This window comes from Triturus cristatus, chromosome 4_2 (assembly GCF_964204655.1).
Source record: "Triturus cristatus chromosome 4_2, aTriCri1.1, whole genome shotgun sequence".
Lineage (NCBI taxonomy): Eukaryota > Metazoa > Chordata > Amphibia > Caudata > Salamandridae > Triturus > Triturus cristatus.
In genome coordinates this window covers 431,824,362-431,896,450 of record NC_140586.1, presented here as the reverse complement: position 1 = coordinate 431,896,450, position 72,089 = coordinate 431,824,362, and positions in this window count along the sequence as shown.

Genomic DNA, 72,089 nt, shown 5'->3' with positions numbered 1-72,089 from the left:
CAAATTACGCCTTCAAATTACCCGACAGTTTACACATGCATATAGTGTCTTTTCTAAACCAGCTGTTTTAGATATTTTTTTTCTCTAAAGAATCCAGTTTTGTTTTCAACTTTCCCGTCAAAATAATAGTGATTCCTTTGTGCTCTATTTTATCGATGGCTTCCATTTTTATAATTTCTTCATTTTCCAGTTTCAATAGTTCTTCATTGAATATGGAACACTCGCGCAGTGTTGGCATTAAGCAGATCACTGATTTATTTTCTGCAATTTTCATGTACACTTTAACAGGAAACACATTGCAAAGTAATCAACTCTCCAAAGCTTGTTTGCCACGTTCTGTAAGAATTCCAATTTTTATATCTTGAAGAATACTTCCATATTCACCATGATTTGCCTGCCGCATATTTGTTGTCAGTTCTTTGTATTCAAAATAAGTCCAAATGTTCACATTACCAACACTACCAAAAGACTTTCTGGTATCTTCATGTGCAAGTGTTTTAAATACCGGTTGTCCTTTTACCGGAGTCAGTTGCAGTAGATCTCCAGAAACTATGACGTGTTTTCCTCCAAATAACACGTCATACTCTGTTTTAAGAATTTTGCTGCATTCTTAAATGCACAAAGGCAAGCATCAAGTTTGAGACCATGCTCACCTCATCAATAAAGTGAAGTTTAATTTTCTTCAGGACTCTTGAAACTTCACAACAAGCTTCTCCAGATAGCTTGTGTTATTCCAATTTCTTCTTATGCTCTACTGGTAGCATTAGTAAACAATGTAAAGTAATTCCTTTAATGTTATGTGCTGCCAACCCAGTTGGAGCAGTGACAAAACAAGACAAATGCAACTCAGTTGTTTTCTGCAGATAACTTGTAATTACTTTAATTAAGAAACGTTTTCCTGTTCCAGCTTGACCACTCACATATATTCAGATAGGTTGAAATGATGTACATGAGCACCCTTTCTTTTCATGAAGTAATCCAATGTCAATGTGCTCTTTCACTTGTTGATATATTTGTTTCTGTTCAACATTTAGTTGTTCTTCCAAGTTTCCTAACTGTATTACATCTTATTGAGCTTGATACATTGCTGTTTCCACCTCATTCATGGCAGTTGCTGCTTCATTTTCAACAATTGGTTGTCCAAATGGATCTTGACTCAGTGCAGCAGAACGTTGACTGTCTTGAGAACTGTCTCTAGCAATCTCAGCTGCAATTGTAGCTTCTTGATCAATTTCATGATTCAACATTTTCACATAATTTGCAAAAGCACTGCATTGTATACTGTCTTTACAAGCAGTAAATGAATCTTCATAGCTCTGAAAATCTCCAAGTAATTCCAATTCTGAAAGCCACGGTTTGAACATTTGCAAATGGGCTAAATAGTAAAATTCCCTTTTGTCAGCAGTGTTGCAACTCCGTTGAATAACTTTATTCGATATAAAATATCATAAAAGTATGTACATGACAAGACATCATCCATAAGAATCCTTCAAGAAACAACATGAAATATTTAAAAAGAGCAATTAAAAATCCAAATATATACAGTAAAAGGCCAAAGAAGCATATGGTATTATACTAAAGCAGATACACCTAAGTCTCAGTGGTGAGACTATGGACGTTTTAGCAGTTTAGTTCGTATCAGCCAAGCATACCCCAAAAATTTGGCTACCCCACAGACCATCACCAAGGAGGAAGAATCAGTTAAAAAAGAGCGGAGCGCCACCCTATAATTCACAAAACCCATGCTCCTACAGATGGAGCTAAGCCACTTCCTCCTAGCCTCCCTATAGGCCGGGCAAGCAAAGAGGAAGTGGGGAACAGATTCACTTGGGGCGGAACACCCGGGACATTTAGCCATGGTAGAAGTCTGGCAATTCCAGCTTGCCACCAATGCATTTAGCGGGAGAGACCCAAACCTAAGCTTCATGTAAAGCGTTCTGTCTCGTGGACATTGGATAAAGTCCTGATATTGCTCGAGTTTGGCCACCAACTTGTGCTCCAGAAACTGGTTTCTAAGTCTACCTCGATTAGGATTTCTTACTTCCTCTCCCTTCACCCAGTCCCAATAGGCTTTTTTGATGATTTGCTTTTCCGGTGGGGATTGGTTAAGCCAGGCCTCCCCAAACTCGATGTCATTAACCAACCGTTTTAGTTTGCAGATCCATGTAATCTTGTTACCGGTGTTTAGGTTAATTATCTCAGTCAGGGCATCCGCATAACTGGCCAGTTCAGGGGTGCGTCTCAGGCGAACCCAAAAGAGCAATGGGCGCAGTCTTGCTATGTCCCTAATAGAGCATTGCGCCAAATCCAAACGAAGCGGTAACAAGTGGGTAGAGGGGGGGAGGGAAACCAGACCTCTTAGAAAGTGGTTCTCAGATTTCTCCAGGTCGCTGGTATTCTCAAACCCCCATAACTCTGCCCCATAAAGAGCTGATGGTAGAGCCTTCCCGTCATATACCTCAAGGGCTGCCACTACTGGTCTACTTAAAGAGAGCCGCTGTTTTCTTAATATAGCACCCGCCACCCTCTTATGGTTAAGAATCATTTTGGCTAGATGTTCATTCCATTGCATCGACTTGGTGACCCTGATGCCTAGATAATTGAAGGAATGAACGATATCTAATGGCATTCCATTTAGGGAGAAGCCATTCCTGAAGCGTTTAGATGGAGCCAAGGTCATAAGCTTTGTTTTAGAGGTGTTGATTACAAGGCCCCTTGCATCATAGAACTAACTAAACCTGGCAAGCAGCTTTTGAAGGCCGCTAGAGCTTTTAGACATCAAGAGGGTATCGTCAGCAAAAAGGAGGGTTGGAGTTTTTTCCCCTGCCAGCACGGGGGCATCTGTGGGGTCCTCTCTCAGATAGTCGGCCACCCCATTTATGAAGAGAGAGAACAGAGTTGGAGCCAGCACGCATCCCTGGCGGACTCCCCTATCAACAGACACCCTATCAGTCAACTGACCCTGGTTGCCCCACCTGATTTTTGCAAAGTTTCCCTCATGAAGGCGCTTGACTATATTTAGGATCAAAGGTGGAAATCCCAGGTCGGACAGCACCGACCAGAGTTTGGAACGAGGGACCAGGTCGAATGCGGGTTTAAGGTCGATGAAAGCCAAGTATAAACTGCCTTTCCCTATAACAACCACTTTCCAGTAGATGGTAAAGAATCGGAAGACCTGGTCCATCATGCCAACCCCAAGTCTGAAGCCTGCCTGGAAATGTGATAGAACATTAACATCATCCATCCATGACCTGACCCTCATCAGGAGGACCCTACCAACCACCTTCTGTATTAAGTCGATTAAACTTATCGGCCTGTAATTGGCGGGATCCTCCCTACTCCCCTTTTTAAATATGGGTACCACTTCAGCACCTTTCCAGGAATCCGGGACAGGATGACCTCTAGCAATTAGATTCAAAATGAGCAGAATAGCATTAGCCCATGGTTTAGGATCGTGGAGGAGGAGATCACCGGGTATGCCGTCGGGGCCTGCCGCCTTCCCAGGTAATAGCCCCGAAATGGCTGGAAGGCCCTCGTTGAGCTTGAAGAGGTCAGGTGCATTGTCGGATACAAAAGGTTCATCTATAGAGGGGTCCTCGGAGAGTGGAGTGTGCTTATCGCCATTAGATTGGGACTGGCCGATAGCCTCACTATACAATCCGGAGAAGTGTGCATGCCACTGTTGGGCCGTAATGTGATTGGGGATTGGATCGTCACCCATACGGCTGCCTTTGTCAATGAGACCCCAAAACAGCGTAGCATCCTTCAAGAGGGAGGCAGATTTAAGCTCCTGCCAATGCGCTTCCTCCCAAGAACGCTTGGCTGTCTCGATTGACCTTGCGTACTCTTTTCTGGCAACTCTAACAAGAGACATGTTATTACTTTGAAGAGCTATGGATAGCATTCGTCTCTTCTCCCTGCAAGCCCTCTAATACCAAGGGGTAGAGGGCTCAGATATAATGAAGAGCGAGCTCATTTTTCCAATGAAATCTATGTAGTGATTTGTAAGGAAAAAATTCTGCGCACCCATAAGGGGCTCTTGGGGTGGATCGAACTCCAGAGATAACTGCTCTACCAGAGCTCTTGTTTTGGACAATAAGTCCTCATCCTGAAAAACCCTGTGCCACTTTAGGCGACGATTACAATGGGAAGGCACTACCTCAGATGTTATGTATTATCATACAAAGCGGATTGTGGTCTCTGTCCTGGGTGGGTAGAATTTCCATATGCTCTAAAGCGTGCCAAAGTTGTATGTCCAACAGAATATAGTCTATCCTTGACGGGCAGCTGGATCTATTATATGTATTAGCCCCGCTTAGGTCAGAGCGTGATCTACCATTTACGGCTCTGAGGTTATGTTCCAGTGTGAGTGCGCTCAGTTGTATAGCCCTTTGCGTCCACTTCTTGATTGGGGTTATGCTGAGTGGGGGGATATCAAATTTAGTGTCCTGCTCCTCAGTGCCCAAAACGTCCTCGAAACCGAGAGGTTCGTAGGTACAGTTGAAGTCCCCTGCGACAATGATTACTAAGTTGGGGTTAAGGTTAGAAAACTCTCTCTCTAATAAAGCTAAAGTTGACGAGAGTTGAGCCCCAGGAGACCCTCTGGCGTAGACATTAAATATTTCCAGATTAGGACCTTTTTCAAGACCTTTCACCGACAGATGTAAAATGTCATCAGAAGGAGTGGTGATGGTGACTGAGGACCAATTTAATGAGATATTTAACCAGATGTGCAACCCCCCCGCTGGTCGGCCTTTCCCTGATCCTAAGGCTCGAATGGAGTAAGTGCAAAACCCAGGTTTTTATAAGGGAACTAGACTCCAGGTTTCTTGAAACAAGCAGATGTCTTGACCATCTATAAATGAGTTTCACTCTGGGAGCGACAATTTTTTCCGGAGGCCAGCAATATTCCAAGAAAGGAAACGTAATGACCCTTGGGGGTTGGCCACAGTTCCGGTAACTCCCACACTTGAAAGCCTGTTGGAATCAACCAGTGTGCTCCCCCGCTCAGCTTGCTTTTCCCCCCTGACATTTGGACATGGTGCTGTTGCATCGTTTCTCCCCCTCTGATTATTTATCGAATCCCCAGGGGCTAAAAATTGACTATTATCCAGTCAGTCCACCAAGTTTAGACCGGACTCCTTAGTGCCCCCATCTTGTGACCATAGTGGAGATTTGCGAAATTGAATGGCAGAGGAACCTGGGGGGGGAAGTACGGAGTTCAAGTGACACCAGGTTTTCAGCTATTTCAGCATTAAATATCTTGATCTCTATACAATCAGCCCTCGAGCCAACTTTTTTAATCCTCGTTACTTTAGCCACGTCCTCCCTAATGACAGACCTGCATCCCCTCACGTGTCTTGTCCAGTGAATTACTTTGTTGTGTAACGATTTTTGGCTTTCAAAACAGTGAGGGCTCAAAAGTTTAGGGACATTGGTCATGTAAATTGTAGAAATAGGGCCCCTTGTTGTTGTATTGCCCCTATTGGTCTCACAGAAGGGCCGACCAAACTGCTCTTCCCAAATCATGGCAGTGCTGACTGGTTTAGCTCCAGTGGGGGGCCGATCTTGTGCATTACTTCTGCTACCCATTCCTAGGCCCAGGTCCATATGTGGAGTATAATGACTATGCGGGATAGAGGTGACGATGGGGAGCTGGGGTAGAGGCCCTTGGCCTTGCGCTGATCCGCACCCAACCTTCCCAAAACATTTTCCCCTCGATTCCTGATTTAAACTGATACTAGTCAGTGCGGGGGGAGGGGGTATTGGGGCCGAAGGTCTATTCCCAAGCAAGACCACCTTCTCCCTCAACGAAGCCAATTCTCGTTCAAGGAGATCCACTCTCAGTCGTAGAACGTCATACTGAGAGCCGCAATGGCAGCATGGCGAAGGACTGGCAGAGTGCTTGGCCTTCCCTACCTTACAGGGGGTGGACATTAAACTATCCCCAACACAGGGATCTAAAACATCGTATCTATTTGAACAAGGGAGATGGACAGACACAAGTTCACTAATGGTATTCATAGAATCACTTGGGCCTGCCTTTTGTTGTGGAGATAGAGGCCCTTGGGTGCCCTCCACAAGGGTGTATGGCTTGTGGGTGCTATAATTATTAGATGTTTTCTTGTAAAACATAGCTGGAACGACTCTGTCCTGTGAAAGAGGTGGTGCCTGTACATCCGCAGGCCGATTCCCATCCGCAACTGCCAAGGTGTCAATGGTAGTACCCAAGATGCTCTCGCAATCATCCACAATGCCCTCAATCCTTGTTAGGACACAATTAGATGCGGCGTGGGAATTTTTTTTTTATTTTCTCCCCCTTTTACTCAGGAGTGGGCCCCCACCCTCAGTTAACTTCCTCTTTCCCATAGTTATTAAGCCACTGTTCCATGAAGAAGCTGTAAGACGCACTAAAGGAGAGGGGTGGTTTGGCTGTGTACCTGGCCAAATGAAACCCAACAGTACTTACAGACGGATGCTCGTAGGACAGGGGACAGAGATGTTGCCCAGCCCAGCCTCCTCCAGCCTTTGATGGGCAAGGACGGGCCCGCCCTTGGGCTGGGCTTTGCCCGGGCACGGCCCACGCGCGTCCCGCGCCGCGATGGATGTAGGTGCTCTTTATGCGCGTGGCACCAGAGGCAGGTCTCCCTGGGCTGCAAGGCAGGCTGTGACTTGGAGTCCCCAATGATGTCCGGAGCTGGCAAGGCGCGTCCCGCGCCGCGATGGATGTAGGTGCTCTTTATGCGCGTGGCACCAGAGGCAGGTCTCCCTGGGCTGCAAGGCAGGCTGGGACTTGGAGTCCCCAACGATGTCCGGAGCTGGCAAGGCGCAACTCAGTTTCCTGTGATTAATTAAATTTCCTTTCCTTTGTTTCACCAGACATCCTTCAGAACCAATCACTGCATATTTTCCATCATTGATGTTCTCTGTAGTATTCCGTTTATAAGTGTAGTTTTACAGCACTTCATAGAGAAACATGTTCTCAAGATGATGACTTCTGTTTGGGTAGTATGTGTCCAACATATTAGTTTTCAAAATATCTGTACTTTCTGGTTCTTTTTCTTCTAAATATTCAATGTCTTGAACAGATTTCAGTACCCGATTTTGCATTCCTGCAAGACCTAGACTCACCCAAATGATTCTTCTACTTTTGGAATATAGACTTGCAGATGATAACCAATCTGAACAATCATATGCTCCAATTTCACGATGCGATAACATCTTCAAACTGAAACTGTATAATTTCTTCCTTAGAGTCTTCTCGTGAGAAATCTCATCCCACATTTCTTTCAATTCAGTCTTTTCTGATTTAGTAATGTAGGACGTTGCATATCGAGCAACAGCAATGGAATTGTCCGCAACATACTAAATATCCATGTTAGCGTTCCACATGGATAAAATAACTGGATTGTAGTCATTTATGTATTTCGATTCTTCGTTTCTTCTTAAGTTGTAGGTATTTTTCTGAGACTTTCTTGTGATGGTATGTCCCATAGCTGACATAAAACTGTTCACTCTTCCTTTGGATAATACAGGACGTGGAAATCCAAAACGACATTTGGTATAGAACTTATCCATTGACTTGTACTTTTGTCGACAGTATTTTCCACACCTATGGCTTTGGAATCGTAAGACTTGTTGTTTTAAGTTTTTATCTTCTCTGCTATTGGGTACAGCACATGTGGCATAATCTTCAATGAAAGACAAAACAGTTTCATCTGAATCTGTTCCAAATTTGGGGGCGTCCTTGACCCATAACAACATATGTATATGAGGAGCACCTCTTGCTTGATACTCCTTTCTCCAAAAGAAATCCACAACTTCTCCAAGAGGAGGATTCTTTTTTTTGCAGATGAAAGACATCATAGCTTCAAATCTATGATTGAAATATCTGCATACATTAACAGGATCCAAAGAGCACAATTCTCCAGGTGTCTTGTATTCAATATTTTTTATATTGGAATTTGCCTCTCGAAGAAATTAAAGTAAATCATCCCAAGCATACTCAGCACAGCTTAGTGTAACGAACCATGTAGGAGTTCCTAAGTTCCATAGCATACATTTCAGTTCTCCATGACGACGGTATCAATATTCATTAGTCCCATGCTGACATGCCATCAGATTAATCTACTGAGATTCTAAATGATCATCTCTCTGATGCAATTTATCCATAAAATCCTTTGCAGTTACATTTTGCAGATGCATTCCAGTTTTTAAAATGTGATTTACTGCATATGAGAGTCCAGACAAGTCACTTTCAAACAGAAGATGAAACATATAAGGGATCCATTGTCGAAATCTTCGATCTTCTGCATATAATCTTGATGTCCGATATTCAGATGCAAGAATCTAAACAGGACGTTCATTATATTGTCCATCTTTTCCTGTTGGAAACAACTGCGGGAAACAACGAGCTTCCAAGCTCTCTTCCCATACACTCATGGGACTTCTTGTTGCTTTTTTCATTTGGAACAACTCAATCGTATTTCCCATCACCTCTTTGGAATGAAATGGATGTACACTGTAATGTTCATAGATTTCTTCACATCTGGACATGTCCACTTTTTTAATTTGTCCACTTAATGTTTCACTATCTTCTGCTAAATCTATTTCTTCTTCTCCTACAAACACATTTCTATAGTACTCATTATTTTTTAACAGATACAATGATGCCTTTTGCACTTTTCTAACATCCACTAACTCTTGCCAGATTTTCTTATTCTTAGTAGGAACACCATTAACTAGAATGACTAGTGGCTCATTTTCTGCATGGTCTACACCAATAGTTTCAATATTTTTCCTTAAATCTAACGGTAAATACACAACTCTTCCTTTCAATCCTCTTCGCAACTCTGATGGAGGTAATTTACCTGTTTTAGGCTCCATACGAACAATAGCCTGAAACGGGTGAACACATTGAATGAGAATAGACTCATACATATTTAAATCTATCAGCTCTGGAGGTATAGCAACCAACTCTAAATTATTATGAACAGCTCTAGCAGCCATTTTATTCTCATCTAATTTGTTCTAACAATATTTGCAAATACGCTGCTCAGATCTCAAATCAAAACAATCCTCTACCAACAAATAAGTTGCAAATTCCATCCACTTATCATTATCTTCTATTTCACTTTTTAAATACAGATTGACACCCCTAGTCTGATTGTTATAGTGACTTCGCCAACAACAAATACAAGAAACATTTGGTCTTTCACCTGAAATTACCTTAAACTTTGTGATTTCATCCTCAAAACTTTTTGTAATTACGGGTTCTACATTGTCTTCAACATTTTGTTCTACTAATGTGTCAGTTTCTGCACTCTCTTGCTGAGGACCAAAGTAACAAAACTCAATATCATCACAAACCTTCTTCACATCTGATACGCAAAAGAGCACTGTTCAACTCATTTAACTTTAGTGCTGGACTTTTTGCATAATACAATCTTCTCACTAACTTCCGCATTTGAGTATGATGTACTGCCAGCATCCTGAAATGGTGAAAAACACTTTGACAAACTTTCCTAGAAAGACAAGCCAGAGAATGACCTTGCAAACCAGTATGTTTTCTCACTCTGCAAGGGTCTAGTCCTTGCAACACCTTAATCTTTTGTTTAACACTTTTTTTACTATATGCTCGTAAAAAACAGCATTAATTATCAATAGATTCCTGTCGTACACTACAAATACTACTGCAATCCCAAGTGTACACAGGGTGTTTAAGACGTCTCCCTAGAAATTCATCAGCTATCACTTCTTCTGCATTTCTTTCAACCATTTTCTCTTTCTCAATTGGACAACCATCTCTAACCTCATAACCTCTACCACTGGTGTCAACTGCATAAAATTATTTTTTGCTCTGTAAATAACTCTCTTCACTAAATAAAGGCTCTGAACTGGAACTGTGTTTCCATTCTCCCAAAAAAAATCACAAAGTTTGTTGCTATTAATTACTCTTTTCCTCCTACTTTTGACCTTCATTAAATGGATTGGTTTATCTAGTGATTGAATTCTGTTTAATACTAAAATGAATAGTTTCCTTTTTACTTCAAAAGCCTTTTCAACAATGTTTTCAATATGCTTCTTCTTTTTATAAAATAGAGCTCTCTTTTTATATTTCTTCACATCTTTCAGCAAATTATGTACTACTCTCTTGTAAAATATTTTTTTGCGTAATTCCTTATACTGATTTTGCCTTCTTTTACCATACTTTGTCTCCTTTGACTGTCCATTTGCTTTTTTGCATTTCCTCTTATTTTGATTTTTTTTTCTAGTTGAAACATTCTCAGTCGTTTCAGCATTCTGTACATTCTGTTTGGTCCTACAAACATTTTTAATAAATTGCTTTGTGATCTTACCAGAAGAAATGTTCTTTTTAGCCACATTATCTTGTTCATTCAATACTTGTGGTTGATGTTTCTTCAAGCAATTCTCCTGTCTCTGTTCTGTTCTTTTTCTTTTTTTTTCTGGCATGATTTCTCTATTTTAACATTGAAAAACAGTATCTGTAAGAAAGAATCACAAATAAATGTATATTAATGACTTTCAAATTTATAATATTCTATTACTGTAGAAACACATTTATATAAAAACTGACTAAGAAACTATAGCCCTGAAGCACAAGTGTTACGATGGTTAAAACACTACATGCATAGTGCATACTACTTTGAAGCAGTTCATGCCCTAAAGCCTGCCTCACTAAAACACTACATGCTAACTGACTGAATGATTACAGTACTATAAGGAGACACACTGGGTGAGTGACAGGGTGTTTGCTAGAAGTGTATGAATACTGACATGGATATTGATAGTGTGAAAGACAAGTGTGTAGGTGATTAGAGACCTACATGCATAGTGGACACGTGTTTGAATCCATCCATATGTTAAGGCCTGTCTCAGTCAAATAGAACTTGGATACTGACTGAATGTTTTGAGTATTGCAATGATAGTTCCAGGATGAATTTATAAGTATTTGTATTTTGGTGCAGTAAATACATTAGTACATGCTGCAGAATAAGTCACTGGAGAAGTATAAGGGGAGTGACAGAGTGTTTGCGGGAACTGTATGAATACTGTCTGGGATATTGAAGGTGTGAAAGACAAGTGTGTAGGTGGCTAGAGACCTACATGCATACTGGATAGCCTTTTGAAACAGTCCATAGAGTAACACTTAGATCACGGCAAAACTACCTGGAAGTGTATGAATACTGACTGGGGAATTGAAGATGTGAAAGACAAGTGTGTAGGTGGATAGAGGCCTGCATGCATAGTGGATAGGCATTTGAAGCAGTCAATGTGCTAAGGCCTGGCTCACTGCATGAGTACTTGGGTACTGGCTGAATGATTAGAGTACTGCAAGGAGAGTGCCTGGGTGAACTTATAAGTGGTTGGCTTTTGGTGCAGTGAATGGATTAGTACATGGTGCTGAATGGGTCCCTGGAGGAGTGCAAGGGGAGTGACAGGGTGTTTGCTGGAAGTGTATGGATACTGACTAGGGAATTGAAGGTGTAAAAGACAAGTGTGTAGGTGGTTAGGGGACTGCATGCATAGTGGATAGGGTTTGAAGCAGCCCATGTCCTAAGGCATGACTCACTGCATGAGTACTTGGGTACTGACTGAATGATTAGAGTACAGCAAGGAGAGTGCCTGCGTGAATTTATAAGTGCTTGGTTTTTGGCGCAGTGAATGGATTAGTACATGGTCCTGAATGAATCAGTAGAGGAGTTCAAGGGGAGTGATAGGGTGTTTGCTGGAGTGTATGTATACTGACTGGTGAATTGAAGGTGTGAAAGACAAGTGTGTAGGTGGTTAGAGGACTGCATGCATAGTGGATAGGCATTTGAAGCAGTCCATGTGCTAAGGCCTGGCTCACTGCATGAGTACTTGGGTACTGACTGAATGATTAGAGTACTGCAAGGAGAGTGCCTGGGGGAATTTATAAGTGGTTGGCTTTTGGCGCAGTGAATGGATTAGTACATGGCTCTGAATGGGTCACTGGAGGAGTGCAAGGGGAATGATAAGGTGCTTGCTGGAGCTGTATGGATACTGACTGGGGAATTGAAGGTGTGAAAGACAGGTGTGTAGGTGGTTAGAGGACTGCATGCATAGTGGATAGGGGTTTGAAGTAGTCCATGTGTTAAGGCCTGGCTCACTGCATGAATACCTGGGTACTGACTGAATGATTAGAATACTGCAAGGCGAGTGCCTGGATTAATTTATAAGTGGTTGGCTTTTGGCACAGTGAATGGATTAGTACATGGCGCTGAATGGGTCACTGGTGGAGTGCAAGGATAGTGACAGGGTGTTTACTGGATTGTATGTATACTGACTGGGGAATTGAAGGTGTGAAAGACAAGTGTGTAGGTGGTTAGAGGACTGCATGCATAGTGGATAGGGGGTTGAAGCAGTCCATGTGCTAAGGCCTGGATCACTACATGAGTACTTGGGATCTGAGTGAATGATTAGAGTACTGCAAGGAGAGTGCCTGGGTGAATTTATAAGTTGTTGGGTTTTCGCGCAGTGAATGGATTATTACATGGTGCTGAATGGGTCACTAGAGGAGTGCAAGGGGAGTCACAGGGTGTTTGCTGGAAGTGTATGGATACTGACTGGAGAATTGAAGGTGTGAAAGACAAGTGTGTAGGTGGTTAAACGACTGCATGCATAGTGGATAGGGGTTTGAAGCAGTCCATGTGCTAAGACCTGGCTCGCTGGATGAGTACTTAGGTACTGACTGAATGATTAGAGTACTGCAAGGAGAGTGCCTGAGTGAATTTATAAGTGTTTGGGTTTTGGCGCAGTGAATTGATTAGTACATGGTGCTGAATAAGCCACTGGAACAGTGCAAGGGCAGTGACAGTGTGATTGCAGGAAGTACATGGATACTGACTGGGGAATTGAAGCTGTTAAAGACAAGTGCATAGTATGTTAGAAGACTGCATGCATACTGCATATACATTTGAACCAGTCCATGTGGTAATGCATGATTCACTACATGAGTACCTGAAAACTGACTGAATCATTAGACTACTGCTAACAGAGTGCCTGGGTAAAACTTTTAAGCTTTCACTTTTGGCGCATTGAAGAGATTAGTACATGGTAGTGGATCAGTCACTGGATGAGAGCAAGATGAATGACAGGGTGTTTATTGAAGTATATAGATACTGACTAGTTAATTAAAGAAATTAAAGACAAGTGTGTAGGTGACTAGAGGTCTGTATGCATACTGGATAGACGTTTAAACAGTCCATGACCTAAAACCTCAGACACTGCATGATTACTTTGGTACTGATTGAATCATTACACTACTGCAAGGAGAGTGTCTGGGTTAACCTTTTTATGTTTTTGTGTTTTGGTACAGTGAATAGATTACTACATGGTGCTGAATAAGTCACTGGAAGAGTGCTAGAAGAGTGACAGGGTGTTTGCTGGAAGTACATGCATACTGACTGGAGAATTCAAGCTGTTAAAGACAAGTGTATAGTAGGTTAGAAGCATGCATGCATACTGGATAGACCTTTGAAGCAGTCCATGTGGTAATGCACAGTTCACTGCATGAGTCCCTACGTACTGACTGAATCATTAAACTAAGAGACTGCCAGGATGAAACTTTTAAGTTTTTCGGTTTTCGCGCAGTGAATAGATTAGTACATGTTACTGGATCAGTCACTGTAGGTGTGCAAGATGAGTGACAGGGTGTTTATTGAACTATATAGATACAGACTAGCTAATTAAAAAAGTCAAAGACAAGTGTGTCGGTGACTAGAAGCCTGCATGCAAAGTGGATAGACGTTTAAACAGTCCATGAGCTAGGACCTCAGACACAGCATGATTACCTGGGTACTGACTGAATCATTACACTACTGCAAAGAGAACGCCTGGGTTAATCTTTTTAAGGTTTTGTGTTTTGGTGTAGTGAATAGATGATTACATAGTGCCAGATGAGTCAGTAGAGGTGTGGAAGTGGACTGAAAGAGTGTTTACTGGAGTTTCTAGATACTGACTAGTTAATTGAAAAAGCGAAAGACAAATGTGTAGGTGACTAGAAGCCTGCACTCATACTGGACAGACATTTGAAGCAGTCCATGAGCTAAGGCCTGGCTCACTGCATGAGTACTTAGGTGCTGACTGAATCATTAGAGTACTGCAAGGAGAGTGCCTGGGTGAATTTATAAGTGGTTGAGTTTTGGCAGAGTGAATGGATTAGTACATGGTGCTGAATGGGTCACTGGAGGAGTGCAAGGGGAGTGACAGGGTGTTTGCTGGAGTGTATGTATACTGACTGGGGATTTGAAGGTGTGAAAGACAAGTGTGTAGGTGGTTAGAGGACTGCATGCATAGTGGATAGGGGTTTGAAGCAGTCCATGTACTAAGGGCTGGGTCACTGAATGAGTACTTGGGTACTGACTGAATGATTCGAGTACTGCAAGGAGAGTGCCTGGGTGAATTTATAAGTGTTTGGGTTTTGGCACAGAGAATGGATTAGTACATGGTGCTGAATGGGTCACTAGAGGAGTACAAGGGGAGTCACAGGGTGCTTACTGGAAGTGTAAGGATACTGACTGTGAAATTAAAGGTGTGAAACAGAACTGTGTAGATGATTAGAGGAATGCATGCCTAGTGGATAAGCATTTGAATCAATGCATGTGCTAAGGCCTGCCTCACTCCGTTACTACTTGGATATTAACTGAATGTTTACAGTATTGCAAGGACAGTTCCTGGGTGAATACATAAGCAATGACTGCCTTCTAATTCTACCAAAACTTGAGAACAGGAAAGGTTTTTAAGCAGTTATGTGTATGCAAAGATGTCAAATATTCAAATGCTTCTCTCACAGTGGTTCCCAAATGCGCACAGACTCACAGTGTGATTCTAGACAAGCAATACTATCCTAGGAGTCTACCAAAACTCATTCACTAGTCTGGAAGGGGTAAGGGTACTGCACACAATCTACATATCTCAGTACTGCACTTTAGTGTCAAAGCCTGACTCATTTTACCAATGCATAAGCAAAGACTGGCTTCTAATGCGACTAAAACTTGACAACATGACCGGTTTTAAAGCAATTATCTGTCAGCAAAAAACACAATGTTACCAAATGCTTCTCTCACAATCCTTACCCAAATGCAGACAGACTCACAGTGTGATTTTAGACAAGCAACACTATCCTAGGAGTGTACCAAAACTCATTCACTAGTCTGGAAGGGGTAAGCGTACTGCACACAATCTACATATTTAAGTACTGCACTTTAGAGTCAAAGCCTGACTCATTTTATCAATGCATAAGCAAAGACTGGCTTTTAATGCTACTAAAACTTGACAACATGACAGGTTTTAAAACAGTTATCTGTCAGCAAATACATGATGTTACCAAATGCTTCTCTCGCAGTGGTTCCCAAATGCACACAGACTCACAGTGTGATTCTAGACAAGCAACACTATCACTAGCAGTTTACCAAAACTGATTAATTACTCTGGAAGGGGTAAGGGGACTGCACACAATCTACATATTTAAGTACTGCACTTTATGTGTCAAAGCCTAACTCATTTTATCAATGCATAAGCAAAGACTGGCTTTTAATGCTACTAAAACTTGACAACATGACAGGTTTTAAAACAGTTATCTGTCAGCAAATACACAATGTTACCAAATGCTTCTCTCAAAATCCTTACGCAAATACACACAGACTCACAGTGTGATTTTAGACAAGCAACACTATCCTAGGAGTTTACCAAAACTCATTCACTACTTTACAAAGGGTAAGGATACTGCAGACAATCTACATATTTCAGTACTGCACTTTAGTGTCAAAGCCTGACTCATTTTATCAATGCATAAGCAAAGACTGGTTTCTAATGCTACTAAAACTTGACAACATAACCAGTTTTAAAACAGTTATCTTTCAGCAAATACACGATGTTACCAAATACTTCTCTCACAATCCTTACCCAAATGCAGACAGACTCACAGTGTGATTTTAGACAAGCAACACTATCCTAGGAGTTTACCAAAACTCACTCACAAGTCTGGAAGGGGTAAGGGTACTGCACACAATCTACATATTTAAGTACTGCACTTTAGTGTCAAAGCCTGAGTCATTTTATCAATGCATAAGCAAATACTGGCTTCTAATGCTACTAAAATTTGACAACTTGACAGGGTTTAACACAGTTATCTGCAAGCAAATACATGATGTTACCAAATGCTTCTCTCACAATGGTTACTCAAATACACACAGACTCACAGTGTGATTGTAGACAGCCAACTATCCCTTGTACAAAATACATTTACTAGTCTACAAGATCTAATGTGACTGCACACATTACAGAAAATTTTTCAACTACACATTAGTACCAAAATGCTTCTCTTAAAATGATTCCTAAATGCACACAACAACACTATCCCTTCCACTATACCAAAACACATTTCTTAATCTACAATACTACATTTTAGTGTAGAAACATGACTCATTTTACAAATTCATAAGCAATGACTGCGATGTAATTGTACCAAAATATTAAAACAGCACAGTTATCTGTCTGCAAACACATGAAAAACACAAATGCTTATCAGAGAATAGGTTCCACATGCACACACACTGACAATAAGGTTGTAGACAATAAAAAGTACTCCCTGCACTTTAGCAGGAGAAACACATTAGTTTGATAAAATCAAAATAGACCACATACATCCCCTCACAATTAAATACCTCACATTTCAAGTTGTTTTGTAGATTAAGAAGTATATCAGTCACACACCAGATTTTCTTATATAGAATCTCTGCACTGTGCACCTGTCAGCAAAACCAAAGAATGGCAAAGTTTCCCTCTCATTTTCCACAGATATACATGTAAACATCAAATCACATTCCTTCCCACATAAATTCAAAAGCTAACACACATTTCTATTGGTTAAACATTTCAACCCTTTCCAAATGACATACATTTGAACCCTACCCCCAATCTGCCTTCTGCCTGTTACCATAGAAACAGGTCATGGAACACTGAACTGAGCACACAGGTCACAAGTTCAGCACACAATGTTGCTAATCAAAACAGCAAGTGTGCTTGACTTTTCAACATATCAGCTTATCATATATAATGTTCCTTTCAATCAGTTTTTGTTAACCAATAAGAATCATGCGTTTACAAAACAGAAACATGCACCCTACCTTTCAGTGTAGAAGGTTGCCAAACAACCAATGATTTCTTGTCTTTTTTCAAAACTACATCTTAGCCACCATTTTAGAAAAACCTTGCTTTTCAAACTGCCATTTCATGTACAGAAACCATCTGAGTGCATCCAGACCTCCCTTCAAGATGCTTAGAGTGTGGATTGTGGGACACAGCTATATTTTCTGGAGCCAATGGTATGCAGAAAACAAAGGCATTCACAAAGACCTAGGTTTGCCAAATGTAGACATTAAATGGATTGGACAGAGAGGGTTAAAGTGGCACCAATTGATGCCATTGGTAAAATCCTTTATGCATATCCAACACCCTGACCTCATAATAGTGCACTGTGGTGGCAATGACCTAGGCACTTTGACTGGGGTAGGTCTGAAAATGCTTATGAAGGACACCTTTGCAGAATTGATTTCACTTTTTCCCAAAACTGCCTTTGTGTATTCTAACATATGCCAACGGCAGAAATGGAACTGGTCCAATCATTTTTGTCCACAAATTGAGAAAGCTAGGAAACATGTGAATAAATCTGTTTCTGCTTTTCTCCGAGACTATAGAATGGGGTCCATTTACCATACCAATCTGCGCTTTCATATGCAAGAGATGTATAGGAGAGATCGAGTACACTTTAGTGATGAAGGAAACAGAGTCTTCCACAACAACTTTAGACTCTGTATAGGTATTTACTTATAAGTACCAAAAACTCTCAATGAACACAACTGCTCTTTTTAGAGCCACTCAAGAACAAAACACTGAAGCTTGATGTTTATCTCCCAAAAATTGCAGTTTTTTTTCCTTGGATCCTCGCACCCAACGCGAGAGAAATCGTGCACCCAATGAGCGACTCCTAATTTTACCGTAAAAAAAAAATAGCCCCTATCACTAATTTTTATTATCCCCGGGGACCCCATCCCCTGGGGCTTATAAAAAATGTTGGAGACCGTGGGGGGAGCCCCAACGCCCCCACAGTCCCAGCCGGCTCCCCGCATCCTTCAGGAGCCGGTATTGCTTTTCCACATGAGGAGCTGCTGACATGCAGCTCCCTGTGTGGAAAAGCAATATCGTTTGGATTTTGAAAGAGAGAGCAGGTTTCCCTGCTCTCTCATTCAAAATCCTAACGAAGTTTGCTATGGGAGGGCAGGAGACTCCCGCCCTCTCATAGCAAACAACAGTGTCCTGGGGGTGGGCACCCCAGGACACTGTAGGAGCAGGCCCTGGGGAGTGGCGGTCCCCATGGCCCTCGAGGGCCCCAGGAGGGGGGCCACGCAGCCCCCCCCCCATTAATTTATAAAGATTTGGCCCCCAGGAATTGCCCACCCGGGGGCTAATTATTAACGAAGCGGGGAAGCCCGTGCTTCGGGGGGGGGTTTTTTCCGGCCGGATCCGCGCATCCTGCGCGCATTTCGCCGTTTAAAAAAAAAAAATGGGCCCCAGCGGGTCCTTCTGGGACCCCCTAAGCAACACTAGAGGGTCAGAGTATTTCTACCCTGCCCCCTTTACATCTTTCACCCACTTATTTCCCTTACTTAATCAGCCTCGCTTCTACCGAGGCACAAAATGGCTGCCAACAGTTCCTGGTTTCGAATGCAGACAGACACTTGACAGCTAATTAGCATTTAGCGTGTGATCGGGAGGGCGCGTGCTCGGTTCGCAGAGGGTGCGCTTAGGGTGCGCATAGGGTGCGCGGATCCTCCGAGGCCATTGATAGATCTATCTTTTTTACTCTAATTTTCTCAGGAAGTACTGAATGGATTTGCACCATTTATGCAAAAGGCATGAGTCTGAACTGAGGACTTTTTCATTGCCAAATTTGCGTCAACAGGTCCTATAGGAAATTGCATTGGGAAAACGCGTTTTGGGACCCCCCTTTTTTCTCAGCCCCCGCTTGACATATCACCACGAAACTTTCAGGATAGGAGCGGACCAGAGCTGGCCAAAAGTTTGGAAAATTTCGCAAAGATTCGTGAACCGGCGCCAGACTTATTGGGAATAGAATGTTGGGGATTTCCTATGGAAAATAGGTCCTAACTATAACTACCTACTGGTATTCTAGTTTGAGAAGTCTAGTAATGTAGCTATTCAAACAAGTTTCATTGTGTTGAATGAATCTTTTACGATTTTTAAGAATACCCCTATAAGTACATACGTCATAGCATAAACAAACCCCGAGAGTTGCAGCTATTTAAGAAAAAACAATGTACACCACCTACATCCTGGAATCAGCATAGGCATAAAAAGAATGAATTATATCACCAAAGCCAGCCTGGTCCCAATCTAAGTGGACAATAAAAACATTCATTTTCCAAAATCCAACTACATCCCTGAAAATAGGCTCTTACAGAGATTATACCAATGGACTTGATTTAGAAAGACTCACACATGCCTTCTCCAATAAAATTGCCTACTGGCCCAGTCGAGGCTAGAGGTTTGGATGAAATAAGAGTCTTACCCAACATACAACAATCAGCTCCCAAACAAAATAGTGACACAGCTGACACACATTTCGACGACCAATATGTAAATTCCTCATCTGAATCATGTTTGCCTCCCCTTTGCCTCACCATTAACCACTGTAGCAATTAGCCTCAGTGGTGTAAAAAGGATGCCATGACCCTGCTGCAAAACAGGAAAATGGCCCCTTAGACTGCTGTTAGGGTAGTAATACCCAGCAATTATAAGTGTTAAATGGGCCCAGTGTACTGCTCCTGCTGTACCAATGGTAGCTACTCCCCTGATTAGACTTGCAGAAAAGAAGGGAAGATCTTCTCAAATGTTCAGGTGCTTCAGAGTAGAGATACAAGGATTACGACCTAGTGTTACTTCTGAAAATCCTACCAAATCCACTCTGATGGCAGAGGGACAAAAGAAAAGAAAGAGAAGTGGGATATTTAGGGCCACATGCATCAAGGAAAGAACCGGTCGCAAACTGGCAGATTCTCAGAATCTGCCCCTTTGCAACCGGTATTTTTGCATTTGTGATGCATCATCCCAAATGCAAAAATCACAAATTGCGATTGCATTTAAGGCATCGCAAATTGCGATGCCTTGAATGCAATGCAAGATGCCATTTAAAATAGCGATCTCGCTATTAGGGTCCGCTAATTACCGGAAAATTATACCTGATGGCAATTAGCAAAAACTTTGAAAAATGCACTAAAGTTAATTTTTCAAAGTTCCAGGTTACCAACACACATGTTAAGAGAAAGGAATTGGAGGATAGGGGGGTAGGTTTTTCTCCTCCTATTATATGTCTACCAATAGAATCCACAAAGGATCCCAATACAAACCTACCATAGATTAGGTCCTCTAGAATTAGTAGAGTCCTCTACTAATTAAGTCTGGAAAAACTGTTCTCTGTTACTAGCCCCATTTTATCATATATTTACCAGATAGGAGCAGAATAAAGTCAGGGCTCACTATCTAGGTAATTTTTATTTTTCACTTTATACACTCCACATGCACAGCACTACACATAGTACAACAAAAAAGTGTTCCTACGTAGTTCGCAAGTTGCAGCACGCCCCAGACAGTAGATGCCAGGGAGGACCCCTATGATGAAGCATGTCACCCTGGGGCAACCCTAGGTGAGTGAGGGGACTCTAGAAAAACAAGTGTTTTTCCAGACTTAATTAGTAGAGGACTCTACCAATTCTAGAGGACCTAATCTATGGTAGGTTTTTATTGGGATCCTTTGTGGATTCTATTGGTAGACATACACACACACATGCCCTTGCGTGCTCGCAAATTGTGCATGCAATTTCTATTGATTCCTATGGGCCTTTAGGCCCATAGGAATGAATGGGTAGCAATTCCTTAATTGCGACTCGCAATTTGCGAGTCGCAATTAAGAAATGTTTAGGAATCACTATTTTTTAGGGATACCTACATGAATAGGCATTTGCGATTCCTTATAAGCGAATCCTTATTTTTTTGCTAATAAGGAATCGCAAATGACATTTTTGATGCAAGTGCCAGTTAGACACAAAGTTAGCGTGTGCAATGGACGGTGGTCCCTTTAAGGCAAATCATTTTCGATATCAGATAAAATGTACAGGATTTCAAAAAGCAATAAAGTAAGTGACCAAACAAAGATGAAAATGATCTACCCAACGCTCCTGTTAATGTAGAATGTGATTGAAACATTTCTGCACACGTTAGTTGCGGAGATTATTTAAAAAAATAATTGCTTTTCACTGACCAGGAGGAAATTATGTGAAGAATTCATTTTGTACAGCCACGCGTAATAACCAAAAGCGCAATCTTGGTATGACAAGGTGTAGACTCAGCATCGAAAAACTTTTTTAAAGTCTTAGATCAACACTCCTATAAGCGGGAGGTCTGACGTCAACACGCTGCATATAAAAGGACTATATTCCAAATAAAACGAAGGCAAAAAAGTGACATTTGGGTCAACCTTAAAAGATCATTACCCAGATTTCTGACATTGTTTTGATCTGTTAGGACACACAACACTGGACATATTTTAATCCAACCAGAAATCCTTCTAAGGGAACGTGTGGCTCTCTTACTTTGCCATCTCCCATATACGGGAACAGTTTCTAGTAAAACCTCAAGGCACGTTAAGGATTTTCCATCAAACAGTAATCTTACAAATGTGAAAGGCATAGCTCCCCGACTCAAAGAACCATGCCTTGACAAATTCACAATAACATTGTATGCATCTGAGATGATGATTTGGGCATTTTATAATCTTCATACTGTCCTTCCCAGGAGCATAACTTGGTTTGCCAAAAGGAAAAGCTATGCAAATTATGACACAGTTCGTATTAAATAATGCGAGCTAAATACTAAACTCGGGCATAATATTCGTCACCACAGCATAGTTTGCCATAATCCCAGGTATTTCACATTGGTAGAATTACTCGTAATGGCTGAGATTAACACATCAAGCCTCCCTGCCTAAATGGGATGTCTGTATGGGCAAAAAGTCTAGCACGAGATCACAGAAACAACATAACACACAAGCAGTATTTCTTTAATGCAGGCACAGACAGAATGACTCAAAAAGTAATTTTGTGTTAACGTTTTTACCTAAGAGAACTATTCAGGTACATTTTGAGTGTGAAATGCATCTATTTTTTTCATTGTGGGCTACACAGAGGAAGTACCATAAAAAGTGGGGTTAGTGTGCAGACGGTATCCACTTCCTCTTCCTGTCCTGAATACTCCTCCCTGTGCTCTCTGCAGCCCTTGGTAATTTTGGATTTGTATTTTGGAGGGGACGCATCACTCTTCCTTTGTATCCAATCTCTGCTGCATCATATACCTTTGGAAGTTGCATTTTGTTTGGAAAATCAAGTAAGTTAAGTGCAGTTCTTGGCAAAATGTTTGTGTTGTCAGGCACCACTACTTTTGTTCCTGTTTTTTTTTTCATCTTGTTTGTTTGTTGATGATGACCTGGAGTTTAGGTTAGAGAGGGTGCAGGCAGGTACATGTGAGAGTAAGGGATAATGGACATTTTTGTATGGTGGAGGTCTGAAGTCAACGACATTTCCTAATTTCCATTATTTGTTTGTGAATTTTATGCAGAATTGACTTCTTACTCTGGTGGGCTTTACTTTTTGAGGCCTAGTCTGCTATAGGCCTTGGATGTATTTTTTAATATTCTGTTTCATTGCCTGTGCTTTAGTGAGATTTTTTATTAGTCTAGTGACTTGTGGATGGCCCTCTATTCATCCCAAATTTAGTTTTATTTGTCTGCATGTGGATGTTGGTGGTTAGAATCGGGGGTGGGGGTTTTCAGGAGCTCAGGCCCACATATTCAGATATGTTTCCTTGTTCTTCCTTATGTGCATGCCCACTGTGTGTGTGTGTGTGTGTGTGTGTGTGTCTGGATGCCTGTGAGTGTGTGTGCATGTGTTTGTGTGAGTGTGTGTGCGTATGCATGCGTGTGTGTGTGTGAAATGGTTAATTATTTTTCTCCAACTTTTTATTTTGCCTGGGTAACATTTGCCTTGTTCTGTTTCTGTTTGAGGCATTTTAAAGTGTGTTTTACATTTTTCTCACTGTTTCAATTTTGCTGTGCTGTTGAATTTGTTCTTGTTGCTTCACTGGTAGTGTTTTAGCTCCATGATTAGGCCCTGTCACATTTTGGGTGTGTCTTTGTGCAATTCTTTTTCTACAATCCTGAAAGTTTTTGTTATTGAAGATGAGGAAGGAGCTCCATCCAGGGTGGAGCCACAATGTTCTCTTTGTTTTACATGCCTCTACTTGGTGACATCCATTGTGTGTATGTGTAATACGCAGTTTTTTTCTTTGCTCTTCATGCATCCTTTTTTGCTGGCGCATGTGGTGAGTGACCATTTTGTTGAGATAGTGAGCGTTTCTGATTTTTCATAATTTTATTCTATTTTCTAAGAGCATCAGCATTAAAAGAAGCCAGTGTAATTTTATTTCATTTTTTGTTTTTTCCTAATATATTTATTTGTGCTTGTGGCTGATTGAAGTAGTGTGTAGTACATAGTTGTTATCGATTACTTTATTCAGTTTTTTACCTGTCTCCTGTGTTCCCTGTAGGCATGTCAGATATATTAATACGATTTTTTTTATTTTTGCCTTTCTCTCCCTGCCTCTCATAAGGGTCCTTGAGGGTGATGGAGCAGGGTTTTCTCTATCTTAATCTTCCGGTGTAATCATTAAATAACTCCTGCCATTGGTCATATGGACCTTGGTAAGTATGACAGTTAAAATTGAAGTAATACAGCAAGCTTGTTCAATAATGGACTTTCCGTAATCTAAATTATATTAGAATGGAATAGAATAAGCTGTCAGTTCCGAAAACTCAATTAAGAGTTCTGATGAGAGAATAAAGACATAATCATAAAGCTTTTGCACATCAAATAAAGAAAATGGCAAGCTGGAAAGTATTCTCATCTATAAATCAACAGACATCTAATAAAGAAAGAAATATGCTCAAAGTAATCTCTCAAAAAGAAAGATATGGTCTCAAGAAACAGAGAGTTGGATCACTAGAAAATACGAGAGAAGTCTCTTCTGCTTTGCACATTAATATAAACACAGTAAATTGAAACAAGTTTTACATTCTCCATTCACAGCATCCAATAATATTTCAGTAAACTTCTGGGAGTAGGTACACTCGTCTTTAGAATGAGCCACAGAAACACGTCTTTGAAAAGATGGTTCATACAGTTCTAATTATGTTGTCTCCTCTTCTCCTGGTGAAAACCTCACTATCAGTTGTCTAATGCATACAAAACGCCTGTTCACTGACTAACAGAAGGCTTTTGGAAAGTGACAGTATCTGCAGTGGAAAGACGTACATCTCATGCAAAGCAACAGATCAATGTAAAAATAGGCCTTTAAATGCTAATTATAAATCTCTGTTAACATGACATTAACAGTATGGCTAACTTAAATTAATATATACTTTTTTTGTTTATTGAGCTTAAGTATAGTTACCTTAAGCAAAAATGTTTTTCATAAAACATGTGTTATTTAGCATAGACTTTTGCACTTTTTATTCAAAAGCATTTTGTTTGAAAAAAGAAGACATTTGCTGCAGCAACTTCTCCTCTCTGATGGTTGGGATAACCTTCACAATTTAATAAAAATTAATCTCTATGGTGCCACCTCCTTCTTTGTTCTATCATCAATTTTATTTTTCATTTTCAACTTTCTTCAGCTTCTTGTATGCCCCATTCTTTCTTTCTACCAGTTCTATTTGTTCTCTCCTTTATCTAAAGCATATAAACATATTAAACAAATACCAATGATTAGCAGAGGATTTAATGTGACACCAGAAAATCCACTCCCTATAGTTCCAAGCCAATTACCTAGAGCAGAGGCACCTTTTTCCTAATTTTTCTAACACACAAGTAGTTTCTAAAGTTTACAATTCAGGTTTTATATCAGAAATGTTATGTGCATATTCTTCCATCATCTTACTCTCATCAGGTGTTCTTGAATGGCAATGCTGAGCCTTCAACGTTTTCCAAACTCTGCTTTTTTTCCGCCAGCAATATATCTAAAACCAATAGATAATAAAAAACCTTTGATCTAATAGCTACTAATTCTGTATTAAATGCTAACAAAGCATCAGATGTATTAGTAGTTAGCTTATCTACTATGGTAGAGAGCTTTCTTATTTTCTCGTCATTCAAGACTCCTCCCATTGGAGGAATGATTGCCCCAAAAATTTCTCCCATTAATTGTGTCCCATCAATGGTACTACATGTGTCTCTATGAGATGGAGTCATTGTTAAAGCATCTGTGATATTTACGTGATACATCTTGGGAGACAATAATGCTAAATAGCAAACTCCTTCCAAGTCTTCAGGCAACTGAAAATATGCATCCTGTCCGCACACAAAAAAGACTCTGGGAAAACTGCCTTTTCCCCTGTTAATATTTGAACAGGCCCTCCAAGAACCTCAAATGTTTGTTCGCAGTTTCTTATGACAATATGTCTTTTCTAAACGCATTTCTCATTTTGATATTCAAAACATTCTTGTCTCTAAAACAAACTAAATAATATACTACATGCCTTCAGCCGCTTAAGAAGGTAAGTGTGGGCAATTATAACAATACTTTGAATCTAAAGCTTAAGTCTAGTCCTGAACTACTCTAGAATAAACATTGGATGAAAAATCTCCATTTGGAGGATTTATAAATGTTTCTGTCTTTGGAGTAAAACTCATTCCAACTAGAGGGACTATAAATGCTAACACAACAACTATTAATGTAATAATAATTAATATTCTGCACTTAGCCTTGTTAAGCACACACATATTTGTCAACAGTCAGATCTTTAGTACATTATAGCAGCAGGCAGATTCAATGTTCTGAGTTGACTTCTACTTGTGGAAAATGAGAAAACATTCAGTGATTAACTTGCAGTTATTCCATTCAGCTCATGTACAATAATCTTAATGAGGCATCCCTAACCCTACTCCATGTTCTTTTAAATATTATCCCTACTCTTCTACTGCAACCTCGGCATGAAGGAATATTCCTCAAGTCTTTTTATTTGTCTTTTTTAATGAATGTTAGTTTATCACAATCTTTATCATTTGGTTAAACACAGTTCATTGTTTATAGAATTAGATCTCTCTGCTTTGCATTAGCTAAAAGTTGCTTGTCAAGTAACTTCTTGCAAATATTGATTCAGGAATTTCAATCCAATGCTGTTTTAGCATGGCATATTGTTAGAAATGGGATTTCTGGTTGGCTAGGGCATGCGCCAAAGCCAGGCAGAAACCACCTCTCTAGTCAGGGCAAGGGAGTAACATGCAGAAGATAACCCCTGCTCACCCCCTTGGTAGTTTGGCATGAGCAGTCAGGCTTATCCCAGAGGCAATCTGTAAAGCATTTGCGTAACACACACACACAGCAGCAACACACTAGGCACACTACAAAAGAATCTCCACACAAGGTGATATAAAAAATAGCCTTTGTATTATCCAAAACACATTAGAATCATAATCACACAATATACACTGTGCCAAATGGCACTAGGCAATATTCACAGGGGACTATATACAGGACAGGGTCAATCGGGCCACTGTCAGAAACTTTAGAAAGCACTAGAAGCAAATGTAAAACACCACCAGTAACTACTGGCAGAATAATGTACTACGCATTAGCATGGGCGACATAAACACATTATGACTGCATCCCCTTAGGCATAAAACATTTTAGGAATAAACCGCATTATGCAACCTCTGTAGGCATAAACACAATATGCAACAGACATCATAAGCATAAACATATTATGCCATAACTCACAATTAGGAGGGCACCTTAGTGGCACTCCCCAGGTGCATACATCACATTTGGGTCTTGCGCCATGTCAATACCATAAAGCTGAACCTAGGCTAAATGGCCTGTCTAGGGAGTCTAATGCCCTTTGTCCAGAATGTCAGGGCTTGTACTGGGGCCTTCCACTGGCCCTTTCGCTGCCAATGCAGCTAAACCCACGGTGCGCAATGCGCTGGGGGCATGGGGTGCATCTCACCCCTTCCTTATTATGAAAACAAAATGCCCCCGTGTTGCAGCTGCCCGCTTTCTCCCTTGCGGTGCAGCTGGAAATTAGGCCTGGCACTACTGTGCCTTTCAGGTCCCACTCCGGGACCTATGGAGCCAGAATTGGCCAAAAAGAAAATGGCCCAGGTGCCCCGGTGCCTTCGGGAGCTCCGACACTGCTCGCTGTGAGCCCCACTCACCAGGACTCTTGTTGACTCCTCCAGTCTCCTTGGCCTGGACACAGGACTCTGGCAGGGAGCCCGTGAGGCTCCAGTCCCGCTTCTCCTTTCCAGACTCAGTGGGGACTCTTTGCTTCCCCTAGGCATCTGGCAATGCACTTGGGCGGCTGGACTTCCCTTGCTGGTGTGGACGGGCTTGCTTCTCCTCGGCTGTGCGAGGCTCTGTCTCTCCTTCCTGCTTCACTTCCTCACTGCCCTTGGCATCGTAGGCCCCGCCCACAGTCAGGCAGCCGGCGCCTGGCTTCTGGGTCACTGCGGTGGCTCTTCTTCTCCCTCAGAGCCGAAGTGCGGGGTAGGCTCCCGCTGCTACCGGAACACCAATGTGGTGTGGGCTCCCGCCAACAGAAGCACAAACGTTTGATGGGCTCCCACTCCTCAAGATTGGCAAATGCGGCAGAACCTACACAAATGCTGGGTGGGCTCCCGCAACTAGGAGCACACAATGCGGGGTAGGCTCCTGCTACTATGAGCACACAAACGCGGGGTGGGCTCCCGCTGCTAGGAGCACACAATGCGGGGTAGGCTCCTGCCGGTCAGCTGTACAAACGTGGGGTTGGCTCCCACTTCCCAGGCATCAATGAGGGTGAATCCCCATGTCGGAATTTCCTCCAAATAAGTTACAGCTCAGTGCTGCAGAGCTCCAGCACTCTACTTGAAAAGTAAATAGAGCGCCCATGAGGTGCTAAGTCCCCCATAGTTCCAGGGTGAAGGCCCAGGCAGGCCAGCTTACAGGGCCCTCCAACAGGGAGGCAGTCCCTCGTGGCGGTTCCTCCTGGGGCCCAGCATCAGCAAGTCAGAAGGAAGTACAAAAAGCACCCTTTTCCTTTGTCTGCCCTTGGCACAGGATTTGGGGGAACCAGCCTGAAGTGGCTCTGTTTTTTTTTTAGCACTCTGTTTACAGGGCTCCTCTTTCCCATTGTCAGGTGGGGCCTCGGTCATCAGACCACCACAAGCGGGTGGAACCAGCATTCACCCAGGCAGGCACAGACCTATTCAGGGTCAGGGGATTACTCCTCCCACTACTCCAAATGCGGATCTCCCATTCAGCCTAGCGCTGACTCACCCTGCCCTCCCTGGAGTCACACACACCTAACCAGCCCCTGTCACTCCAAAGCCAGACATGCAATCCACATCAGGCAGGCAGACACATAGCACACAGAAATGCCAACTTCTAGAAGTGGCATATCTAAAATAGTGATAATAAATCTGAGTTCACTATTGAGCAGCATTTATTATTGCCATTCCAACCATACCAAACTTCACCACGCTGCTCCTCTCATATCAGGAATTACCACTGAAACACTTATCAGGGAATCCCCATCGGACGTGGCTCAAAGATCACAACTTCTTCAAACAGACACCTCACTTTATGGGTGTTGGAAGCATGCACCCATTTAGGTATCCCAGCATATTTCATAGAAGTGTTAGTGTCAGAAATGGGGGTCTCTATTTGGCAGAGGTATGCCCCTTTGTCCAAGTAGGGACCCTTTCTTCTAGTCAGGGTAAGGGAGTTACACACTGTAGATAACCCCTGCCCCCCCCCCCCCCTGGTAGCTTGGCATGAGCAGACAAGCGTATCCCAAAGGCAGTGTGTAAAGTGTTTGTACCCAAACACACAGTAACACAGTGAAAGCACCACAAATGGATGCACACCAGTTTAGAAAAATAAAGTATCCTTTTCTGAACTAAACAAGAGCAAGACGATAAAAATCCAGCATACATGTATCAATATATCCCTTTTAGAATGGCTCCTTCCAAAAAATAGGACTGTAATAACAAAATAGCTCCAACGTGGTTATTGCGACGTCGTGACAGGTACAAATCCAAAGTACAGTGCCGACCGCATGGTGAGCGGGCTGGGCACAGAGTTACATGGAACCCCAAACAAAAGTACCCCAGTTTCTCTTTGTTCTCTTTGTGGCAAGGGTCTCTGAGCCCAGTTCAAACCAATTCTGCCCTCTCTGGCCCAGCTTTACTGCAGGAGGTAGAGACAGCATTGTGCACAGGAGACACAGCCTATTCAGGAGCTAGGGAAACCCCTCCCACTACTCTAAATACAGTCCAGGGCTATGCAGCCCAACTATGAGTCACCCATTAAAGGCAGGACATACTTCAACACCCCTTTGGGACTGTCTAGACTAAAGGCACATCTCCAGCCCCTGTCACTCCAAAACCAGACAGTGAATACATAAACAGACAGAGGCACACAGAATGGTTAAGCAAGAATATGGCCACTTTCTAAAAGTGAAATTTTTAAACACGCAATTTAAAAAAACATTTTGACTAAAAGATGTTTTAGTAAACTCTGAGTTCAGAGAGCCTAAACTCAATTTCTCTAGCTTGTCTCTATGGAGAGTTACACTTGTAAGATGTCACAGTACAGCTCCCATGTTAACCTATGGAACAGTCAGCCTTTCAATAGTGAAAAAGAAATAGGTAGTATTCCACTATTAGGACATGTAAAACATACCAGTACATGTCCTACCTTTTACATACACTGCACCCTGTCCATGGGGGAACCTTGGGCCTACCTGAGGGGTGCCTTACATGTAAAAAAAGGAAGGGTTTGTGGCCTGGCAAGTGTGTGCAGTTGCCAGGCAACATGGCAGTTACAAACTGCACGTGGAGACACAACGGTGGTAGGTCTGAGACAGATTTACAGGGCAACTCATGTGAGTGGCAAAAACAGTGCTACAAGCCCACTAGGAGCATTTGATTTACAGGCCGTGGTACACTCAGTGAACTTTACTGGGGACTTACCAGTAAATCAAATATGCCAATCATGGATAACCAATCATAATTACAATTTACACAAGAAGCACTGCACTTTGACACTAATCAGCAGTGGCAAAGTGCCCAAGGCATCTAAGCCAGACAAAATGAAATCCATCACATAGTCAAAACATTCAGGAGGTGGAAGCAAAACATCAGGGGAAACCACGCCAGCGATGCCAAGTCTAACATGTGTCCCCTCCAGCTGAAAAGTGGGGAGAACTACCCACCCTCCTTTGAGTTCTCATCATTAAAGCAGAAGAATCTGGACAGACCATCACCATTGGCGTGTTCTGTACCAGGGCTGTGTTCCATTGTAAAGCCCATTCCCCATAGGGAGACAGACCACGTCAAACTTTTTGGGGTTCTCACCCCTTATTTGCATCAATCATCTGAGGGGTCTGTGGTCTGTCTGAACCCAGAAGTGAGACCCAAACAAGTAGGTCTTAGCTTCTTCAGCACCCAGACCACAGCAAAAGCTTCTCCCTCAATTGCAAATCCACCTCTGTTCCCTGGGAATTAGCCTTCTACTAATGAAAGCTAAGCCCTCATCAGTAATTTGTGACAATACCTTGTTGATCAGTCTCTGGAATGTGGCAGGGGTGTTCTTCAACCGAAAGGGCATGACCCAGAACTGGTAGTGCCCATCTTGCATTGAGAACGCAGGCCTCTCATTAGCCCCATCAGTTAAGGCAATCTGCTAGTACCCTGACGTTAAGTAAAACTTTCTGAGGAACTTGGCAGCTCCCAACTGATCAAATAGCTCACCAGCTCTGGGAATAGGGTACGCATCAGTCCTGGTGACGGCATTGAGCCCACGGTAGTCCACACAGAACAGTAGTTCAAGTAAGGAGCACCGGGTACAGCATCTGTCAGAACCATGACCACTGGGCTAGCCTAGGGACTGCTAGAGGGCTCTATCACCCCTAGCGCCAAATTATTGGAAACTTCTTCCTTGATGCTAGCCTTTACCTTGTCAGTCAACGTGTAAATGTTGTGCTTCACAGGCAGACTGTCCCCAGTGTCCACATCATGGATACAACAGTTAGTCATTCCTGGGGTAGGGAAAACAGGGATGCGAACTGTCACAGCACCTGTTTGCAGTCATTCTGCTGCTCTGTGGTCAGGGTGGAAGAGAGGTTCACACCATCCACTGACACATTATGCTCCTGGGCAGACAGGCGGTCAGGAAGAAGCTTGCTCTCCTCTTCCATTTCATCATCTATTGCCAAAAGCATAGTCACTTCAGACCTCTCAAAGTGAGGTTTGATGCAGTTCACGCGTAGGACCCTCAAAGGGTTCCTAGGAGTCTGCAAGTTCACCAGGTAGGTGAGTTCCCTCTTGTGCTCCACCAACTCAAATGGCCCATTCCACTTGTTTGGATCACGCAGGGCTCCCCTGGAGCCATCCCCAACACTTTCTGGCCAGGTTTAAACTTTACCAAAGTGGCATTCTGGTCATACCAATGTTTCATCTCTTCCTGGCTAGCTTCTAGGTTCACCTAGGCTAGCTTCCTAAAATGCTTAGTCTGGTAAGTGAAGGCCAGCATGTAGCTAAATTCATCTTGGGGGGTCTTACCAGGTTTTTTCCCCAGCCCTCCTTGACCAGACTGAGGGGGCCTCTTACAATATGCCCATAGAGTAACTCAAAGGGATAGAACCCAAAGGATTTCTGCGGGACCTCTCTGTAAACTAACACTAGGCATGGCAAGAAACCATCCCACCTACACCTCATGAGTTCTGCAAGACCCTTAATCATGCCTTTCAGGGTTCGGTTGAATCTCTCAACCAACCCATTTCCATGGGGATGGTAAGAAGTGGTACATTTGTACACTACACCACACTCCTCTAAATAGAGACATAATATACTTAGATATGAAGTTGGTACCCTGGTCAGATACCACCTCTCTGGGGAAACCCGCGTGGAAAAATATCCCAATCAATGCATGGCCCACCACAGGGGCCATGGTTGTCTTGGGAGGAACAGCCTTCGGGTACCTAGTGGCATGGTCCACCAAGACCAAGATGTACTTGTTGCTTAGGGCCATCTTAGGTTCCAGTGGCCCCACAATATCAATCTCCACCTGTTCAAAAGGGGTGCTCACCCCAGGGAAAGGTTGGAGGGGAGTCTTACACCTCCCCCTAATCTAGCCACTTGCCTGGCAAGTCTGAAAAGATATACAATGAGTATCAGTATGCTTTCGCATCTGGGGCAAAAGAAGTGGGTGACAAGCCTGTGAAAGATCTTGCCCCAAATGCCCTGCCAAAGGCACATCATGAGCTAGACCCAGTAGAAAGCTCCTGAAGTGCTCAGGTACCACCAACACATGGGCTGACCACGGCTCAGCAACCTTGAGCTAACTGTAGAGGAGTACATTCTCCCAATACATCTAAGTCATCAAGAATGATCACCTACTGCCTGGTCTGCAGCCTGCTGCCGCAAACCCACAAGACTAGTGCACTCCATCTGCATCTTGCAGAACTTCTCCCTGGTAGGATCCCCTTCCTGCTGTCAATGGGTCAGCTCAGATAGGTCTCTCACTTTGGCTACTTGCTCATCTGTAAGTTCTAGGGCATACCGCTCAAGGTCTGCCTCCTCCTGGACTGTGGAAACCGCAGGGGCAGGTCTACCACACCCCCAGCCTCTCCTCTTTCTGGCAGGCACCTGGGCCCTGTTTCAGACTCCAGGCTCTCTTGATCACTCTTACCGGCTGCCATTGACCGAGTGGTCACACACACCCACTCAGGCAGACCCAACATCTCTAGATGAGCCCGGCGTTCTACCTCCTTCCAAGGGGCACTCTCCAGGTCATTGCCAAGCAGACAGTCAACAGGCATTTATGGACCCACAACGACCTTCAAGAGACCTGAGACACCCACATTCAAAGGGAACCTGCCCCACCTTACACAGCCACTCAGAGTTGTCTGCCACAACTACAGGGTGAAGCACACCTGGGATTATCTGCTCTTCAGACACTCATTGACACCTCACAGATGTCACTCTGGCTCCAGTGTCTCTCAGAGCTTCCACACTCCACCCATTAATGGTCCCCTACTGCCCGTACTTCTTAGTGTTCTCAGGTAGTCAGGTCCTTTGGACCATCTCACTATCTCCGTCGCTCTGCTAAATAACTTCGCCAACCTCGGACTCAAACAGCTCGGCATGACCCCCACCCACACCGCCGGACACACGCTCAACCCCATCCTCTCAGCCAGCAACCACGTCACCTTCTTCCACACCACCAAACTCCACTGGACTGACCACTGCTGTGTCCACTTCACCTTCAAGAAACCCACCGCACACCACCACCCGCAACGGATCCCCTGCCGCAGCTGGAACAAGGTAACAGAAGACCAGCTCATCACCGCCTGAGACCCACCGACTAACACCACCGACACAGAAACAGCTGCCGGCAACCTCAGGCAATGGATCTACAACTACACCAACACTATCGCCCCGATCAAAAAACCCTCAAACAGTCACACCGACAGAAAGGACAGCTGGTTCACCACCGACCTCTAGGAATCCAAGCGGTCTTGCCGAAGACTCGAGAAAAAGTGGCGCCATGAAAAGACACCGGACAACCACACAGCCATAAAGAACGCCAGCCGCAAGCACCACCAACTCATCCGAGCCACCAAAAGGACCTCCTTCAAGGAACACATCGACAACAACGCACACAACAGCAAGGAGCTCTTCAACATCGTGAAGGAGCTCTCCAACCCCAGCTCCAGCTCCAACATTAGCCCACCGTCACAAGACCTATGCGACTCCCTAGACACTTTCTTTCACCGCACGATCGCAGACATCCATGACAGCTTCAACACCCAGACCCTCCCTACAGCCGCCAACACTGCAGACCCACCGCCCCCCAGCCTCACCAACGACTTGCTCTCCTGGACCCACATCAACGACGACAACACCATCAAGACCATGAACACCATCCACTCCGGCTAACCATCTGACCCCTGCCCTCACCACATCCTCAACAAAACAAGCCGCATCTTTGCGCCCCAACTTCGGAAGATCATCTACAGCTCCTTGGAGACCACGACAGTCCCAGAAAGTTGAAAGCACACCGAGATCAACGCCCTGCTCAGGAAACCCACAGTGGACCCAAAGGACCTCAAGAACTTTCGGCCTTCTCCCTTCTGCCGTTCCCGGCAAAAGTCATCGAAAAGATCGTCAACAGGCAACTGACCCACTTCCTCGAGGAGAACAACATCCTGGACCCGCCTCAATCTGGATTATGCAGTAATCACAGCACCGAAACTGCCATCATCGCTGCCACAGATGACATCAGGACAGGATCAGGACAGCGGCAAAACCGCGGCCGTCATCCTCCTGGACCTCTTGTCCGCCTTGGACACCGTCTGCCACCACATCCTTCGCACACGCCTACATAACGCAGGAATACGTGACAAAGCCCTGAACTGGATCACCTCCTTCCTCACTGACAGAACCCAGAGGGTCTGCCTCCCCCCTTTCAGTTCTGAAGCCACCAAGATCATCTGTGGCATGCCCCAAGAATCATCCCTCAGCCCTACCCTCTTCAACGTCTACATGGCACCGCTCACCAACATCGTCCGCTCACACAACCTCAACATTGTCTCCTACGCCGACGACACTCAACTGATCCTCTTACTCACTAAATAACCCTGCCACCGCCAAAACCAACCTCCACGAAGGAATGAAGGCCATCGTCAGTTGGATGCAGACCAGCCGCCAGAAACTTAACTCAGAAAAGGTAGAGGTCCTCATCCTCAGACCCACTCCCTCTACCTGGGACGACTCTTGGTGGCCAGCGGCCTTGGGATCCACACCCACACCCAACGACCACGCACGCAACCTGGGATTCATCCTGGACTCATCGCTCTCAATGACCCAGTAAGTCAATGACGTCTCATCCTCCTGATTCAACACCCTCCGCATGCTCTGCAAGATCTACAGATGGATCCCTTCCAGAAACAGAAGGACGGTCACACAGGCCCTTGTCAGCAACAGACTGGACTATGGCAACGCCCTCTATGCAGGAACCACGGCCAAACTCCAGAAAAGACTTCAACGCATAGAGAACACCTCCACGCGCCTCATCCCTGACATCCCCCGCCACACTTACATCACTGCCCACCCGAAAGACCTGCACTGGCTCCCACTCAACAGGAGGATCACCTTCAAGATCCTCACCCACACCCACAAAGCACTACACAACACCGGACCAGCATACCTTAACAAGCGTCTCACCTTCTACACCCCGAACTGCCAGTTTTGCTCTTCCAACTTTGCCCTCACCACCATCCCACTAATCCATAAGAGCTCCACCGGTGGCAGATCCTTCTCCTACCTCGCTGCCAAGACATGGAACACCTTCCTCACACAGCTGCGACAGACCCAGGACCTGCTGACCTTCAGGAGACTTCTCAAGACCTGTCTGTTTGAGCAGTAGCTGCACCCCCACCCCCGCTCAGTGCCTTGAGACCCTCACGGGTGATTAGTTCGCTCTACAAATAAGCAGGGCTGGGCGGTAAATTCCGTTCCGCTAGTGGAATTTGCGGAATTTGGGTAATTTCGCGTTCCGCGGAGAGTGCGGAATTGCCCAAAATTCCGCTATCAGCGGCTTCACCAAATTTTTTTTACTTGTTCGCGCTTTAAAAATGCGTGTTCACGAGATATTTCTCCCCAAGCATGCAAACAGCGTTCGCGAACAGGAAAAAAGCATCGCGAACGGACAGAACAAGCAATTGCGCGTATTTGCAGAACTTTTGCATGCTCGCAGAGATTTTTTACCATTTCGTGGAGCTTTGCGTAGCACGACTACGCAAATTCTGCCCACCCCTACAAATAAGTGACTGATCTCCTAGTGAGATGAGGGCCATCTCAGCTGGCCCCACCTTCAATAGGAACCAACTACTCCCCCAGCACTACACTAACTAACCCAGGTGATGGTGCACCAGTGGGTGCTGGTGTGGCCTTTGTACACCTTGGATCGCCTCTCATCTGACCTTCCTGCTCACATGCGAAATACCTGTGGGATCCCCAAATGCCTGGCTTTCGTCTAGGGGCCAGGACTTCTTGACACAGGTGGCTGGGATGCTTTATCCTGGGAACTATTTTGAGGCCCTTCAGAGAACTCCTTCTGGTTACCCATGTCCACTTCACTCTTCTGCTGGGTACCCTTTCCACCTTTGGCTAGGTTTCCCACACACCCCTTGTGGACCCTGGTACTTGTCTATTTGTCCACCTCCTGAGGACTGGGGTCAGTAAGCTTACCAGCCATCACATGCTGGCACAGATCTGGAACACAAAGACCTAAAAGTGCTCCCATGCAGCTAAACCATACAACCCCTTGTAGTGAGTTACCTTGCTGCCCTTTATCCTACTATCCAGTGTGCTGCAAAATAAATTCACACATTCCACCCAAGTGTTAGACTCAAGCTTCTTGAAAGACCTAAACCTCTCACTGTACTGCTCAGGTGTGAGCCCATACCTGAGTCATGAAGCCTCCTTTTTCTTGGGATAAGTGAGAGTACCCACCTGCTCCAAAGGTATCTGGTTGTTCCTCCCATTGGCCTCAAAGCATTTCCAGAGACCAGTCCCCAATGTTTCTCTGGGACCTCATTCATGTGAAATGCTGCCTCATAAGATGCAAACCAAGCATAGATATCCCCCTCCTTCTGGAAATTCTGTACTAGATCTTGAGGCATGTAGATCTTTCACCCAGACTGCACTGGCTGTGCGCTGCCACCACTTGAACTGGACTATGCCTGCTTGGCCTTGATGTTTAGTTTCCTCATGTTCAATTCATGTGCCAAAAGCAATTTCTTCTCCTCCAAGGCACATGCACGTTCCTTGTCTTTCTCTATTGCAAACCTTTCCTTCTCCAATTCCATCTGCTTCATCTGGAGCCTCGCAAGCTCCAGCTCATGATTCCTGACCCTCTGTCCCTCCTCTTTCTCCTCTGGAGACACATTTCTAGAAGACATACTGCTGCCAGGCCCGAAGGGTGCTCTCACTACAAGCAGATCCTGAGCTTCAAATCCCCCTTGCTGGTCTAGCACATCCATATCCACATTTCCATATTCAGCCTCCCCAGCCTCTCTGGCCTCCCACCAGGCTCATTGCCTTCTGCAGCTCCTCTTTCCTAGTGGAGCTCCTTATGAGACATTCGCAGCTTTTGCAAAACTGCTTGAGTTTATCTACTTTGAATGTATGCAACATGTCAATGCCAAACTCCAATTCTGCAGCCTCACTTGCTGGTTTTCCAGTTAGAGACATGGTGCATGGATACTTTAAGGGTCAACAAAAATGGAACCGATGAAACACAGTATATGGTTGCATTGTGTTCTGTACTAGACTAGTGATGTACACCAATTACTGTGGGTCAAGTACAAATACAAGTTCAATCCTCAACCCTGACTACTAATGTCAGAAATGGGGGTCTCTAATTGGCAGAGGTATGTATCTTTGTCCAAGTAGGGATCCTTCCTTCTAGTCAGGGTAAGGGAATTATATACTTCAGATAAGCCCTGCTCACCCCCTTGGTAGCTTTACACGAGCAGACAGGTTTATCCCAAAGGCAATGTGTAACGTGTTTGCACCCAAACACACAGTAACACAGTGAAAACACCACAAATGAACACCACACCCATCTAGAAAAATAAAGTATCTTTATCTAATCTAAACAAGACCAAAATGGCAGAAATCCAACAAACATTTACCAAGATATCACTTATAGAATGGTTACCTCCAAAAATAGAACTGTAAAAACAAAATAGCTCCACCCGGGGCTATTACAACGCCATGACAGGCACAAATCCAAAGTACGGCACCAACCACAAGGTGCACAGGCTAGGCACAGAGTCACATGGACCCCCAAACAACAGTACCCTGGAAACAAACTTAACAGACAATGTACAACGTCATGAAGGTGAGGAATTGGTGCTGAGGCGAAGCCGTTTACTTTCTGCCATGGGGGAGACGAAGCATCGAGTCCAGGAGAAGGGAAGTTTGGTGATGTCGGCGATGAGGCGTCGGTTCCAGTGAAGCGATGCAACATGGACCAGTTCATGAAGTCACTCTCATCAGTTATCGGCTCTGCGATAACATGATCATACGGCGACGGCGTAGGTGCGAGTGCTGGCATCGGGAATGCCAATAAGTGCAGGGCATTGAAGCTGCGGTGCAGGTAGGGCGGTGCATTGTGTGTTTTACCAGCGGTACCCCTGGCCTTGGGTCAGGTTGCGGTATCACTGGTGGCATCACTGACGGTGTTGGAGTTGTTTTTCTTGCTTTGCAGCACCGATCACACAATTCTCAGGGCGAAGGGAATGGAAATGGCACCCTTTTGAATACAGGAGTCCACAGAGGAGTCCATGTCTTGGTCAGTGGGTGCAGGTGAAATCTTTTTGGCCCTGAGACTTCAGAACAGGAGACACGCACACGCAAGCACACACAAGCCCTTGTAGATTCTTCTTCAAGCAGGTTCACGGCAAAGTTCCACTCTTTGTCCTCTCTTTGGCAGAAGCAGCAACTGCAGGCCAACACAGCAAACAAGCAGTACTCCTCCTTGCAGCTCTTCTCCTTGGTGGCACATGTGCGTCTTGAGTCCAGAAGTGATCTAATTATCTGGGGTTTAAGGTAAAATAAGTATATCCAGTTTGTCATTGTTCTCTGTATGGTAAGAGTTTTTGAGCACAGTCCAAGACAGTTCTGCCCTCTGTGGGCCAGCTTCACTACAGGACGTGGAGACAGCATTGTGCACAGGAGACACAACCTAATCAGGTGCTAGTGAAACTCCTCCCACTACTCTAAATGTAGCCCAACTATGAGTCACCTATGAAAGTCAGGACAAACCACAATCTCCCTTTAGGATTGTCTAGACTGAAGGCACATCCTCAGCCCCTGTCATTTCAAAACCAGACAGCGAATACACAAACAGACAGAGGCACACAGAATGGCTAAACAAGAAAATGCCCACTGTCTAAAAGTGACATGATCAATCACACAATTTAAAAACCATCTTCTCTAAAAGATGTGCAAGTACATTCTGAGTTCAGAGAGCCTAAACTCCATTTCTCTATCTTGTCCCTATAGAGAGTTACACTTATAAGATGTTACAGTGCAGCTCCCATGTTAGCCTATTGGACAGACAGCCTTTCAATAGTGAAAAATGAACTAGGCAGTATTTCACTATCAGAACATGTTAAACACACCAGTAAATGTCCGACCTTTCACATACACTGCACCCTGTCCATGGGGTACCTTGGGCCTACCTAAGGGTGCCTTACATGTAAGAAAAGGGGAGGTATGAGGCCTGACAAGTGGATGCACTTGCCAGGCAACATGACAGTTACAAACTGTGTGCACAAACACTACAGTGGTAGGTCTGAGACAGATTTTCAGGGCTACTCGTGGGCGGAATAATCAGTGCTGCAGGCCCACTAGTAGTATTTGATTTACAGGTCTGGCACAGTCAGTGAACTCTACCGGGAATTTACCAGTAAATCAAATATGCCAATCATGGATAACCAATCATAATTACAATTTACACAGGGAGCACTACACTTTGACACTGATCAACTGAGGCAAAATGCCCAAAGCATCTAAGCCAGCAAAAACTAAATCAATCACGCAGTCAAAAAATGCAGGAGTAGAGGCAAAATAGTCAGAGGAAACCACACCAAGGATGCCAAACCTAACAGTTAGTGATCAGGGCCACTTGGTAGGGGCCTTTCCATCTCAGCTAAAGGCAGGGTTTTTTAAAGGGATTTTTGATCGAAGCCCGGTCTCTAGTATTAAGACTGTGTCACTGCTCTTGATTCAGAGTGGCATGACCAGCTACAACCTGGTGAGAGACTAAATGCACCACATCAGCTGACCCTTCGCAGTAGTTGAGTATCATGTCATCTATGATGTTTACAAGCACATTCACAGGCATAGCAGGTAGTCTCATAGCACGTACCATGAGCATCTTGAGAGGTAATAAACCAGTCTTCCTGTCAGGAAACATCATCACTAGTGGTACAGGATCTGGCTATTTCAATTAAGTAGATGCACAGACTTTGGCCAAACATAACTCCAGCATTCCATTTAGCTGTTGAACTATACCCAAAACTTCATGACAATAGCTATAATGAAATCTTTGTACAAGTTGGAGGGGCACCTATAGCATTCTAAGGACCCAATTATTAAAATGGGTACCTTAGTCTGACTCCAGGGAAACCAGAAATCAGAACTGTGTCATGTTGGGAGGCTTCCACCCATCGGGAGAAAATGCACACTAGAACCAGGATATATCTCAGATTTTACAAACAAGCATCTCAACAAAATTCAATTGCAGGGGACGTGGTCTGGCCATGAGTGTAGATGGTTGCCTGAAATGGGAATTCCGCTGTGAGACGAGCTCTGGACGGGGGCGGTGGCCCTCACAGTGCGGCTGGGGCCACAATATCAAAGCCCACCAAAAGCTGTGATCCCTGTACCTTGACAGACTGGGTCCCGACGCTGCTATTGGGCTCAATGGTGAGAAAAGAGCATGGGGCGCGGGTGAGTGAACGGTGCCTAGAGGCTTGCTTGCTGCCTAAGCCCTCGCACAGATTGCTGACCCCGCCTCTCACTCCTCCCGCTCAGCACCCACTGCCCCGTCTTCAGAGGCCCACCTATCCCATCCTGGTCAGTGTGTCTGAAGCCCTCATGGCAACATCCACCCCAAGGGCATCGATCCCCTGCAACATGCTGTGAGCCCTGGACCCTGCCAGCCGGGGCCCAGACAATCTGAAGAGGAATTAACCTGAGACAGGGTGAGCCCATTGGGCTCAGAGGCACTCTCACAGACTCGGCCCTCGTGAGACCTAACTGTCTCCCCTGCTGCACCTCCATCGACATCAACAGGCCTGCCTGGCCAGCATGGCCCCAACATCTGCAGTGGCACCCCCATACCCTCCTTGGTCCCAGGACTTCTGTAGATTGAGACCCGACCTTCATCGATCGGGAGGGGAGCGCGGTCCACAGCACAGCCGGGAGCGCCGGGCATGGAGGTAAGCCTGTGGCCTCGCATATCCATGCACCTGATTGCCTCACGGCTTGGACCCTGTATCTGGTGCTCGACACTCCGGCCCCTACTGGAAACACCAGGGTTGTGACGCGACAAGGGTGCCATGGGAATCCCTCACTGAGCAGCAACTGCGAAGGTGGACTCCCTCCCTACATTCATACAAACCAGAAGAAGAGGGGGTGAAGACACTCCGCACATTGGGGCCTGCACCAGTGCCAGGGCCACGACACACCAAGCACACCATAGGGCTCCCTCTGGCTCTACAGTCATGAGGAAGTGAGAGCCAAGGCACCATGAACTAAGCACCCAGTAACCCGGTTTTCCCCCGGCCTCAACAGGGCTACGATGCAGCAAGTACGCCACTGGGAGGCCCCCAGAAGGGCAAGAGATAGTGGGAGCAACCACAGGCAGAGGGTGCCAACATAAGCGAGGGCCTCTTGCTCACAACCTAGCACCCAGGCTCCTTTTCCACAAACACGGTCGTGGCACGCACTAGAGGGCGCAGAGAGAGGAAAGTCACCACCGTGAACATGTTACTCCCCCGCATCTACACTCGCAAAGAGAGCATACAAGGGGAACTGCAACCCAGCACGCGGTCAATGGAGAAGCGGTCAGGACTGTTCGCACTGCAACCTCCCATGGAAAATCCGGTAAAGTACCACTAGTACACTCAAGGGCACGATGGAGAACATCCTGGCAAGAAGAAAGAGCTCCATAGGTGACAGACACGAGCCCCAACACACGCCAACGCCTCGACACAAGCCGGAACCAAGCGGGAGCCCACCATCCTTTTGCTGGATAATCAGAGTGCGGTTACAGCAGGTCCATGACTGGAACACCAGTATCCTGGCCCCCGCACGCCCTCGCTGCCTATCTGTCCTCTCACAGCACAACATCCTAGGACTACGGACGAATGTCCACAAACAAATATGGGTGCAAGTCCTCCAGGCAACTCCTCTTCACAGAAGCAATAAAACAGCTTTGCAATATGTCTGTGAATGGCACCACACCCACTGAGGTAGGCCCCCACAGTCCCCTCTACCACAAAATGAGACCAGGGACTGTATCCTGCTGGACATTTCGGCCGTCAGTCGCTGCCACAAAGGGATGGACACCAATATCTCCTCTAGCGGCGAAAGCAAAATCAATCAGAGCAGATATTGTGGGGTTTCACACAAAGGTAGAGGGGTTGGACCAAAGGCTGACAATGGTGGAGAGCCACCCCAAATCCATCCACGGCAGAGACTAGGAGCTGATGGTTGTCCGCAGCAAACTGATAGATCTGGATAATCGCAGCCGGAGGAACAATGTCCGCTTCTTCAGATTTCCAGGAAAGATCGTAGGCCCGAATGACAGAGCGTTCCTCTGCAACATCCTCCCGAAGCTGCTGGACACCACCTTCAACCCGCCACTGGAGATACAGCATGCCCATCGTATCGGCCCTCCATGCAAGGATAGCGACACATGGCCACTCCCCCTCATTGCTTGCTTCCTCAGGCACGAACAGGCGAGGCGGATGCTGGCTGCAGCACGCACCAGAAACTCTTTCCCATATGATGGTCACAACATTCACCTGGCAGCTGACTCATAAGGACACTTAATTTTAGCCCTCTCCAGGTACCTGTTCCAGCAAATGCGCGCCATGCATAATTCCGTTGTGAGGGTTGCCGTATTAACAGGCAGCTGCAAAATGATGCGGGATATCTGTTTTAGGTTCACAAAATATTCCCTCTGCCCTTCGTCTCCCCTAGTAGTGCTCGCCACCCATTGCGTTAACCATTGAAATTGCGCCGCTAGGTAGTAGGCCTCAAAGTCTGGCACTGCTTGTGCTCCCTCTGCTCTGGACCTCATTAAGACTGTAAGCGCCACTCTACGCCTGCCAGTTCCCCATAGAAACCCCATAACCAGCGGACAGAGCTCAACAAAGTACTTTGTTGGGATCCAGACCGGCAAGGTCACAAAGTAATATAAAAGCCTCGGGAGACTAACAATTTTCAGGAGTGCCACACGGGCAGCTGCAGATAGCAGCAGGGAGCCCCAGAAAGTAAAGTTAGTTTTTACTCCTCTGATTGCCTTCCCTATGTTACCTTCTAGTATACCTTCAGGGTCGTGGTATCTGTGCGTGCCCAGGTATGGGAGGCACCTATCTTCCCAGGTCACCCCCTCTGCCATTTATGGGCCAGTTCTGCCCTTTTTTGCAGGAAACAGGCAAGATTATGCCCAATTTACTTTTAACCCTGTGATTCTGCTAAGGTCCAGTAGTAGATTTTTTGCCCCCACAAGCGCCGCCCCCGAATCAGCCAGAAATGAGAGCAGGTCATTAGTGTACAGTGCAATGTGGTGGATCTGCCCTCGTACATGAAGTCCCTGATAGTCCCGACCAGTCCGAGCTCACGCTGCCAGGGGCTCCACCGCCAGGGCAACGCTGTAGGTGTCTGCTTCTAAAACCCGCAGATGGCGTCTAATGTTACTCGATGTATTTCTGGTGGGAATAAACCCAGACTGGTCTCTATGTACCAAGGTGGCCATGTGAGGGAGCAGGCGCGTAGCTAAAATCCTACTAAGAATTTTGTAGTCCAAGTTGAGCATGGAGAGTGGGCGGTAGGCCGCCCTGTCCCATGGCGGCTTCCCCGATTTAAGCAGCAGTACGATAATCGCTTCTCTAGTGGTGACGGGTAGGCAGCCAACCCGTTTAGTGTCATTATATAGCTGCACTAGTCTGGGGGCTAGTAAATCAAGGTACGGTAAATAGAATTCAATTGCCAGGCCAGATGTACCTGGTGTTTTCCTCTGAGCCATGGCCTTGACAGCCCCCCTCACTTCTCCAAGCTCAATATCGTGCCCCAAGTGGCCGGTAGTGTCCTCATCTAGTGCTGGCAATTCCACCTCCCTTGTGAATTATAGTAAGTCCACCTCCATTGGAGTCAACTTGCTCTGGTATAGGTCTATGTAATAGTTAAAAAAGATATTGTTAATGTCCTGCTGTCTGTGTCTAGCTGTCCACTCTTGATCCCTGAGCTCCAATATTACCGACCCCCTTCTGGCAGGATTCGCTAACCAAGCCAGAAGATCTCCTGACTTATTCCTTTCTGCATGAGCTCTGGCCATGTATTTTTTATGGTCAAAACAACATAGGCATTCTACCTGCACCATTACTGCTTTTCTAGCCTCCAAAAGCTGCTCCTGCCTTTCCGGTCGTTCAGGTCTCTCTTTTTCTAGGTCTCGCAGTCATTGGTCATCTCTCTCTATGTCTCGAAGCAGTACCTTCCGTACCCCCATCATCTATGATATACATCGTCCTCTAATGGCTGCTTTGCAGGCGTCCCATTATTTAAAGAGGAAGTTGGGGAATTCTCGTTGTCATGAAAGTAGGCAGTAATAGCTGTACCTATCGCCTCTTGAAATGCAGGGTCCTCTAAAGCTTCTGGTCGCAAGTGCCAGGTGGGGATCCTAGAGTGCACGCGATACCAGTGCAAGTCTACTAGCACAGGATTGTGGCCAGACAGCGTCCTTGTGAGGTATTAACTACTGTGAATCACCTCATGGACATCCGGTGAGCACAATATGGCATCTATTCTGGCATGTAACTCATGTAAAGCTGAATAAAAGGAATAATCACGGTACTCGGGGTGATGCGCTATCCAGGTGTCACCCAGCCCCCATTTTGGTTGCCTGCCAGAGCGTGCTTCTGCAAGTTTGTGTGCAGGTGCTTCAAGGAGTGGAAGGTGCGACCTGTCCAGCCTGATGTCTAGCATGCAGTTAAAGTCTCCTCCCAGTAAAACTGCCCCCGTAAGGACAGTCGCCAGTTTCCAGAACAGGTGCGAAAAGAGGGCTGGTTGGTCCGAGTTGGGTGCATATATGCTGCCCAAAACTAGATCCCTACCATCCAGTCTTCCCACCACTACCACATTCCTGCCCTCTGGATCAATTATTTGTTTCATGCATTGGAAGGGTAACCCTGCTCTCACCCATATGAGGACTCCCCGTGCAAAAGCGGAGTAAGTGGTGTAGTATGCCTGTCCTTGCCATCTTCACTGTAGCGCTGCTCCCTCTTTTGCTAAGAGGTGCGTCTCTTGAAGCAGTGCGATCTGGATGCCTCTACGAACAAGGTAGGAATGTATCTTATGACGACGTAGCATTGAGTGCACCCCCCACACATTCCAGGAAATACATTCATATCCTAGTGGGGATCCCATTGTTGCAAGTGTTGATGGTGCACATTAAAAATACCCCCGTGACACGCCTGGCCCCTCTGAACGTCACCCAACCTAATGAAGAACCCCAACTCCCCCTCCCCAGGACAGGTACCAAAGAACTAGCTCCCATCCAAACACTGCTTAAGCAGATAAACATCCAATGATGGTTACTGGGCAATCAACCCACAGTTGTGGACTCAAGTTCCCCATAGTGCCGCCTCCCCAACAGTTGAAGCAAACAACCTTCCCCGAGCCAGCTAGGGGCGACCATTACTGCAGTATGAAATACAATCACGGCAATGAGTTTGTGGCTGGACCGTGTTATACTCCCTTCATCATGAATCATCCATGAAGCGTGCTTCAAAGTGCTTCATCGTGTATATTACATGAGATTGTATGTGTTTGAGGAGTGACCTTTGGGCAGTCTGTTTCGAAATTATCTGTGTCACTGTGCACTGGCGACATTTCTGATCTTCCAGCCTGTAGTCTGCTTCTGCTCGACGTGGGGCTGGTACTTTGTTGGCTATGTGTCGCCACAGCTTGCAGTGCTTTATGGCGTTCCACACTGAGTTCCCTAGGTGACGGCGCTTTAGATCCAGAAGTAGGGCTCAGCTGTGGAGAGGTTGCGTTAAAGTCACGGTGCACCTGCGGGCTCCCCGAATCCAGTCAGTCCCACACCACTTGTGGCGTCATAAAGATGTAAGGCCCCACAGAATCTGCTCCGCGAAGTCGTGCAGGGAACATCATTGCATAGGGAATTTGTAGTTGGCACAATTCTTTTTCACAGCCATGAATGATGCTTTGGCTCTTTGAACCTCCCTGGTGAAGTCCAGATAAATCATTATAGTGCTGTTGCCAATTTACAATCCTTGTTTTCTCGGTCTCTAAAATGCAACAGGTGCGCCAATATTGGGTGTGGTAGGGCCCCTGGTTGTGGGGGATTCGCTGGGACCCTGTGCGCTCGTTCCAGAGCGTAAAGCGGAGATAGTCCGTCTGGGGCCACTGCTGGTGGGCTACTCTAAGATGCCCACCATATTTGTCCCTTCTGTTTTCTCTGGCACGCCAATGACGCAGATGTTGTTTCTGTGGGACCTTCCTTCGCTAGCTTTCTTGTCTTGTGAAGAGCTGTTTGAGCCTCCTCTGGGGACTGCCTTGGTGGTGATGTAGCCCGGCGGTCACTTATCTCCTTTCACGGTGTGGGCGCCATTTTGCGGTTCACTGCTGCAGGTCCGCAAGCACTTTTGTCAGGCCCGATCACACCCTTATTGGTGGTTGTGGGCCCCTGGCCACTTCTCCCTCATATCAGGGGCCTGGTGCGGTAATTTCAAGCCCACTCCCATGCGGTCCCCAACACAATCGCTCACCTTGTAGTCTTTCAGCTCCAGCCTCCAGGTACAGACGGGTCTTTTCAGGGGGCTCTAGTGCCTTTAGGACATCCGCCCAGTAGATGCTCAGTGTCCTTCGCCATGCTCCAGGGCCCTTCAGGGGAGCAAGGGTATCTCACCGCTGTGGCAGGTCATGTTGTGGCACGGGTGCCCATTTGCGGTCGCTTCCTGTTGATTAGGAGTGCTGCCTTGCAGACTTATAGTGGAATCTGCACGTTGGTGGGGCCACAGCAGGGAGGTGGGCTAACGAAGGCTCTCTCTCCTATCACCCTGTTGGGGAACTCTGACCAGCGGCGCCGAGCCATCCCTCCCGAAGTCCTCCACTTAGCTACGCTCCCTGGGGACCGCCAAGTGCAATCTCCCGGTTCAGGCAGCCTTCCGTAGTCTGCTCTCACTCTCTCTCTCCCCAAGAGGAGACATGGGCACCATTTTGCAGCCACTCCTGCCGAGTCATGTTCCCCGCCTTGCAGTTGTAAGAGGCTACTCACAGCTGTGGTGCTTCCACTTCGCTGATATCACCTCCAGGCTCTCAATTTAGCGGGTGAGGTCCCGCCGCAGGGCAATGCTGCAGGGCAATGCCATCTCGACAGTAAGCCCCAACCTCTGTGTGCTGCCATTCACACCAGAGGCGCCATCTTGCTGTCGTCGAGCACTAGCCTGCAAGGTCAGATTTTTCCTCTTGCGGCAGTGATGTGGTCAATTATGACTCACTGCCACATACCCCCCAGCACCAGGAATTCCTCCGGTTCATGAATTTGTCACCCCAGGGCTGATCGGGGTTCAGGAAACTTGATAACGGGGAAGCGGGGTCGGAGCTCTTCAGCTCCCGTCCGATCCCATCGGGTGCAGGCCACGCCCCCCTGACATTTCACTAACCCATGGCATAGTTCTTCTGTTAAATGTTCAAATCTGAGATGAATCTAAATCTGCCTGCATAATCTCACCATTGCCTCTTTCCCAATGTGTGCAGGATCATGAAAGTACTGTGTCATGGGAAATAACAAGCTGTCTGGCAACACTGGTCTCCCAGCTGCTGAAACCCAAATATGAGTGGCATTTTTAACATATCCTGATCTGACCCATCCTTGTTGTACTGCCTCTGAAACATTCTATTGCAGCCTTTTGATTTTTTTCCTGCCTATCACCTACTGACAACAGCATTGAAATGGGTGTATCGTAATCGGATTCATTCGTATATGCTCAGTTAAATGTGCATGCCACATTCACTCAATACCGAGCAACTTCATTAGCATATCTATTTTCAACTGTGAAATAGTCATTGCCACTTCTGTATGCATTGATTCTTTAACTTCTTGAGTAGCCCTACTGATCTTCAACCAATCAATGTCCCTCGCTGGAACTTCTCCTTTCAAAAAGGTGATCACCTCATCATACTTTCTCACCACCATAGGTAAATGTGCACAAATGCATGCATCTCTTGGAGGTCATGTACGTGGCCATTGCATAGCTATCTTACGTTTAGCCCATGGATTACTAGGTGCCACAATATTAAAGAAGGTATTCAAATCTATCATCAAAACCTTTGAAATCTACACACAACTTTCAACTTGTGTAGATCACTGGGCAGGACTATCTCTCGATTTTGAAAGTTGTTTGTGAATGTTGCAATATCACCTCTTCTCCGTGGTACATGTACACACCCTCTACCTGGTATTTCCCTCATGAGAATAGTTAACGCTGCATCTTCATCTGGGGGTACTTGTAGTGGTTTGCCATTTGCTTCTGTAGTCTTTGTTTATTTTTGTTTCCTTGTTTCTTTGCTCATTTTCTCTCTAATCTGTCAAATGTGCTCCACTTTCACATGTACTTCATCAATTCAGCAATGTGCAATCTCATTCATTAGGACTGCATAGCTACAATAGCTTCATCATCTGTGCCCTAAAGCTTTTCTGTTAATGAATGCTTTTAGTGAGATCTGCCTCATATTTACCAGCCAACTCTCAGTTTATTGTGTGTGGCAGATGCATGTCTCGTGATCTCCTCCCTCAGATATAATGGTTAATTTTCCTGGTATTGATTCTAATTTGATATATCTAAACATCCCCTAAAAACCTCTTCCAAATCCACCTTAAATTTTTGTACATCAAATTGTTTGCCCACTCCTGATTTGTAGTGGGTCTTGTTATATTGCAAGTTCCTTTATTTTCAGGAGTTTCCTCAAACCATGGGGGAAAAAATGCCATCATCAAATGGTGTTGTCTCTCCCAGTGCAATCGGTGTTGTAAAAACAATTATTTTCCCTTCACTCAATGATCAAACATTTTGTGGTTGGGTTCAGGCAACAATTTGTGAATTTTTTGATGTTGGGATAAAGCCTGTCATGTCTACCCCTGCAACAGCACCTGGAACAACAGGATTTGGTATGAAATGTATTGGTGTATTTGCAACAGGAACTGTTAATGTCTTAGCTGATACGACCTAGGCACTGGTGTGAGCACAGTCACAATAAAATTAGTAATGCAACTAGCTATGACAGTGTGGGATGCTTCAAAGGGTGCAGTTGCACTCGAAAGTGCTCTCAATCTGAGTTGTATACGGGTCAACAGGAGCTGTAGCCACTGTGCCACTAATGCTTGTGACACCTTCTGTACCTGATGTTGGCACCACATATGGTGGTAGATGTGAGGGCAACAAAGCATCTAAAATCTTTAGCCCCGAATCACTATCAGTATCAGTTTTTCTTACGGACTCCTCCTTATCATGTCCCTGTTTAAGATTATTTTTAGGCTTTTCTGTCACTTTTGGAAGATACATTGGAGCTCCCTCAACTGTGCATCTCCTCCATTTCAATTGTCCTTCATCCCATTGTGCATCTGCATGATTTCGTGCTACTCTCTTTGCTCTATTATGATACATTAATTTCTCTGTGTCATGAGTTGTTCGTTCTCAAGCATTTAATGCTTTGTACTGTGTGGGGCTAAGAGTTGGCTTCATTTCATATGACTTTTTCCTTAAATGTTCAATAATCTTTAAATCAGATTTACCATATTATGGGAATCTGAATTCTCACTCTTTTTCATTGATCTTGTTCTTTTGACTAAGCCACAAACATGTATGAAGTCCTACAGTTGTCACCATATAATGACCTGCCGTACCTACTGGTGGAGCTTCTTTACCCTCCCGAACAATGACTCGCACATCATCTTTCTTTAAATCTCTAAAGGCTTTAAAACATTTCATGATTGCAAAAATTCAACAATAAGTGTGCAATTGTCAACTCAGTAAATGTCAATGTTTTTGTTTAATTTATCATTCCGTACAGATCAGTAGTGGTCCGTGGAGGGAGTTCGGTGGGGCAGTGAGGCGGGGGGGGGAGGGGAAGGGTGGGGAAATGTAAACACCGGAATATGGATGAACGGAGGTAAGTACACATTTAAATAAATAAAACAAATTTCGTTGCGCGCGACCATCGCATTTTGCGATGCAGCGCGCACAAAGGAAATTCAAGCAAGCATACTAAACAAACAACTTTTGTCTACTCATCTATAGAATTCAAAGAAGTTCACTGACATGAAACAATCAAAAGTAAAATTCTTCTGACTCCCTTACACACACAGATAAAATCTCGACCAGAGGGAAATCACCCTCATTGATATAGTTTCCCCTTTGTGGAATAGGTTCAACCAACACTACTCAATATTAGTACAATCACAACAATTTGTCATAGACCCTATCACAATTGTTCGGTCGATGGTACTTCACAAACCTGCACCATAAAACCTTACTAGACAAACAACCCCACAACGAATTACTACTCTGAGTCCAATAACAATTTCAACTGCTCAACATCAACACATACACACAACTATGCTATCAACTTTACCAAAAGACAAGACACATATCTTCAACACAATGACTAACTCTCAATATAGACATTTGTGACTCATAAACCAATTGATATATACACCACCACCACTGCAACCACTTTTGAAACTGCAAACTCCTTCGGTCTTCAAGTTCGGGATTTGGGCTTATGGGGCATTTCTAAAGTTTGGCAATGTATTTCAGCACCTCCTCTCCTGTGACAAAAAACGTCCTCTTGTTACCACGTGCTGGAGTGGGGTTTTCTATATTTTAATACTCATATGTAATCATTAAATAACCTCCATCATTGGTTACATGGACTTTGATCATCGACAAGAAGTTAAATGGAGCAATCATCTACATTAAAACCATCTCAATGATAAAATCATTAAAGGTTCTAGTACAGTCAGATAAGAGAAATTGTGTGGGTTAAAAGGTTCTATTAATCAATTCTTTAGTTTAATGATTTATTCAATAAGCATTAGTCTTAAACTTCATCATTATAAATGTATATAATCCAGTAACCAATATTTTGATATAAGGAAAATTGTAATATTGGGAAGTATGACAGTTACTCAAATTATGTTAGAATAGAATAGAATAAGGTGTAAATTCAGGAAACTAAATAAAGAGTTCTGGTGAGAGAATAAATAAATGAGTATAAAACCTTTTCACATTAAATAAAGAAAATGTCAAGCTGAAAAGTATATTTAGCAACAAATCCGCAGACTTCCAATAAAGCAGGGAATAGGCTCCAAGTAATCTCTCCTAAAGAGAGATACTGTCTCCAGAAACTGAAAGATGGCAATCTAGAAAATGCGAGCAAGAGAAGCCTCTCCTACATTAGTTGTCTAATACATAACAAATGCCTATTCACTATCTACCAAAAGGCGTATGGAAAGTGACGGTATCTGCAGTGGAAAAACAAACATCTTGTGCAAAACAACATTTCAATGAGAAAATAGGCATTTCAATGTTAATATATAAATCCTTGGTAACAAGACATCGACGGTTAGGCTAACTTAAATCAACACATTATTATTTGTTTCATATGTTTTTAAAGCCTAAGTATAATTACCTGCTACCAAAATGTTTTCATAATACATGTGTTATTTAGAATAGACTTTTGCACTTTTTATTTAAGTGCATCTTTGTTTGCAAAATGAAGAAATTCACTGCAGCACCAATGATTTATGAATTCATTTATTTGATTTTTACTCACCAAACCTGCCTCCTGCCTCCTGCCCAGGTGTCCCTGGAGGGACACCTGGTATTTTACGATATGTTTTCATTTTTTGCCTGCCACACTCTGTCTGCTATAGAAAATAATTATTTATTCAATGTTTACCTAAAAAAGAAAAACACATTTAATAAAGTAGTTTGAAATGTCATCAGTGATGTCATCAAAATATGTCATAGAATGTGTCATGACTGGAGAATTTCTGTGTTTTTTAAAATTCAAAAAGTTAATGTTGTCACTGACATATTCACCTATCTACAACGTTATTTTATCCTTTGATGTCTTTATAGGTTTTCTCGTTTTGTTTTAACCTTCAGTTTGTTAGTGAATTTCAAGGATGTGCTTAACTAAACCCCGCCCCCACAGGCATCCAAACCCACTCTGCATATGGTGTTCGGCCGTGCACAGCACTACAGGGAGGCAGCCAATGCCCGCATGCTGCACATGGACTTTCAATCTGCATTATATGGAGTTGGCTGTAGGACCTGGCCTGCCACAAGGCCCTGTGGTTAAACCCCCAGCAGGCTGACAACTCCAAACCACTCAAAGCCTTTGGCATGCACAGCATAGGGTTAGCCTTTGCGTCGGGTGGCCACATCCCCTGGGGCACAAATATATATATAAATATATATATAAAGGGCACCGGGGCATGCAGCACCCCTCCATGACCCTTAATAGGCCCTGAAAACCCCATCCCTTGAGGCCTGTTCCAATAAAAAGAGGGAGGGGGTACGTGTGGCCCTCTGACCCCGAGCCTTAAAAGGCCCAGGGTCCCTATAGCCTGGGTCTTTTTTATACTCGTGGAGGGGGTCCTAGTGGCCCCCTATCCTTATTAAATGCATTGGGCCCAGGAGGATGGGGTCCCCAGGAGTGAATAGGGCTCGGGTGTGGCCCCTCCCCTAAGTAATTACATTGGCCTTGGAGGGATGGGTTTTCTGGGCAAAATTTTTCTTGGGGAGGGGGGCGCACACCCCCTCCCCTTTAGGAATGCATTGGGCTCTGGGGTCTCCCAGGCTAATATTGGCACAGCTGGTGGTTGGATTAACATATGAGAATCAAATAGTTTTTTAGGTTGAATAAAACATTGAAATTCACTGAAAAAAACAAAAGGTTACAGGGACATTATAGTTAGGAAAGCATTAAAAAACATAGAAATTCAAAGAAAATAACAAAGGTTACAGGAACGTTATAGTTATGAAATAGAACTTTAAAAAACCTTAGAAATTCGCTATAAAATCCAAGGGTTACCAGTACATTACAGTTAGGTTCACATTTTGCACAGATAAACCAGAGAAATTCTGCATTTCTAGTTATCTCCTGAAACTATAACTCATGCCCCAAGGTAACTATAATTTGTGCCCTCACCATGCCCTGCTAATAACTCCACATATTACATCAGTCATGACATCTTCTATGACATCATTGATAATATCACTGCAACATTTGTAATAAAATTATTGAGGAGAAAGCTGTGCATGATGAGGGCGCAAGTTACAGTTACCTTAGTGCATGATTTATAGTTTTAAAACCCACTCAATTACATTTTTTTCAAATAATATTTTCTATGATAGCTGCAGATACAGACCATACAATGTTAATGCAGTTTCTTTTATATAACATATCGTATCCAAGTAGGCTAAATACTGCATATCTCATCTTGATGGTTTGTCATTCTCAGAACATATCTCATCTACAGTACATTGATCCAGCGATCAGGGATCGATATTTTTCACAATTAAAGGCCCATTTACACTACCCAACTGATCCCTTCACACTGGGTTTCAGTGTGATGCAGGTTTATACCTAACTTACCAATTACACAATAGAACCTGCACTTATCCTTACTAAATATAAATAAATGTGGCGATGAACATTTTGATGTTGAAAAGTCAATAGTAATAATTATGTACTTATCCTTTACTACTAAATAATAACAGACTCAGTAAATAATGTTATAATGTTTATTGGAAAATAATGTGAAATCAGTGCTCATCAAGTACCGTCATACAATGCAAATCCTGGACTATCACAGAGAAAAAAGTATTAGCAATGTACAGAATCAAACTCATATCAATGCATTGAAGGAGTGGATAGGCAAAGAGAGAAAAGTTTCAGAGACAAAATACATTTGCAATTGAATATGCAAATTCAGAAAATTATCTATACTAACCCAAATAAGAATCGAGGAAATTTACCCTCTAACCAAAGGGCAGTAAAACCCCTCGAGAAGAGTCGAGTGGCAAAGACTAAGTCAGGAATCAGGAAACAGGTAGGCTTTTATCTGGAAACAGCAAACCGATGTTGGCGACCATCTCCCGCTAGCTGACCAACACCTACTTTCTTTACCCCCGCTCATCGGACACCTCAATTATACCCCAAAACCTAAATGTCCAACCCACATATGTTTCAGTATGAGAGCAAACTCGGTCTCTCATTGGCTATGGATAGGGGTGCACTGTCACACCACTCTCATCATGACCATTTTATTCAATGTCCTTTTGTCTTAAACTTTCAGCATTACGACAGATTCTTCCCGGGAAACAATTTTGAACACAATCATAGTACACATTTCCTGCAGCACACTACATGTTGCAAGTTTCTGCGCTTCCATTGTTTGCCTCTGCCATCTCGAGAAGGAAGTTGTCCATTTCCACTGATATTATTTTTTCTTTTCCGTAGATTGACAGTCATACAGTACACTACGAAGGTCACGTTCATGCCTTTGCGTTCTCTATTCTCATTCGAAACCCTCTTTTGGTCATTTTTAATTTCTCTAGCAAATACTAACCCCAGACTGGCGTGCAGAAATGTAGGTCCATGCTTTCTTTGCTACAGAAAACAAATACAAACATTTATTATTTTCATGAAATGTAATTTCATTGCTCACCATCCCAACATTGCACTAACCCATGCATAACCTGTGTTATTCTTAGCAATCGTTATTAATGTGTACAAAAGCAGCATTAGTCTTAGATTTTTATTTTTAGCCAAAAGTGTCTGCAGCCTAGTTCAATGCCTTAGTACATGCATGCACAAAAGCATTTCTACTTCCTTTAGTGTTCTGTAATAATATTTTCCACAACACACTGTTAATGAATGTTACTGAGAGGTTTAATCCAAGCAGGTTTTATTTTCGCAAAACCCTGCTCCATCCATCCCCCTTTGATGGTGTTTTTGAACCATCATAATAATACCCAACAAATACAAGTTGTCACTTACTTAAATACTGTACTTCTTTCTCATTTTATCATTCTTCATTCTTTCATGATCTCATAATAATTTCCTCTCATGTCCTCTCATTCCATCTCTTCTCTCTTTGTTTTTCTAACTCTACGTTTAAAATCTGTCTCCTTATTTGTAACATTTATAATTCGTGATAATCATCAATATCACTGCAACTATTGAAGTAATAGGTATTAATATGTTCCCTAATAAACTATTACCTAAAGTAGAAAAACAATTTCCCACTGAAGAAACACTATTACCTAGTTTCTCCCATGCACCATCAACCTTCAATTCAGTCAAGTCATCATGAAGTTCTGTAATATTTTTAATATACCCCTCAGGTTTTTACTCTTCTCAGGAATATAAGTACAGCATTGTTGTATTTTCAACATGCTACCACCCTCTTTTGCCCAAGATATATCAAGGGCAAGTCGATTTTGCAAAACCACAGACCTAATTGCAACCATTTCAGTATCAATCATTGAAGACCCACCAGCAGTATCTGTTGCTAAACGATCAACTTCTGTGGACAATTTTCTAATTTTATGTGAATTCAAAATGACTCCAACTGAAGGTATCATTGCTCCAAAAATATCCCCCATTTTTTCAGCATAACTCGCTCCTCTATTATTACGTTTTAATCCTTGTTATATTTCATTAACTCTATTATTGTTATCTACATGATACACTTTTGTAAACTGCCTAAATAACAACATTCACACCAACCGGTAGGTAACCTTTAATATGCATTCTTACCACATACATAATAAATTCCCAGGAAAACAGGATCAGTTTCTTCTTTCAATTCCCAGTTTCCTTTAATCAAGAAAGTATGCTCACATTCACTAAAGCCAATGAAGTAACTATTAAGTTCAGTCTTCTCTCTAAGCACACAAAGATTTCCTCTAAGTTGAAAATCTAGAGTCATGGCAGCGTAAGTCTCACCCTTTTTGTAATCACCCTCTCTGAAAACCCATGGAGGTACATGAGACTTTTGCTCAGCAGCTTTCTTTTTGGAATCTCGTCTTCTATCTTCTACTATATATTCATAAATTCCATTTCTTCCTGTCATAATTTACAAGTTAGATTTTTCTATGTGCATCTATTGTATCTATTGGTTTGTTACTTTCGAAAAAATCTCCTATGTATGCTACATAAACAGGACCATAAACAATTTGTAAATCTCTCCTAACAGGGATTTCTGGAAATATTAAATCAAAAATAAAATAATAATACTCTAATCCTTCCCTTTCATAAAACAGACTAGTTAAAACACTATAAGACACACCATAAATTAAAGGTCGTGATGTCATGTCACCCCCTCTGAGACCGACGATGATAATTGCATACACAGATAATCTCTCGCATTCATTGTGTTAACGTATTCATACAACAATTTAGTAAAAACATTCAACGAAAAGTCATTCATTGATTTATCATGATGATAAATACTATCATCTTCTATCTTTTCTATATTAGTGTTACAATGTTCCTTAGTAATAGAATCCATTCTCTCACTTCCTACATCATTCCTACATCATTAGTATTATTTTAGTGATTAGTCACCATTAGAACTGGCACAATAACAATCAGTGTTAACCACACCAACATTAGTAATAAAACACTACATAAGCAAGCATTAATACTTCTATGTTTAAAGCTATGATTTTGATATCCATTCTCTATTACCTTTCCCATTTTAGACACTATAGAAGAAAAATTAAAAACCTAAGAAAAACCCTAAAATTCTGAAAAACTTATTTTAAAAACCATCTAGAGTAGTGTATCCTTACACTTTAGGCCTTTCTTCTTTTAGCCCCTCTTTTAATTTATTTTTATTATATCTTTTTCTTCTTCAAATCCTTTGGAACTTTCAAAATAATTTTCATTGAAATCATTGCACCTTAATTTTCACAGTTCTTTATACGGTGGTCTTAATTTGCTGTCATTACTTCTTATTCGGAATTCTTATTCTTTTTTTTTTTCAGACAAAATTTTTTTCTGAATCACTTTGTTCAGTTTGACTTGATATTTCATTTATTTGATCTGGCTTTTTCTTTTCAATATCGTATTTCAGTCTTTTCACTCCTTTTGGCCACACATCACCTTTTCTTGCTTTCTTAACTTGAACTAATTCTTCACCTTCGTTATCAAGTTCGCAAGTTCTTTTATTCAGTTCTTTTCTGTGCTGTACTGGCTCTTGATTTTCATCAATTACTTTCTCTTTTTCTTTCTCAACAGCAGTCTCATGAGACCCAGTAGCTGGTGCTCACTTTATTCGACTTGTGCTTGGTTCTTCCTCATGTTCAGCCTTTTCAGAATCTGTCACACTAGATCAGAGGTCTTCAAACTTTTTGATGTCAAGACCCCCTTGTCAAACTTTTTTAGGCATAAGGACTCCCTTCTGACAAAAATTTTTAGAACCTTGTACTCTTCATCATCGACAACTATCGACAACTATAAACTCCCCCAATTCCTACAGCAAATCATTTTTATTGTGGGAAAATAATGCTAAACAGTGTTTAGCAAACCAAAGGTCAGTGAGCATGGGGGTGTAGTCAAAGGTGTAGCTATAAACAACTGGCCTAATTTTTGAGGAATTGACGTATTTATGAAATATGGTGCATTCCTGTGCTTTTCCCTTGTGTTGGCGCACAAATTGCTGCCTAGCACCAACACAGGCAGGATTGTTTTTGTACAAGAAGGGGCACCTTCCTTCACAAAAACAATCTAGAGAGGTGTTTTTCTCTTTCTATGTGAGCTGCAGAATGCGGCACACATGGAAAGAGGAAAGAACTAGGAGAAATTAAAACATCTCTCCACGTTACACCTCCACTGGGGAGGCATCTGTTTTTAAGCTCCCCAGGTTTGCATGATTTTGTAAATATTGGGCAGCATCAAAATCTATGAGTGTTGCATGGGAACCCCACACAAAGCTCATGGAACACCTCCTTGACGCAGAGTATTTCAAAGCAGTGACTTGTGCTGCTATGTCTTACTCCATATCTAAGAGGCCATGCAAAGCCATGCAGGTGCGCCGTACACTAAATGCTGCACATCCATTGTCACAAGGAGGGCACAGTGAAAACTTTTGCATCGCTGTTTTGTCGCAGTGACGTAGCAATTTTCATAAATGAGGCCCTCTGCACGTTTTTGAGGTCTTTTACCATCAGTTATCTACATAAAAAATACTGGGCAGCGTAAATGAAAAATAAATTAAAAGGTTGTTACTCAGTGGGAAATGCACTGTAGTACTTTATGAAACCTCTATTAGTGAATGCACTGCAGAGCACTGCGTGTAACCAGAGAGCCACAGAATTACATCTTGGTTGGTTCAGTGGTGACTAGTGATGTGTATTATTAGTGCCTGTGACAGAAAGCACCTTGAATATGTAAGTCATTATTTCATACTTATATTACACACAGTGTAAGATAGAATGCTGCAAAAGGTGGAAATAGTTTTACGATAAAATGGTGCTTTTAAAACCTAGATTTCAGTAATATCAGAGTATGTAATGCATTTTTTTTTCCATAGCTGTCCCTTCAACACCTCTTTAGGGGTACTAAGGGCTGTCTAAATGCAGTTAAAATTAAAAGCAAGCACTTCTCAGCCCAGTTGTTAACGCTTTGTACTTCCACTCAAAAACCCAAATCTTTGTTATCATAAAGCTTGGAGTGATTTGATTAATTAAAGCCAGAACTTACTGAATGAATCCTTGCGGCAACTAATTTTTTTATACTCCTTACCATCTAGTGTGGCTCACCGCCTGTCCTTGTGCCTAATTGCCAGCAAGGCTTCCTCTTTTAGCCCGGGGGGGGAGGGGAAAGAGTCTCAGCGTGCTCCTGTACCGCGTTAGTTGGAAGGCACATGCGGTAGTGGGGCATTCAATCTTCCTGTTAGTTACTGGAAGTCAGGCTCCTGGTAAGCTTCTTTATCGCCTTTCGGGGGATTCAACCTGCCTTTTTAGTCCTGGAGTACGGACTCCCAATGCACTCTCCTCTACCGTTGCCCAGTAGCATTATTCAGCTGGGCTGGAAGGCAGTCTCTTTTGGACATTTCATGACTCTCCATTATTCTAGGCTTGTGCCAGACAAAATGTTACACATTTCAGACATCTCATTCAGGCCTATTGGCCTGTTTCCCTGTGTCTTTCACCATGGTGTCCATAGTAATTTTTAAGTATTTCTGTAGTGGTCTCACATATCCTGGTGCTGGCCCTGGAGAGGACCTAGATGGAAGAGAGCCCTTTTTGGGAGATCAAGGCGCGTCGGTGTGGATGGGTGAGATGGGGGTGGCTGGTCCCGCACTGACTGTGGGCTGCTGTACACGGGTGGCGTTTTTGAGGACCTTTAGGAAGTGGGGGGAGGAGGGCTGCAGATGAATACCCCAGCCCATATGAACTGCTTATTTCTTCGTCTTGGAGGAGGGAGGTCTTCGGTTTGTTGAGGGGCATAGTATGTGTTGGACACTTTTGTATGTTGCTTTTTCCATGTGAGTGGTTTTCATTTCATTGGGCACCAAAAAGACACTTTTCTATGTGAATGTCTCTGTGATATTATGATGAGCAATTTGGTTCATTATTGATGTTTATAATTTATGTAATCGTTCTTTTCGATTTAAAGTAATTGTACTTTTTATCCTGTAAGTGTTGTCAATTTATGTATACTGTTCATGTTTTGCTTGGTGCTTTGATATGTGAGCTTATCAATGAAAATAGATTTAAATAAAGTAACAGATTAAAAAAAAGTAATTAAGCAAGAACTACTCCCAAGCATCCTTTACACTTTTACATTTACCTTTCATTCAGAGAGCAGCTGATAACGAGCTAAATAACCATCAGAGAAGGGCTGTCTTTTTTTCTAAAGGAAAGCACACGTTTTGAATTACAGGGCCAAGTGAAGCTGGGAAATGCGCGACCCCCTTGCCAGGACTCCAGGGCCCCCCTGGGGGTCGCGCCCCACAGATTGAAGACCTCTGCACTAGATTCTATAGCTTCATGTCTTTCAGCGTCTGATTCTTTTCTTTTCTCTACCAGTTGCTGTTCATCTTCTTGTCTTTCAGGTGGACATGGGACTCTTCTTGTATGACTTGCATGAATCCAATTAGGCAAGCCACCACATTTCACTGCTGTCGTTGTCACCAATATAATCTGGTATAGTCCGTGCCATCTGGGTTCTAAACATGACTCCCTCACCTGTTTCTTCACCAGAACCCACTATCCTGGACTTAAATGATATGCTTGATCAGGCTGTGTTGTGGTTGCAATATCTCCAACCTGATGAGACACAGAACGCACCAGATCAGCCAATCCTTTTCTATGATGAAGCACTAGATCATCAGTAATGTTCATCAGTTTGTTTGCTGGTACAATTGCTTATCTCAATGCTCTCCCCATCAAAACTTAATGAGGACTTAATCCAGTCTTTTTATCTGGAATACTTGTAAGACTCATCAATACCAGGGGTAAAGCATCTGGCCATTTCAGTGTTGTAGACGCACACACTTTTGACAGTCTGGACTTAATAGTGCCATGAATTTTTTCGACCACTCCTGATGCTTCTGGTCGATAGGCACAATGCAGCTTTTGTTCAATTTGTAATGCTGCACAAATCGTTCGAATTATTTCATTATTAAAATGGATTCCTCTATCTGTTTCTAAAGAGACTGGTAATACAAATCTAGGAATTATCTCTCTTAAAAGAAGTTTAGCAACTGTCAAACTTTCGTCTCTTGTTGTTGGATAAGCTTCTACCGAACGAGAAAAAAAACAACCAACAACCAACACATATTTCAGTCCAATACAAGGGGGAAGTTCAATGAAGTCTAACTGTAACCTAGTAAATGGTCCTGCTGCTTTTCCAATTCAACACCAACTAACAACTGTCTTTCTACCTGGATTTTGCTGCTGGCAGACTTTACACCTCTGGCATAGACTTTCTGCAATGACCCTAAACTTTGGATTGTACCATGGCTGCTTGAAGAGTCTGATCATAGCATCTCTTCCAACATGTGCAATTCCATGATACATCCATGCCATCTGAGACAGTAAACAATCTGGCATTACTGGTCTTCCATCAACATAAACCCACACTTCATAATCGGTTCTCTTTTTACAACCTGATTTTATCACAATTTCTGTTTCTTCCTCATTTGCTTCTTCCTGTCTAATTTCTTCCCATGTTTCCAAAGAAGATAATATTAAGTGGCAATGTTTTTTTTTTTCTCCAGCCCTCTGTTGATTGAAATTTAATTTTGTGCACACAAATGAGGCACTTGGTCTGCGTATCGGTTTCTATTTGTCACATAATCATTTCCTGACTTATGTGCTGAACATTTAACCACAGCAATCGTTTTGGGCATTTGCAATGCATTCAATACATTTTTCACATTTTTACTGTTCCTGATTGGGGATCCTGAAGAAGTCAAAAATCCTCGTTGCACATCCACAATTGTCCAAAGTCATGTACCACCCCAAAACCATATTGACTATCAGTGAATATGGTTACTATCAGATTTTTACCAATTATACATGCTCTTGTCAAAGCAATTAGTACAGAAATGTGAGCAGAATTTACCCACTTCAAACAAGATGCTTCAAGAACCATAGCCACTGTACATACTGTATAAGCAGCACTCAATGTACCTTTTTCATCTCTCAGACAAGATCCATCCACAAACATCACACTATCTGACTCTTCTAGTGGCGTATACTTTAAGTCAGGTCTTGGTTTGGTACTTAATTCTGTCACATACACACAATCATGGTCTGCTTCATTTATCACTTCTTCACAACTTGAACTCGGCAATAAAGTTGCTGGATTCAATGTTGTGCATCTCGTCACTGTCACATTTTCAGTGCCCAAAATCCCTCTTTCATATCTAGTCAGGCGACTACGTCATATGTTGAGTCTGAGTTCTTGTTAAAAGGATCTCAACAGAGTGTGGCTCATATACTTTCACTGGATGTTCCATGACAATTGCTTCACTCCGCTCAAGACTCACACAAGTAGAAGCCAGTGCTTTTAAACAGCCTGGTAATGCTGTAGCCACTGAATCCAAAGTAGCAGAAAAATATGCCACTGGACAACGCGCTATTCCATGTTTTTGTGTCAAGACTGAAAGTGCACACCCATCTCTCTCACAACAGAATAATGCTAAATCTTTTGTGTAATCCGACATTCCCAATGCAGGTGCTCGACAAAGACTATCTCACAATTCAACAAAAGCTTTCATACACTCTTCATCCAACTCAGTCGGATCAACCACTTCTTTATGTGTCAACCTCTGTAAAGGTTTTGCTTTCAGTGAAAACCCCCTGATCCATTGTCTGCAGTATCCAACCATTCCCAAAAATATTCGAACTTCCTTTTGGGTCTTAGGAGGTCCTATTTACAAAATCACAGTAATCCGGTCTTGTGTTACTTTTCTAACTCCTTTCTCAATTTTGTGTCCCAAATATTGAACCTCCTTTTGACAAAACTGTAATTTTGCTGTGATACTTTATGCCCACCTTTTGTCAAATGATCCAGTAAGGCAATTGTATCTGTCACACAGGCCTCTCGTGTTTTTGATGTCACTAGTAGGTCATCAATGTGCTGCACTAACACTTAATTTTCTGGCATAATCAATGACTCCAAACATTTTTTCAAAATCTGATTAAAAATTGATGAAGTCTCTGTTTACCCTTGAAGAACTCTGCAGCATACCAAAACACGGTCTCCGAACCGGAAAGCAAATAAATATTGGCTATCTGGATGTAAAGGTATCAAGAAAAATGCTTGACACAGATCAATTACTGTGTACCATTCTGCATCACAAGGAATTTGATAAATAATCACGTCTGGGTTGGCACTATTGGACAACAAGGTACTACAATTGTAGTAATCTTTCTAAAATCTTGTACTATTCTGTATTTTCCACTTGGTTTCTTAATCCCCATAATAGGTGGATTACAAGGACTACTTAGTATTTCTTTTAGAATACCTTGCTCAATCATTTGATCAATTATAGGAATCACTCCTGCTGTAATTTCAGGACTCATCCTCTACTGATGTGTGTTGGATATATTGCACCTGGTTTAAATGTAATCTGAATAGGATCCACACCCTTCATTAAACCAATGTCCTTTCCTGTAAATTCCCATAAATAATGTCTAACTGTATTTCTCAACTCTGCAGGTAAATCTTCTTCTGTAAGCAATGGATACAAATCATTCACTTCGGTCCCTTGCTTTGCTAACATAATTTTAAAAGCAATATCCTCACCTGGTGTTTGAAAAGCAATACCGTCTGTCGTACAATAAATGGTTCAATTCATTTTGCATAGCAAGTCTCTTCCAAAAAGGTTCACCGAACTTGTATCACATACCACAAACCGATGCATGTCTCTGAATTTTCCAATATAAACTTTTATTGGTCTTGATAATTGGAGTCTTAATTTATTTATTTGAGACTCCCAAAACTTGGATAGTTTCTCCCTAGAGGGGTAGGATTGTAATTTCTGCTGCTCTCACAGTAGAACGGGTAGCACCAGAGTCCTCCAGGAATGTAATATCATTACCTTCCACTTTCCCATCAACAAAAGGACTTGACTGATCTACCTCTAGAAATGCGCCAAGAACACACTTTTCCTCCCCCCTTCATTGTCAATGCATGTACTCTCTATATATTTGGACTCTCACAATACAATGGAACTATAGGAGCAATTGTTACTGGAACCGATAATGCTTCTGCATTCAGACTCATCTGAATAATTCTCTGAGTTAACTCCTCTCTCGCTTTATTTAACAGGTCAATCCCACTCTCCTGTAATACTCGAGTACCCAATGAAACTTGTGAAGTTATCGGAACTTGTGTAACCTGTAATGCTTGTGGAACTTGCAGAGTTTGTGGAACCTGAGGAACTTGTATTTCAATTAGTGGTGCATTTTAAATTGTTTCCCCTGAACTTTCCTGATATGGTGGAGGTCGCTTTAATAGTATCTCATCCATTAACTCATCATCTATTTCATTCAGGTCTATTTCTAGTTCTGAAATCTCTGAGTTATTTTTTTTCTCTTTACATTTGCCTCCAGCCTGATCTTCAGCAACTATTACTGGATATAATCCATCTGAATTTACATCTCTCCTCCATCCTTTCATTTGATCATCCCATCTAGCCTCAGGATACCTCGATATTATATTCCTGTATTTTATTCCATTCCTGTCTCTCTCCCTTTTATATGCCTCATGTTCCCATTCCTCAAGTGCTTCAAACTGCATAGGTCTAGGATTTAGTTTTAATGAATTCATTCGTCCCCTCATGTTCTCCAAAATCCTTACGTTAAATGTACCATGCTCTGGAAAAGCTAAAGCGCCATCATCTTCTGTATAACTCATCCAATTCTCTAACCATGTACACGTATGATACCCACGTTTCAACATCATAAAAGAAGCTGGTGTTCTTGGAGGAGGTATAGGAAGTCCCTCTCTAGTAACTATCGGCTTATCCTTTTTAAAGAAATCTTTTATTCTTTTCACCATCTTCATTTTTTAACTCTTTTACACCAAATATCTCAACAAACAAAATAAAATCCTTCCGTAATTCTACGTATTCTATTTGCTAGCGCTCGTCTAATGCCAGCGTGACTCACACCGACCAACCAATCACGGCTCACTACGTATCTACTATTCTAACCAATAGCAGCACAGCTCACAGCTACCAACCAATCACAGCTCTCTATGCACCCGCTGCCTGACCAATGACAGCGGGCTTTTTGTGACGTCAGTATTACTCCTGCTACTGACCCTCCCTTTACAAAATAATACAACAATGTATTTCTAGATTTTCTTAACTAAATTATTGTTAGCAACAACACAAAACAATAATACTTTGTCTGCTCCACTAGTAAAAGAGATAGTTTCACTTTTTCAAAAAGAGATTCTTTCACTTCTAGTAAAATCCTCTGGGGATACTAGCCAAAGTTTCGGAAGAGGACTTTCTTTTCAGAAAGAGGACTTGGTACTCCTTTGGGGATGTAAGGCCAAAGTTTTGGAAGCGGACATTTCACTATTTCATGCAATCTTCTTTCTATCGAATAAGTCCCTAAAATAACATCAAGAGCCTTTTGCTGTTCGATATTAGGACAACAGACAAAGTACTTCTGCAGTGTGATACCTTTCCACACTATTACTCTGCCACATAGGCTTCAAAGTTCTATATTTTGTAGCCTTTGGCGACATACTTAAATCATTCAAAGACACCTTTTATGAAGATGATGTCTTACCCTTGTCCATAAGCAAAGTTCTCTCTGATGATGCTCTCTCACACCTACTCACCATTGTCAAGACCTCCCTCACTCAAGGCATCTTCCCATAACCACTTGACACACCAGATCCTCCCACTCCTAAGGAAATCTACACTAGACCATGATGATCTCACCAACTATCGGCCATGACTCTCATCTACTAGTCATTGGCAAGATCATTGAAAACGTAGTCGATGTTCAACTCCAAGATCACATTAACGCTAACCCTCTCCTGCCTGACTGCCAGTTTTATTTCAGATTACACCGCAGAACGGAGATTAATAACTTATGTATTATACATACGCTCTACTAGCCACTTTTGAAGATGACCTCTGTCTACAGATATTCTTGGATGTCTCAGCTGCCTTTAACACCATCAACCACCACAACTTCATATCCACCCTGGAGTCCTGAATGGGATTTATTGGCAATGTACTTCACTGGTTCTCTTCCTACCTTTCCAACCAACATCAGCTTGTTTGCATAGGTAGCTCCAGGTTTCAAAGGATCAATGTCACCTGTGGATTCCTCCAGTGTTCCATACTGCTCCGTGTCATACTCACCCTCTAGATAAAGCCACTGGGAGCTCTACTCACAAATAGCAGCATCAAGATTCACCAATCTGCTTTTGATACACCACCCTGCTTGAAGGTCTCCTCTAATTCATACATTCAACACCTCAAACACTGTCTGCACATAATAGAGACTTGAATGTCCAGTGCCTACCTGAAACTCAACATAATTCAGGATCAATAGACATATTGCCAATGAACAAACCCGGCCTCATACCAGATCTCTTTTCTAGAGAAAATAAAACCAATTTATTCTAAACCAATTTCCAGACAATGGTTTAAGCCCTTGCACTCTTGCTACTGAAAATGTAATGCCGTGCACCATGACCTCCCAGGCTCCACACTGGCACCCCTTACAGTCATCCTACACACCACAGCACATCTGATCCAGGGACAAAGAAATATGATCACATCACCCCCAACCTGATGGATCTCCATTGGCTGGCTTTTCCGGCCCGCACCATCTTCAAAACCAGCTGTATTATTTATTAATCCATCATGATCAGCACTTTCACTTATCTTTCAGAAAGCACACCATCTATAGTGCTCTCAGCATGCCTACATCCAGGATAACATCATCATGCAGACTAAGAAGTATAAAAAAGAAAATACAATGCAGCAGAAGTGTTTTCTATCTATACACCCAGATTCTGGAAAAACATCCCCATGTCCATCAGGGTGACACCAACATTGCTCTAGTTTAGGAAAGAGTTAAAGACAAACCTCTTTAAAGAATGCTACGTCACAATACTTTAACAGTCTACAAACCAGCTACCTTTTTTTCCTTATCTTTGACCCTGTACAGCACTTTGTAGTCTTTTGGATGGGTTTGCACTATAAAAATGTCACATACATACATACATATTTAGGCTGCTTTTCTCAAAAACCACCTGGCAATTTTTCATACAAGTTGTAAGTATTTGATGCAATGGGTTATGAGGTTTGGTTGCAAAGAGGATGTTTTCACAATAAACACTTAATTAAGGTTGTATTTAGAAGTAACGCATGCATGCATATTTACATACATACATACATATATACCTTATATCAGTTGCTACAGGAAACCACACAGAGACTACAGATGGCTGTTCCGAAGAAGCAATAAGAAAGAATGCAGACACAAAAATGCACACATCCAAAATACAACTTAGAAATTACCAGCATTGGACAGAGAACAGACATTATGCTCCCAGAGTAAGAATAAGGGCCAGATTTAGAGTTTCCTGGACAGGTTACTCTGTCACAATTGTGGCAGATATCTAATCCACTGTACAGGGCCATTGGATATAATGTGCGTGTCATATGGCTGATCGGATATCAGTCACATTTGCAATGGAGTAACCTGTCCACTAAACCCTAAATCAGGCCCAACGGTATCTATCTTGACTGACCTACATGGTAAATACACAATCAACCTCATGATAGTAAAAAGTTATAAGTGTCTCTTTCCTCTGGATCATGATTAAAAGACATCACATTATGTCATGTGTACCTCTTATCTAATGTGCTAATTGCAGCCTGGAGAATTCTCAGATGTAATTAAAACCCCTAAAATCTGGGAAACTAAAGTATACTGTATCTAGTATCCATAATGACCTGCAGCATAAACAAGAGAAGCAAGGACATGGTTAACAGGTGAAATCAAACTTGGTTGCCAAAATTGGATGTCACAGTACGAACTATAAAACCACGGGAAATACTCAGATTCCGTAGACATATTATGGCAATAATTAAAATAGAAGTGGAAGAGAGAATCATCTCCACAGATGAAGTCACTGTCAGTCAACATACAGGAATACGGCCTAAAATTCTCTCAAAATCTCAGACTGCTTGCATATCAACATGAAAAATAAATGATAAAGCATGTTCTGGAAAGATACCAAAATGTACTTATCAACATAGAATGCGTCTTGAACTTGTGTGTCACCTTCACATAAGGCCATGCTAATCTTCTAGTTAACACTTCAGTTTTTCAGCATATGCGCTGACAAGACTACCCCAATGTATGCAAAATATTCCCTAAACTGCCATCAGCAACCACTTCCTGGATCAAAACAACCATGTACCAGTCAGTGGCGGCTCGCATAGGGCGTGCTGCGGGGCGGTGGGCGGGTCAGGGTGAGGGGTAGTAAACTCAGACATACAACGAAACAGAGGAAATTAATTATTACTGTCCTCCATTCCGTCGTATGGCCGAGTTTACTACCTCCCCATCCTGCCCCTCTCCCTACCCCCGTCTCCGCAGCATGCCCTTTGTGAGCCGCCACTGGTACCAGCGAACTATGAGAAGGCACAAAGTTTTAGTGAAACGTATAGCATTCTTGGTGTGGCACTTCATTATAACTTTATAAAAAGCTAGCAGGCTAGGCACACCAATAACATGGCTGATGGAGCAAATAAGTTGTAGGAAACACAGCATACACAAACAGTGTAACCCGACCATGATGTGCAATGCGCATAAAGGAAAACATATTCTCGAGTGAGTTTCCAGGAGTCTCAGCATGTAAACTAGAATATATCAATACACAAACATTTGCTGACTGAAGAATAATGGAAAGCATAAATGGAACAATGATCATATGACATTCTTTTCCCACAGCTAACAGCTTTAATATGCACCTCTAACTCCTTAGGAGAAAGAATCTACCCCTATTAAGAACTGGAGGAACAGGTGTTGCAACTGGGGCAAATTCATGTATAAACCAACCCTTGCTAAGAGTTGAAAATGATAACTTGTTTTGGTGCAGAAAGCCAGGCACTTCCATCTTCCAGGCATTGTTAGCACTGGTGATACTATAAACTAATTTATTAGTACCACTTGAAGAATCAAATAGCAGTGAAATGCGAAGGTCAGGTCAAACAAATGCAGTAGTCCTGGCTCGAATTTTCACCTCATTTATGGTTGTGGAAATCTTGGTGTCCAACAGAAGAACTTCCCACAAGTCATTGCTGGTGTCTGTCAACATCCATCAACTGGGAGAGGGATATAACATTTGCAAGGGCGACTGGCTCAGTGCCAGCCACTTATGTACATCATCCATCAGCTTAAAATCAAGGCAGGATTTAGGCTTTCGACCATTTTGAGGGAAGACTAAATCCGTCACCTTTGTTCACCTTTGGCTTGCACTACCAGGACTACCCTGGCACATACATGCAACATGCTGACAAGCAGCATATAAAATAGAGACTAGTCTGAAACAAAATGTAAGACGTATGACTTACTCAGCAGGTCACCCAGTTAAGAGTTAGAATATAGAAGGACATAAGGGCCCCAGCAGAAAGGTGGTTTCCGCATTAGTTGAGGTCTGTGTACATGAAAGGCCAGGAGAATGGAAAATACTCTTTGCCTCTATTAAAGATTCTGACCTTACCAAAAAAGCAATACAAAAATGGGGAAAATATGAAGGTTTGGAATTGAGAAACAAGATATGGGATGAAATTAATATATTGAATTTTACTGTGTTGAGAGGTGCTAATTGGCGTTGGATGCTATTTTTTAGACAATGCTTGCAACATAGAACCCCACATTTTTTTTAGCACAAATCAACCCCAGCTTTCCAGGCCACTGTTTTCGAATCTCTGATGGGTCCGTTGCCAATTGGGTGCATGTAATCGGTCACTGTTTGTTTATTCAGGGATTCTGAAATGAAATATTCTAGTATCAGGAGACTGAATGGCAGGTCAGCTTAGCCCCAATCATCTGGTTGAAAGTTTTAGGGTATGATCTCGCTCCTGGCCTAACTAATAAATGGATAAAGTTATTATATATAGCAACAGCTGTCGCCCGGTCCGTTCTACTCCAAAAATGGTGAACCCAATTGGTCCCCACAATGAGGGACTGGCTGTGAATAATGGAGCAAGTTAGAAACAATGAGCAATTATACGCAATACCAAATGGGGGTGGGGGGTTGAAGAAATTTGAAAACAAGGAGATGGTTTTGCATTTGAAAAGCATGGGTCAGATTAGATGTCTTGATCATGTCGCTATGCTATCCTTTGCACACTATTCTCTTAAGGCACTTTATGAACTCTTATTTGCTCATCCTTAAAGGCAGCTGTATTTAATGTATTTGTTCTTTTTGCTGGAAGCTATTTGTTGAGAAGTGTTGATGTCATTATATCTCTGTAACTTACTCTGGATATATTAGGTTATGAAATATGTATTTATTATCATTGCATTTATTGTTGGTGCAGGAATAATATTGTTTTGAATTTATGCGCTTGTAACACAATCTTTGGATCCTAATTTTAAAAAACAGACAAAAGAGCCATTCCTGGATGTGGTGAGTGCTTTAGCGTGTACTCAGTTTGGTCACAGTGGATAGTTTGTGTGGAGCTTTGTATCAATGTGGGTAGTTGAAGAACCTTGTGCCATTACATGAATAAAAGGTGGGAGAGAGAAGAGAGGAAGTTTGAATACTTTCCCATTGCGGATTAAGGTTTTTAATTGCAAAACCAATATAATGAACATTCTAGCAATGTTGAATATGTTTGATAGCAAAGTAAAATAAACAGTTTTTAAGTGGAGACCGGGGACTTATAGAAAGTTGTTCTAATATAGATCTACCCATCATGTGCAATTAGTTTGCATTGTGAGAAATATAACAAAGGTTGTGTGTCCTGAATAAGGTGGATGAAAAATCTGTTTTTCACTGAGATGTTGTATCAGCATCTTTTTATGAGCACTTCACCGGTACACTGCTGTCATAGAAAAATGAAATCTACTTAGGCCGATGATGTCTTTATGTTTAACCGCTGGCATGGTGGTTGTATGTAGGTTGTGCATATGGAGTAAATAGAGAGTGTGAAATGAGAAACTGGGAAAGATTTTCACAAGAATTTATTTGCTACACCTAAATATGTGAAACAATATTTTTCTACTATGTATTGAAAAGTGATTTAGAAGAATTATATGAATTAGATTGTGACAATAAATATTTATTCCCGACTTAATGACATATGCAATGTGTTATTTATATATTCTTGTGTATACTACGGAAAAAGAGTGATTGAGATAGTAACACATTTCAGCGTAGACAACTTTTTGTGATTGTAGAGTCCATGGATAGAATGGAGCATCTTATTAGCCAAAAGACTACTCAGCAGGATATGTATCATCACATCAGCACCTTCCAAAGCACCCAATTGGTTGAAAAATCTGTACAGCTGGCATCTGGCCAAATACACATTCTTGAGTCTGTGCCTTGGACTGAGAAGGTTTCATTTACTTTGTAATGATAATGATTTCCCTGTGCTTAGTATTTCATATTTCACATAATTAAAAATCAATCAAATAATTAATTAAAAGTGAATACATTGGTAATTATTACTTAATTAACTTCCCACCCTAGGCCCCTACAAACCTAGCAGCCTGCAAATTAAATACAACTAAAATAGATAAGTATTCCATAAATTACAAAATTATAAATCAATTAAGTAATTAACAATTAATAATTCTTTGATAATAATTATTACTTAATTAACTTTCCGCCCTATACCCCTACAAACCTAACAGCCCACAAATAACATATAACAAAAATAAATCAGTATTGCATATTTTACATAATAAATATCAATCGAATAATTAAATAAAGGGTATTAAATAATTCATAATTAATTGTTACTTAATTATCTTCTACCCCTATCCTCCTATAATCCCAACAACCCGCTAAGACACTATAAAATGTCAAGCTATATTTAAAAAAAAAAAAATCATTTATATAAACAACAGTAACACATAAAATTTTATATCAACTCAAACACATTCAAATAACTAAAAATAATATTTTTGACCACTATGTTATTGAAAACGGTATTAAAACATCAATATTATTTAAAACAATATTACTTACCTCAAAAATCAATATTTTTGTCAATGACATTTGTACATCTTGATATTTGTGTGTCACAATATTTAATTTCCGATATTTCTTTTTCCCGATATTTTTATATTATTTTTTAGAATTATTTTTAACTCAATATTTTGCCCAAATACGTTTTCAAATTGCTGCTGGAAGGACAATATTAGTATCCATTTTAGAAGACCATTTGTTGAGTAACCAAGTATTGAACAAAAAATGCAACACACTGTGCAGAACAAACATACAACA